At 44.0% G+C, this 69,217-nt stretch overlaps 4 protein-coding genes and 1 long non-coding RNA gene across 10 annotated transcripts; 3 read left to right on the top strand and 2 right to left on the bottom strand.

The window, feature by feature from the left end:
- Positions 1 to 13,157: 13,157 nt before the first annotated feature.
- PSMB9 (proteasome 20S subunit beta 9) lies at positions 13,158 to 18,567 on the bottom strand. The gene is made up of 6 exons (XM_002809126.6): positions 18,443 to 18,567; positions 16,518 to 16,585; positions 15,332 to 15,463; positions 14,611 to 14,740; positions 14,240 to 14,381; positions 13,158 to 13,338 (listed from the first exon to the last, which is right to left on the bottom strand). Exons 1-6 carry the CDS (start codon positions 18,497 to 18,499, stop codon positions 13,211 to 13,213), a joined length of 657 nt encoding a protein of 218 aa, XP_002809172.1. The 5' UTR covers positions 18,500 to 18,567; the 3' UTR covers positions 13,158 to 13,210.
- Positions 18,568 to 18,599: 32 nt separating this feature from the next.
- TAP1 (transporter 1, ATP binding cassette subfamily B member) lies at positions 18,600 to 27,707 on the top strand. 3 transcript variants are annotated; one of them, XM_002809120.6, is made up of 11 exons: positions 18,600 to 19,689; positions 20,219 to 20,333; positions 20,482 to 20,612; positions 21,755 to 21,960; positions 22,390 to 22,587; positions 23,780 to 23,908; positions 24,068 to 24,256; positions 24,815 to 24,988; positions 25,233 to 25,395; positions 25,714 to 25,850; positions 27,131 to 27,707. In XM_002809120.6, exons 1-11 carry the CDS (start codon positions 18,912 to 18,914, stop codon positions 27,335 to 27,337), a joined length of 2,427 nt encoding a protein of 808 aa, XP_002809166.3. In that variant the 5' UTR covers positions 18,600 to 18,911; the 3' UTR covers positions 27,338 to 27,707. The 3 variants fall into 3 exon arrangements, with proteins under 3 accessions (XP_002809166.3, XP_063581270.1, XP_009235648.3); XM_063725200.1 differs by lacking the exon at positions 27,131 to 27,707 and adding an exon at positions 25,949 to 26,064 and having other exon boundaries at positions 18,993 to 19,689; XM_009237373.3 differs by lacking the exon at positions 18,600 to 19,689 and adding an exon at positions 19,994 to 20,127.
- LOC103889874 (uncharacterized) lies at positions 26,424 to 28,779 on the bottom strand. Its single transcript, XR_654256.4, has 3 exons — positions 28,642 to 28,779; positions 28,046 to 28,271; positions 26,424 to 27,498 (listed from the first exon to the last, which is right to left on the bottom strand). It is a non-coding gene; the product is annotated as an uncharacterized LOC103889874 (long non-coding RNA).
- PSMB8 (proteasome 20S subunit beta 8) lies at positions 28,241 to 32,166 on the top strand. Of its 2 annotated transcripts, none has more exons than XM_002809125.6 (6): positions 28,241 to 28,637; positions 29,818 to 29,965; positions 30,124 to 30,235; positions 30,643 to 30,772; positions 31,167 to 31,371; positions 31,854 to 32,166. In XM_002809125.6, exons 1-6 carry the CDS (start codon positions 28,503 to 28,505, stop codon positions 31,940 to 31,942), a joined length of 819 nt encoding a protein of 272 aa, XP_002809171.3. In that variant the 5' UTR covers positions 28,241 to 28,502; the 3' UTR covers positions 31,943 to 32,166. The 2 variants fall into 2 exon arrangements, with proteins under 2 accessions (XP_002809171.3, XP_002809170.5); XM_002809124.6 differs by lacking the exon at positions 28,241 to 28,637 and adding an exon at positions 28,823 to 29,065.
- A 1,869-nt stretch (positions 32,167 to 34,035) lies between these two features.
- Positions 34,036 to 66,188, top strand: LOC100444404 (antigen peptide transporter 2). 3 transcript variants are annotated; one of them, XM_054557364.2, is made up of 17 exons: positions 34,051 to 34,193; positions 34,607 to 35,103; positions 35,193 to 35,307; positions 37,065 to 37,195; positions 37,479 to 37,684; positions 40,025 to 40,222; positions 40,388 to 40,516; positions 42,062 to 42,250; positions 42,427 to 42,600; positions 42,778 to 42,937; positions 43,335 to 43,471; positions 61,994 to 62,085; positions 63,745 to 63,902; positions 64,345 to 64,626; positions 65,113 to 65,223; positions 65,480 to 65,511; positions 65,698 to 66,188. In XM_054557364.2, the coding sequence occupies exons 2-17, from the start codon at positions 34,611 to 34,613 to the stop codon at positions 65,728 to 65,730; spliced, it is 2,640 nt and encodes an 879-aa protein (XP_054413339.1). In that variant the 5' UTR covers positions 34,051 to 34,193; positions 34,607 to 34,610; the 3' UTR covers positions 65,731 to 66,188. The 3 variants fall into 3 exon arrangements, with proteins under 3 accessions (XP_002809168.1, XP_054413339.1, XP_009235418.1); XM_002809122.5 differs by lacking the exons at positions 61,994 to 62,085; positions 63,745 to 63,902; positions 64,345 to 64,626; ... (1 more) ...; positions 65,480 to 65,511; positions 65,698 to 66,188 and adding an exon at positions 43,837 to 44,288 and having other exon boundaries at positions 34,036 to 34,193; XM_009237143.3 differs by lacking the exons at positions 34,051 to 34,193; positions 34,607 to 35,103; positions 35,193 to 35,307; ... (6 more) ...; positions 42,778 to 42,937; positions 43,335 to 43,471 and having other exon boundaries at positions 61,924 to 62,085; positions 63,633 to 63,902.
- Positions 66,189 to 69,217: the final 3,029 nt, after the last annotated feature.

Raw genomic sequence — 69,217 nt, 5'->3', positions numbered from 1 at the left:
TCTGTTCTCTCCTTCTGCTGCTGAGCTTATTTACTGTACTTTTTATTTTGGCTATTGCACTTTTCAGTTCTACAATTTCCACGTTTTCTTCCATATATATCCTATTTTTATGCTGAAACATCCTATTTTTTTCTTTTCTGCTCTTTTCTTCTTCCTTTTTTTAAACCACTGAACTGGACATCCTATTTTTTTCATTCTTTAAAGTGTTAATTGCTCATCAAAGCATTTTAATAATGGTGGCTTTAAAATCTTCATCAGGCTTTTCTTTCCGTTTTGGCATCTATTTTATTGTCTTTTTAAAATTCAGTTTGAGATATTCCTGGTTCCTGATATGACAAATAATTTCCAATTGAAACTTGGACATTTCAGGCATTATGTTATAAGGCTATTGGTCTTATTTAAACTCTTTATTTTAGCTGGCTTCTTTTAACACCACTCCAGCAGGTAGGCAGGTGAGCTTCATGACGCCAGGTAGGGGTAGGAGTCCAGGCTTCTCACTCTGCCTTCATTGACACCTCAGATAGGTCCCCATTATTACTGAGTGGGGACAGAAATTCTGGCTCCCTATTAGGTGCCCACTAATACCTCCCTGGTTGGTTGGGAGAGGAGTGCCACTTACTATCCCTCACATGACCTCTATTGACACCAAGATGGGACAGTGGAGTGGAGGAGTGAGTGGTAGGTATCAGGGAGTGGTTGCTGGATTAAGTCTGGGTGGTGATGAAAATCCTGACTCTCCATTAGGCATTGTCTGACACCACCCTAGAGGAGAGAGGAAGAGATGCTTCATTACTGTTGGGTGAGGAATGGAAGTCTAGGTTTCCATTGACATTTCAGGGGCTTGGGGAAAGGAGTACATTTTCACCAAGAGGGCATGACCATCCTGACTCCCTACTCACTTTCTCTGACACCATCCTGGTGTGTGTGCATGTGTGTGTTGACTTGTTGGGTTCCTTATGACAGCCTGGTGAGGGTGAAAGTCTAGGCTCCTCATTTGACCTTAGCTGATGGGGGTGGAGTCGCAGTTTTTTCTGTGGTGTTTGGCTGGCCCCATTACCCAAGATGGAGTGTAGTGGTGCGATCATAGCTCACTGTAAGCTCGAACTCCTGGGCTCAAGTGATCCTCCTGCCTCAGCCTTTCGAGTATCTAGGACTACGACACATTGAACTATGCCTGACTAATTTTATTATTATTATTCATAGATACAGGGTCTCATTATGTTGCCCAGGGCTGGTCTTGAACTCCTGGCCTCAAGCGATCCTCCTGCCTGGCCTCCTTCCCAAAATTACTTTAAATGATATAATAGCTGACAGCTTGAATAGGTCCTCTTTATTTTGTTGGAGGCAGAGTGTTAGAAGTGACCTAACAAAAAGGATTTGTTTCTTGTCACTAGATTCATTCACTGTGTCAATGAGTGTGTCAGTGGTTTGTGGGAAGCAAACTTAAATGAAAATGTATATTTTTAATTAAATGTTATGAGATGCTTTTTTTTAACTATTGGCTCTTGTGAATTTCAGAAAAATATTGCAAGTCATTTGACTTAGCTATTTAGCTTGCACTCTATGTAAAAATTTTAGAATTTTACCTCTTTGAAAAACTCCCAATATCAATAGTGATATTGTTGTTTTGCAGCCTCAAATGATTTTGTTACTTTGGACTAATTTTCACTGAGCTAATTAATAAATGACTTTTTATTGCCTAAAAAATTCTTAAGTGTATCATAGAAAGATTATTGGGTCACTAAGTGGCTTTCTATATATATATATACCTTTGTCCATATTTAAGTTTTGCAAAACTCAAATTAAGGTGGTAAACTCAGTGTGGATATACATTCATGTATTGTATTGATAAGATTACATTTTAAAACTAAAGTGGAAAGCTTTAAATAAAATTGTTATTCAACTATATATGTATTTCTGTAAAACACACACGTAATGATGAATTCGAATTAATAAGCAAAAAAGGAGAGGATTTGTAATTTAAAATTGATCTTGGAATATACACTCTACACTTAAAGAGAGGAAAAAACTTTTTCTTTCCCTTTAGCATAATCTGCCCAGCTAGCGGTGGTTTCTTATCAGAATGCTCTCACTTAATATCTTGATAACTTTTAGTGCTTTGTGCTGATAGCATCAAGTTTTTAAATTATTTTAAAAACAAACAACAAAAAACCATTTGCTTCTGAAACACCTAATGTTTCTTATAATTGTTACCTTCTTTATGTTTATTTTCAAATGTTTTATTGTCACTCTGGTTATTGAGATATCAAAGCTAAAACAATTGCTCACTCTCAGGTACCTATGCACTTAAGTGACCAGTTTCTCTGAAAATTCTTTTTTGTTGTTGCCTTCTTCAACCTCATACCCTGAATTCAGAATACTAACACCGTCAAGCTATTTTTCACGCCCCCAAATCTTTTTTTCTCACTAGACAGCCACTACCCATTTGGCCACTAGGTGGCGCAAAAGGCTTAATCTTTCACCTTCCTCCGCCTACTGTGAAGGAAGCTAAAAGTAATTAGATGTGTTTGGCATGATTTATATATTTTAAATTAACGCTGTACTATCAAAAGAGCTACCTGTGTCTCAAACCCACAGTGTGGTAAAAGCTGACAAATAAAAAACAGTAGCTCAATTTTCTAGATTAATTTTGTCCAGGTTAAAAATATTATTAATATATGTTTTAGTGACCACATAGGTTTCAGTAAGGGTAAAAGGATGCTCTTGTTCGTACTCCAAGTCTGGCATGGTGACTGTTAATACATTCATTTTGAAGAAGATTTTGCTTCTGGGTTTAAAATACTGTTGTCAATCTGTAGGAGTCCTAATGTACACTTTATAGGGTAGATTAGAAAGAAGACCATGGAAAGTTGTCAATGCCCTCACTGTCTAAAGTGTGTTCAATCTTTGGACTAATGACTCTTAGTCCTTGTGCAATAGTGAAATGGAAGATTCTACTCTTCTAGTCTGATATTGCTGGTCACTGTAATAAATTAAACAGAGCCATCTGGCCTTGCCATGAACAGATGCTTTCTGCTTTATCCTCATGCTTGTCTGAAGGCCTCTGCTATAAGCTACTCATCAAAAGTTGGGTCTTTTGAGAGAAACAACAGGAAGGACAACCTCAGAGGCTCCATGGAAATGACTCTAACATTTTTTTTTTTTTTTGAGACGGAGTCTCACTCTGTTGCCCAGGCTAGAGAGCAGTGGCGAGATCTCAGCTCAATGCAACCTCTGCCTCCTGGGTTCAAGTGATTTTCCTGCCTCAGCCTCCCGAGTAGCTGGGATTACAGGTACGTGCTGCCCCACCTGGCTAATTTTTGTATTTTTAGTGGAGATGGGATTTCACCATGTTGGCCAGGCTGGTCTTGGACTTCTGACCTCAAGTGATCTGCCCACCTTGGCCTCCTAAAGTGCTGGGATTATAGTCATGAGCCACGGCACCCGGCCTTTACTAGATATTCTTGACTTTTGATACTGCAGAGAATAGAATTGCAAGAACAAATTTATTAGTTTAGGCTGATGTTGCTACCCCTGGTCAGATTATGCCAGGGGACTTACAAATGAGCATTTATAGGACTGTTTTAGTACAGAAGCAGATGCATTCATCAACATAGTCTGCTAACCCCAGATCAATGGAACAAGAAATGAGACTGGGTAAAGTTGTAAACCAATGTTTAATTATGACGATTTATTTTAGAATATTGTAGATATTATTTTAAATGTTCTTTTTTTTCTGATAAGCCTGCCCTTTGGAATAAATGTTCTATTTTCTGATAAGCATATGAGAAAGCATTTAATTTCTTCTTGGTTTGTCTACCTACAGTCCTCAATTTCAGCCTATGCTTGTGGAAAATGAAACTAAACATTCTTTGAATGGTATCTTGTTCCCAAGGAATCTCAGAATTCAGGAAAAATAAACTATAGTAAATCTTAATATAGTTTACAAGGTAATTAGGAGAAATTGAGGATGATAATGACTCTATTGACTGGAATTCTGGTAAGTACTTTTACAATATTTTAAGCTTAGAAAAATCTCAACTATCCTTTGTAAAAGAACATTGAGTGAAAATTTGCTCCCATACATCTATAAACAACCAAGCATTTTTATAGACAGGATCACTGGTAAAATATATGACAATTCTATAGAAAATTGGATATATAGTTCTTTCCTGCAAACTATGCTAGGTGCTTTTATGGATCACTTTATGTTTTTATAGTCACGTATTAATTGTGCAATGGTTCAATAGTCCTTCTACCTATAAATCTGGAATCACAATTATGCCAGAAATGTTATATTTAATGGAAAATCTCATTTAATTGGGTATTAGATCATTAAAGAGCAAGGATTGCAGTTCATATGTGGAAACAGAGTCTATAAAGTCCTCCTGGGACAGGAACTCATAGCTTATTGAGTCCCCACCTGACAGGTGGAAAAGGATGTTACTTGTGACAAGTCCAGATCACTGGTGAACTTTGGGCATCTCAGAGAAAATGGGATTTAATCCACAGTTACAGGCACTGCAAGCAAAATCCTTAGCTGTTGAGTTCTCCTGAGGGAGAGTTCTCAGAATAAATGAGTTGATGAGTGACAATACAATTATTGCTAGGTCATGATAGAAGTAATTATGATTATGATCTTATGTGCTAAGCCCTTCCAGACAGAGGTGAATTTTCGAGCCTTCATAGCATGAGACTTTTGTTTTGCTAACTACACAACAAGGGGCTCTTTATATCTTAGCCCTAAAACAGGCCAAATAGAGACGATAAAATGAGTGGAACTGAATTAGAGCATTTCTGAAAAGTTTTATTTGGCTAATTCCGCCCCTTAAGGTCAGAAATTGTGTAGGAAATGTGTTTCAAAATTATAAATAAGGCAAAATTGTACGTGCTTGATTATTTTATATCATACTTGAACCTTTGCTCATAATCCTGCCTGATCAAAACCTGAGTGTTTCAGGGATTGTAATTTGCCTAAGAAGAACCCGGCCAGCCCTGTGCGATTAGAGGTTAATCAGCAGAGAGCTGATAAAGGATGCTGGCTTTCTCTTTTTCTCTGGTAAAGAAGATAACGCCAGGGATATGATTTTATTGCCCTCTAGCGCGTTAGCCATTTTGAATCCTAGCCTAGAAATTATTTCCTCACAGAGAGATACAGCTGTTTTTCAAATACTCTTTGGATCAAGGCTTTTGTAATCTTCCTGGTTCCCTCTTTGAGTATGATAAAACTTTGAAAAGTCTACCAAAGAAATTTCTCTCAGAACTAGACTTTTAGAGAGGAAATGCTGGAACTACAGATGAGAGGCACATGTATGTACAGGCTCAGACCCCACAGAGAGCAGGTCTGATGAGCCACACCACTGCTGCTGCCCCACGGCTTCTAGACGCTGCTGTTGGTTCTGTTGTTAGGACCTGGAGGTTGCTGCAGCCACCACTGAAGACACCTCCTAAACCACTTCTGTTTCAGGAACTTCACTTAAAAAAAAAAAAAAAAAAAAGGAAAAAACCCACCACTTCCGCAAAAGACAGTTGCTTCTTCTGTCACCTTTGCCAGAGAAATAAATACAGTAAAAGGTGCTCCGCTCCCCCACACCCTGGTTCCTCCTGTGGCCCCCTTTGTAACTGAAGTCTTAGGTGGATGAATTTAATTGGTGGAACTTAGGTGCTCTAGCTTCAAAGAAGGCTAGGGGAAGTCAGCTTTCTGGTTTCCACTTTAGCGAGGCAGGACTCAAAAGGTAGGGGAAATTTCACTCTACTCTAAAGGTGTTCAAATCCGATGGGCAGCCAGTAAACATCACAGGTGTGAGGTGCTGGGTGGAGTGGCTGCCGTGAATATGTGTTTTGGTTCATGGACTACATCAGTGGCTCTTAAAGTCCAGTTAATTCACAGATTCATGAGAGATAATAAAATGATTATTTTTGTTTTAAGCCATTAAGTTTGGAGTTGGTGTGCTGCACAGCAATAGATAATGGAAACATACAGTATGTATTTCTGCAAGTCTGGCTTCTTCACTTAATATTGTTTCTATGAGATTCATCCATGTTGTTACATTTTCAGTAGTTCATGAAGTTTCATTGCTTACATAGTACTCTGTTGTATGAATAGACTATGTTTTGTTTATCCATTTACTGTTGAAGACCATTTTGTTAAAACAATTTGAGAGTAATCTGTGGAAATTATGCCACTTGACTCCTAAATATTTTGTCATGTATAATTTAAGAATAAGGACATTTCTCCTGCAAAACCCTAATACTGTCATCACCCCCAAGATACTTAAAATTGATACCATATTATCAAACACAAAATCCATATTAAAAAATCCCCCATTGTCCCAGTAACACCTAATAGTAAATGTCTGTTATTTTAAGCTGGTGTCATTCATTACATGGCAATAGGTAACTAATACAGTGAGTCTGCTTCTTCCAGCAAGGACCCTCAGGGGGGTGTGGTGATTCGCAGTTCTCACTCAGATCTCTGTGTCTGCTCATATGTCCTTATTTCGTATCTCAGGGTCCAGTCTATCCCAACCAGTGGTCTTGCCTTATCACAACAGCCGCTGTTGGATGATGCAACAAACATTTCTACAACTTCATAACCTTTATCATAAGCCCCTGGGCTTGATCCTCAGCCATATCTGTGCTGGGTTGCAGGAGAAAAGATAGCCTTTCAAACTGCTGTAGAGGCATTTACAGTTTTTCATTCATGTCTTGAGTTTGGATTAAAGGCTTTTAATTTGTCTTTTTTCCTTTGTATGCTCTTGAGGGCAGTCTGATGCAGTCAGTCTGTGAAGGTTGGCACAAAAGCCTCCATCGATTCACCCAGCCTGGTACCTATCCTAACCTAAAACCTTGCCACATGTTACCTTGGCGAAAGGCCAGTGCCACACTTCAGTGATGATTCAGCTGTCCTACTTGGTTAGAACCAAGTTCACTTCCTTCCTCAACACTCCTGCCACATTGATCTGGAAGTTTCACCTTGAGCCAAGTGATAGTTAATTTTATGTGTTAACTTGGTTGGCTAGGCTATGGTTTCTAGACATTTGAATACCAGTCTAGATATTGCGGTGAAGGTATTTTTTAGATGAGATTTACATTTAAATCAATAGATTTTGGGTAAAGCAGCTTACCCTCCATAATGTAAGTGGCCGTTCCAATAAGTTGAAGGTCTTAAGGGCAAAGACTGAGGTCCCCCAAGGAGGAGGGAATTCTGCCCCTGGACCGCCTTCAGACTCGAGCCGCAACATCAGCTCTTCCTGGGTCTCCAGCCTACCTGCAGATTTCGACCTTGCCAGCTCCCACAGTAGTATGAGCCAATTACTTAAAATAAATCTCTCTCTGCCAACATCCTATTGGTTCTGCTTCTCTGGAGGATCCCGACTCATACAAGCCACTTTCTATAGAAGGCTGTTTCTTCGAGAAATCCACCCTCTTCTATGTCAACAGAGTTTAGAATCTCCATACTTTATCTCTTCGTTTTTGAGAGCATAAATTCTGTATTACACATACTTATACTATACTATATATGAAACTTTCATAAACATTGCTGACCAAAGTTGAATATTGCTGAACCAATTTCCGATGCTTCTGAATAAGTTCAATGGAGTTAAAACACTTTTCTTCTTACATGGTATGTCCAGCGCCCCAGAGCCAGCAGAGTTAAGAACTTGGTAAGGAAGACCAAAGATAATGCATATATCCCAGTTTGTTATATAATATAAAACATGTTTATTAGATTCTAAAAGACATAAAAAGAAAATAATACATATGTATCAGTGAGAGAGGTGCAAATTAGGAAGAGAACTAAGGATTATTTTTAATTCCTGCCTTCCTTTCTAAATCCCAATCCTCAATTGAACTCTTTAATTATATTTCCTGTTTATTTTGTTGAATGGAAAAAATGGAAAATTATCTAACATTTGTCATGGAAATATAGGAGAAATTACTCTTAGAGATATGATATTATTTAAGTCATTGACATATTGTTAACCTCAGATGCAAATGGTGGAATTAATAATATTCCTCAGTTCATGGTACACAGTCATTGTTGGTCTAGTGCTAGTTTGTATTTGTATTTGTATTTTTTATTTTTTAGAAACAGGGTCTTCCTTTGTCAGCCAGGCTGGAATGCAGTGGTGTGATCACAGCTCACAGTAAGCTCAAACTCCTGGGCTCAAGCAATCTTCCTGCCTTGGCCTCCCAAGTAGGTAGGACTACAGGCGCATGCCACCATGCCAGCTAATTAAAATGTTTTAAATTTATTTTTGGTAAATGGGGTCTTGTTATGTTGCCCATAGGCTTTAGTGCTATGTTAAGCTAGTAATTATAGTGAACATTCTTGTCTTGGGTAACTGAGGTTTTTCCATTATGTATACTAGTGGTTACAGATTTTTTGGATTACAACCTTTGCCAAAATAGGAAAGTTTTGATTCCTGCTTCCTTAACTGTTTTTCAAAAATCACAAATGGATATACTTTACCAAATGTCTTTTATTAATAGACTGAGCAAAGGAAATGACTTTTCTGTCTATGAATATGGTAAATTATAGCAACAATATGTTTTATTATATTGAACCACCCTAGTATTCCAAGGATTCCCTATTTGATCTTGATGTATCATTATTAGCATAATCATTATTATTATTGTTATTATTATACATATTTTTAGAGACAGGGTCTTGCTCTGTTGCACAGGCCGAAATGCAGTGGTGCAATCATAGCGTACTGCAGCCTCAAACTCCTGGGCTCAAATGATCCTCCTGCCTCAGCCTCCCCAGTAGCTGAGACTACAGGCGTTCACCACCACACCTGGCTAATTTTTAAATTTTTTGTAGAGACAGGATCTCAGTATGTTGTCCACACTGGTCTTGAACTCCTGGCCTCAGGTGATCCTCCCACCTCAGCCTCCCAGCATTATTATTTGTAATATTGTTGAATTCGGTTCATAAATAATTATTTTTTCTCCCATCTGTGTTCAAGGTGAAATGGGTCTATTATTTTCTTTCCTTGAGTTTTCCACAACTCAGTTTGGAGTCAAGATTACACTTGGCTGATAAAATTAGCTAATCAGGTTTAATTTTTTTCTATTTTCTAGAAAAAGTACATAATATAGAAGTTTCATGTTCCTTGAATGTTTGATAGAACTCATCTGTGAAACCATCTGGGCATTTTCAAAAATATATGTTTTTATTAGAGGCCATTGATAACTTTAAAAATTGCTTTAATACTCATTGGTATAGTCAAGTTTTGTATTTCTTCTTGTGCTAATTTTGATAGATTAAATATTTCTAGGAATTTACTTATCTCACCTAGGTTTTCAAATTTATTAGCATATACTTGTTCATAACACTCTATGCTTTATATCTGTGTCATATCTGTAGCTGTTCCCTGTTTTTCATTATGTATTTGTTTATTCATTTTTTCTCCCTTTATCCATCATCAGCCTTGTTGTAACTCTGAATGCCTTACAAATATTTTTAAATAAGCAGCTTTTGGAATCAAAAGTATGTTAATTTTCACTACCTCGTTTTTTGTTCTCTATTTCTGTTTCATTGCTTTCTATTCTTATCTTTATAACTCCTTTTCTTCGTATTTCTTTCAGTTTGCTCAACTTCTCTTTTTTCCAAATTTTTGAGTAGAATTTTTAGGTCATTTATTTTAATTTTTCTTGTTCTAATAAATGTATTTGAAATTATAACATTATTTTATATGTATATTTTATGTGTAACATTTTTACCACCTGGTTCTAAAAGAGTTAATTTTCTTTATAACTGCTATTTATTTATTTGACACAGTGTCCCACTCTATTGCTGAGGCTGGAGTGCAGTGATGCAATCATGCCTCGCTGCAGCCTCCATCTCCTGGACTCCAGCGATCCTCCCATCCATGACTGCCTTTTAAATCCATGTTACTTATAAATATATTTGTTCATTTACAATTTTAAGTATATTTTAGTTATCAAGTTCTAATTTTATTACAGTATAGTTGCAGAATATAGTTTCTTTCTTTCTTTTTTTTTTTTTTTTTAAGACAGAGTCTTACTCTGTTGCCCAGGTTGGAGGGCAGTGGCACACTCTCAGCTCACTGCAGCCTCTGTCTTCTGGGTTCAAGCAATCCTCCCATCTAGCCTCCTGAGTAGCTGGGATTACGGGTGCACCCCATCCAGCTAAATTTTTTGTAGAGACGGGGTTTTGCCATGTTGCCCAGGCTGGTCTCAAACTCCTGGGCTCTAGGGATCTGCCCACCTTGACCTCCCAAAGTGTTGGGATTACAGGCGTGAGCCACTGCTCCTGGCCTAGAATATAGATAGTTTCTAAGATACCGATACTCTGCAATTTATTGGCGTTACCTTTATGGAATGATGCATGTCCTATTTGAGTAAATGTTCTGTGTGGCTTGAACTATTATATATAATTTTTGGTTTTTTGGCAACTTTTAAAAAATGAATCTTATGAATCTTGTACCTCATTTTATTTCCTTCTTTGCTTTCACTATCCTATGGCCTGGAATCAATTATTTTTTATCCATTTATAGTTGGCTGATAAATATGTGTCTTGTTAAACTGGCTCTCTGAAGAAAAACAATGCTTCTGACTTGTAGCATTGCTGATTTCTATAGTATAAATACTTCCGTCGTGGTCAATATCAAGTTACCAATAGTTAACAACTGTCTTCAAAAATCCTGAATACAATCTACTCTTGCTAGCCAGTATAAGACAGCACACCACTTTTTTTTTTTTTTTTTTAAGATATTCATGTTGTCCATTAGTTTCACTCCTTGGCTTCACTTATTTTTCTTAACCATATTTTCTCTTTGACCCAATGTTGTTTTCTTCTTTTAAAAAGTGTTTTAAATTATCTCTGTAAGCTGCTACAAACCTTTTGTTGGAATGAAGGGCATTAGAAGAGTTATTTGGCCAATGCAGAAAAATGAAGTCTTCTAATTTTTTTTTTTTTTTTTTTTTTTTGAGATGGAGTTTCGCTCTTGTCGCCCAGGTGGAGTGCAATGGCGCGATCTTGGCTCACTGCCACCTTTGCCTCCTGGGTTCAAGCTATTCTCCCTGCCTCAGCCTCCCGAGTAGCTGGGATTACAGGCACCACGCCCAGCTAATTTTTGTATTTTTAGTAGAGATGGGGTTTCACCATGTTGGCCGGGCTGGTCACGAACTCCTGACCTCAGGTGAACCCCCCGCTTTGGCCTCCCAAAGTGCTAGAATTACAGGCATGAGCCACTGCGCCTGGCCGAAGTCTTCTAATTTTAAAAGATCTAATCTTCATTGAGTTCTCAGTCTTTGCTGTGCCCTTAAGGCGTGACACACCTATGTGCAGCTCAGGGGTAACCTGGTACTCCTGAGGGTTCAGACTCAGAATTAGGGAATTTCCGCCTTCACTCTCAGTTTGGAGATTCCCCTACACATTCCTGCCCACAGGGGCCCTTTTTCTTGGTTCCTCTGGCCAGAAAGCTGGTATTTCTCTTGTTGACTCAGGGCTTGTGCTACCACGCAGCGCAGCTCTGCACCCCTGAGGCCTGACGTCAGGGCAGAGCTGGGAGAAAAAAGGGGAAAACATTGAAAACCCACTGCCCAGGAGGGGCCCCTCTCCAAGTTTTGACCCTCTTCACAATCCACCTGCTTTTGTTTACTTTTTGGAGTCCTTGAGTACTTGCTTTTTGTATACTGCCCAGAATTTCTACTTGTGATCAGTGGGAAAAATGGGCTATTTAAAATCTCAAATAAGTTAAATATCATGGCTAGAAACAACTCCAGGCATTTGTAATTTTAGATTTTTTCTTTACACTCCAGGGGGATGTGATTGTTTTAGAGTTTTGAATTTGTATGTTTAGCCTGAGATCCTACTAGTATTTCTGTTGAATATGCCTGTTGACTGCCCACTTGTTAGCAAAATGGCATTGAATGTTGGAACTGTAAACTACCTTAGAAATCATTCAGCACCATCTTTTGACAGAAAAGGATATGAGAGTTCACTCCTGTCACTCAGGAAGTGCAAGGCAAAGATAGAAGCAGAATTAAATTTGTTTTAATACAGTTACTCAGCCATCTGGTAACAGTTTCCTAAGTGCCAACGAATGTATGGGGCTATTTATTGCACACTTTAAGATGATATATGGGGATTGAGGGAATGGGAAGTTTTAGGGAGTGGTAGAGGAAGGGCATATAATAAAACTGAATCCCAGATCCCAGCCTCAGAACTTATCTTGTGACCTTGTGACCTTGGTCAAGTGATTTAATCTTTCTAGACCTCTATGTGTCCTATAGAAGTAATAATAATACCTATATAGGGTTGGGTGTTTTTTTTGTTTGTTTTTTTCTTTTTCTTTTCTTTTTTTTTTCTTTAAGATAGGGTCTTTCTCTGTCACCCAGGCTAGAGTGCAGTGGTGCAATCACAGCTCACTGTAGCCTTAAACTCCCAGGCCTAAGCGATCCTCCCACTCAGCCTCCCAAGCAGCTGGGACTACAGGCATGCACCACCACACCCGACTAATTTTTAAAATTTTTTGTAGAGATGGGGTTCTCACTATGTTGCCCAGGCTGGTCACGAACTCTTGGGCTCAAGCAATCCTCCCGCCTTGGCCTCCCAAAGTGCTGGGATTACAGGTGTGAATACAGGGGTTTTTTTGGTTTGAATTTTAAGAGATAAAATTTATAAAACATTTATCCAATGCCACAAATGTAGCTTCTTTTGGTTATTGTCATTATTCTTTGAAATTCACAAGTGCCCCAAAATATTTAAGCATTTTTCATGTATTGCTCTTTAATATGAATGAATGCATTATGAAAGGAATTCTTTTACATGCGAGTTTGCTGATAGTCTTAGCTAATTCTCATGTGTGTAGGTGTCTTGCCTATCTGTCAGTCTTAGCCTTAAAGGAAAGAGTCCCATCACCTCACTTGCATTGTCATCCCTTGGGCATAAGAAGAGAATTTGTATTGTTTGTACTAGTTCAAAATCATTCAGTACGTGATGACCTGTCATGTATAGGGCTCTTTATATTTCTAGTTTAGTCCCTTTTGTTTTCTCTAGGAAAGATGTTTTAGACCTGGGACAAAAGAAGAAAGAGCATATGCTGACATCTAGGAGGGAAACACCCCCCTCCCCTAAGCTCCATCTCCCTGAGCACTCATTTCCCAATGACCATACCAGGTTTTGGTCCTAGAGAGTTTATTACAAAATAAGAAAGAGAAGTCTGGGGAAGGTTCACTCTTCATAGAATTTTGGCAGTTCATTGCCCAAGATGACTCGATGGTCCACACCAGCAGCTGTAATAGTGACCAGGTAGATGACACCCCCGCTTGAGCCATCCCGGCTCATGGCCAGAGCAATAGCTGCAGAGGGTTTCAAGTTGGAGAGAGGGAGACAGAGAATGGCTTAGCTTCAAAAATCTTTTTACTCCCCCTCCATCCATATGCCTACTACAGCTTTCACCTCAAAACTCGTCTTCCAGAAAGGCATATTTAGTGGTGTGCTGGTAAATCAGTTTTTTTTAAAAAAAGGCTTCCATATGTGGCATCTGCTGATATCTGTGGTGTAAATGCTCCCGCTATGATGAATTGCAAGTTACAAATAGCTTAACAAGCAGCTCACAAATCCTTGACTATTTAACAATCAGCTCTCGTGAGTGGTCCCAAGCCAGCCTCAGCACACCTCAGCACACCACTGGTTCTTTTTTTTTTTTTTTTCAGACAGGGTTTCACTCTGTCACCTAGGCTGCAGTGCAGTGGTGCAATCACCGCTCATTACAGCCTTGATTTCCCCGGCTCAGATGATCTTTCCACCTCAGCCTCCTGAGTAGCTGGGACTACAGGTGTGCATCACTATGCCCAGTTAATTTTTTATTTGTACTTTTTTAAATTGTTTTTTGTGGAGACAGGGTTTCACCATCTTGCCTAGGCTGGCCTCAAACTCCTGGGCTCAAGTAATCCTCCTGCCTCAGCCTCCCAAAGTGTTGGCATTACAGGTGTGAGCCACTGTGCTTAGCACACCACTGGTTCTCACAGTGACTGTGTATCCTCATTTGATTTACTCAGAACAGCCCTGGTTTATCCGTATTGCCCAAGAGCCCCATTGAGCTTTGCATTTGTCCTGCCCCTTTTCACTCTTAAAAGTGTACCAGGCCCGGCATTAACTTAAATGGTCACCCATGTATTTCTCTTCCTGTTCCTCATAATCTACTTCCTTCCCATGTTTAAAAGCCCTCCCCAGGTACCCTTCCACTTGGCTGGTTACCATCTGTGGTGAAGCGCCTGCACTCCTCGGGAGACATGCCTGGCTTATATGCTGCATCCACATAACCATAGATAAAGGTGCTGCCGGAGCCACCAATGGCAAAAGGCTGTCGAGTCAGCATTCCTCCCAGGGTTCCATATACCTGGGAGAGGGATCCTCAGGTTAAAGAATCATCAAGCCCTTCCTTCCCACTGAGACATTAAGTGGTCTCTACACCCTGCAATGAAGCCCTGGTATCTCATATCCCCAAAGTACTATGCTTTCAGAGGTAGTGTCCTTGGAACTCATTGCTAGAATGACATAGGACTTCCATCTCCCTCCGCAGGAGAGTGGGGAAGCCCAGAGGAGAGAGTGCTTTGGGAGAAACTCACCTGACCCCCTTCACGTTGGTCCCAGCCAGCTACCATGAGATGTGCAGACAAGTCCTCTCGATATTTATAGCTGATATTTCTCACCACATTTGCAGCAGCCAAAACAAGTGGAGGTTCCTCCAGTTCTATCCTGAAGGAAATATTAGGAATAAAGGTTGATAGAATTTTAAGTCTCACTCTCCTATACTGTTACCATCATCCCTGCTAAATGACCCCTGAAAACTATAACTGCAATAGCTCAAACTGCAGCCTCCCTCCCACATGTACAGGGGAACCAGAGTCCCACACCACCAACTGGTAAGAAGCTTTCAATTGCTCACTCTTTTGCTCAGCCCCACCCACACAACTTTCTTTTGGCTGCAAAGGCCCTGCCCTTATGGGGAAAAGCAGATAAGATTACTTCCGTCCCAAGGACCTTGATTTCTGATATGGTGGGTCACAATATCACCTTCTTTCTGATTATTTATATTAGGATAGTGATTTACAGCTTTTAAACTGTGTTCACATATAGAACGTGATTCTCAAAATAACCGTCTCATGAGGTACTATATTATCTCCACTTTACAGATGCAGAAACTGACAGATTCAAGTGCCAGCAGGAGCCAAAACAAGAATCTTCCATTTCCCAGTGTCCAGCTCCTGGAACAGCACACTGTACAGGGATTCATGCAGGTTGAGGGAGCTCTAGTGGGTGGGGAGTCAGAACTCCAGAGCTTCATACCCATGGAGCTCCAGCTGGTAGGCGGCCATGTCGGCCACGGCTTGGGCATCAGCAGCTGAACCAGAGAGTGCACAGTAGATGCGCTGGTGCAAGGGGGACAGCTTGTCAAACACTCGGTTCACCACCGCCTCGCTGTCAGGAGGGAGTCAACAGTCACCAAGTTAAAACTCAGGTATTTTTTTTTTTTTTTTGAGACAGTCTCACTCTGTCACCCAGGCTGGAATGCAGTGGAGCAATCTTGGGCTCACTGCAACCTTCACCTCCCGGGTTCAAGTGATTCTTCTGCCTCAGCCTCCTGAGTAGCTGGGATTACAGGCACCCACCACCAAGCCCGGCTAATTTTTGTATTTTCAATAGAGACAAGGTCTCAACATGTTGGCCAGGCTGGTCTCGAACTCCTGACCTCAAATATCTGCCCACCTTGGCATCCCAAAGTGCTGAGATTATAGATGTGAGCCACTGCACCCAACCAGAACTCAGGAATTTTTGAGGGTAATCATTCAATGTCTCTCAAATTTATTTGACAAGAGAATAGCATGAAGTTTAATGCTTGGATTAAAGCAGGAGGCAAATAATCATCTCAGATATTATTAATCACTGCAGATGTTAATCAAAATTAGGCTTATTTTTCAGGCTTAGATTTTATAACAAAGCAAAAAATGCTAAGGTAAGAAAAATATGCCTCGTCAATTTTCTTTGCTATTAACAATCTTGAGAGAGTTATGTTCTATGGAACATAATGTAAGTAATATTGACCTAACCCCATATACTCATTTTGCACGTGAGGAAATTGGTTAGGAGGGGGAGAAGAGACAAAATAGTTCAATATATGGTAAATGAGAAACCAGATATCTGCTTGACAGAATCATCTTTTTGATCCCTAAGCACAGATGGAAAGAAGACCCTCAAAAATCTATCTCCTGTCCCCCTCTCAGACCCTATTCCTTTACACTCATCCCTGTACACTACTGGGACAGGTCACATACGCATTCAGACCCCAGATCCTCCTCCACAAATTCAGAGACCCAAGCACCCACCAAATAGCTTATCATAGTGGCTTTTGGGGAAGGTCAACTCCATTCCTCCAAAGCTCCAGTTCACCAGTCATTTCATGAATGGGTAAGAAAAGTGTGTATTTGAGGCCATTAGCTTCTTTCCAAATGCATACATCTTCACTTTTACTCACCCTGCAGACACTCGGGAATCAGAACCCATCACAACGCCCCCATCAAACTCCACTGCCATGATGGTGGTCTGCAGAGACACAGAAGATGGAATGTCAGGGCAAGAAAAGCCTTGATGCCCTCATGTTAGAGAAGAAGAAACAGCCCCAGAGAGGTGAAGTGACTGGCTCAAAGATCACACAGTAACAGGCCAGAGCTGACTGTCAGTACAGGCTTTTTTTCCCTTCATCTTTCCACTTTCTCTATTGCTTCATCCGGCTGCAGGGGAATGCCACAGCCCAGCTGTGATACAACACAAAAAGAACTGTGTCCCTAAGTTCCAACTTGCCTAGTGGAATCCTCTCCACTGTAGAGAGAGAGGTGGAGATGAGGCTCCTACAGGTAGAAGTGAAGCAGCTCCACAAGTGAAAATTATCTCCACCGGAAGGGCACATAGTATGTGCAGATGTGGTGCAGACCCAACACAGAGTAATTGACTATGATCTTGGGAAACAAGGTCAGTCTTTTTTTTTTTTTTTTTTTTTTTGGTCCACAATCCTCCACTCTCACCGCCCATTTCATCAGAAGTGAGCTCTTTCAATTTACTGAACATTGGAAAAAATCAAGGAGGGCAGTGGTTAGCATGGCCAGGGGCAAGGCAGGAGAGAAGCAGCAAGGAACACATAGATGATTGAAAATAAAAGTTTCAGTTATGGAATTTCTGATCAAGAGGTAAATACATATCTCAGCCGCCAGGGGGGTAAATTTGTACCAAGAGAGAATTTGACTGAGAAGTTTAAGCTGACTTTTCCAGGTCAAGAAAGGAATCAAGAAGAAGTGAGGGAAGATAAAGCCACATTTTTTCTACTATTGAGTTGGAAGGAGCCTTAAAGATCCTCGGTTCAAATGAGGAAACCAAGTCACAGAAAATGCAAACGACTTATGCAAAGTCACACAGAGTTAATAGTAGACCTGGGACTAAAATTCAGGTCTAACTCTTATCCCTTGTTTTCACTTCTACTTCCTACTTGCCACTGCTCATTTGGCAGTGAGGGGAGATTTCCCAAATTATAAGTGGTTTCACTGTGCCTTTCTTACCAGGCCCTAAGTTACTGCGGCCCCAAAGGACGCTCCTCTGAGTATGCTTTCCAACGGACCGACTTATCATGAATAGAGGGTCAAAGAACAGGGTTAACTTCAAGTTAGAGGCTATTCCTCTCTAACAAAGCCGCCCCCAAGCCACGAGTGGTGGCAGTAGTCCAGAGCAGAAGCCAGCCAGCCAGTCTTGGGGCTGCCATCTGCCCCAGGCGCCCATCCTAACCAAAGTCCCCCCAGTGGGCAAATGGGAGTGGGCAGGGAAGACACAGGGAAGGGAGTAAGGCAGCATCTGGGCCAAGGAGAGGCCTTCCTGGGTCAAGCTAGGGAAGGGCATCACTGGTTAACACAGAACCCCCATTATCAGTGCTTGGGCTAAGAGTTGCCCAGTGGCAAGTTTATCAAAAGTCTGTGTGATGAGTTGGTCCTTCTCAATAAGTGCCTATATTTCCTTCTCCCAAGTGCTGTTCTACTTCACCCAGGGCACCATTTCCTCATCTCTTTGCACCATCCCGAACCCCCTTTCTTGATTTAACCAGCCCCCACTGTCCGGGACCAGAGTGAAAGCGAAAGCGCTTTAGAGTAGCTTCCCCTTGACGCTTCCAGCTAAGAGTCAAAGCACCCCCTTTTCCACCAGCCTCGCGTGCCTGGTCCCTTCACGGACACTCTAGACGACCCCCCTCAGAAAAGAAATACTCTATGCTCATTGCGGGTTGCAAGCGCTGGCTGCTAGAGGCGACCTCCCTGCGCTCCCGTTGGTCTCTGCATTCACTTCTCCGCGCGCGCTTCCAGGGTCCCCTGGCCGCTGCACCTCCTCCACCCCTCTGCCAACCCTCGAGCCCACACCCATTACCCCGGTGTGGACTTCTGCCCGGGGTAAGTCCCCGGTTGGTGCTCCTGCCCGCAGCATCCCTGCCAGGCACCGCTCCCCTCGCCGCCTGGGGCACTGATTTCCGACCTGGGACAGCGCGCAGCGCGCAGCCGACAGCCCCGCCCCTTCGCGGCGCCGCCAGGAGGCGCCTGGGTGCTGCGAAGCTGCTTTGCGCGCGGCGCTAACCTGTGTAAGGCAGATCTGCCCCGAGACAAGTGACGAGGCAGCCCCGCCTTGAGGCTGGGGTGGGAAAACTGGTGCAAGTGGAAAGGCAGGAGGCAGGGAGAGGCGAGAATGGTGTGCGTGATGGAGAAAATTGGGCACCAGGGCTGCTCCCGAGATTCTCAGATCTGATTTCCACGCTTGCTCCCAAAATAGTCTGGGCAGGCCACTTTTGGAAGTAGGCGTATCTAGTGAGCAGGCGGCCGCTTTCGATTTCGCTTTCCCCTAAATGGCTAAGCTTCTCGCCAGCGCAGGATTAGCCTGTTCCTGGGACTTTCCGAGAGCCCCGCCCCCGTTCCCTCCCCCAGCCGCCAGTAGGGGCGGACTCGGCGGTACCCAGAGCTTCAGGCCCCACGGGGGCGCGGAGAGTCCCAGGCCCGGCCGGGACCGGGACGGCGTCCGAGTGCCAATGGCTAGCTCTAGGTGCCCCGCTCCCCGCGGGTGCCGCTGCCTCCCCGGAGCTTCTCTCGCATGGCTGGGGACAGTACTGCTACTTCTAGCCGACTGGGTGCTGCTCCGGACCGCGCTGCCCCGCATATTCTCCCTGCTGGTGCCCACCGCGCTGCCGCTGCTCCGGGTCTGGGCGGTGGGCCTGAGCCGCTGGGCCGTGCTCTGGCTGGGGGCCTGCGGGGTCCTCAAGGCAACGGTTGGCTCCAAGAGCGAAAACGCAGGTGCCCAGGGCTGGCTGGCTGCTTTGGAGCCATTAGCTGCGGCACTGGGCTTGGCCCTGCCGGGACTTGCCTTGTTCCGAGAGCTGATCTCATGGGGAGCCCCCGGGTCCGCGGATAGCACCAGGCTACTGCACTGGGGAAGTCACCCTAGCGCCTTCGTCGTCAGTTATGCAGCGGCACTGTCCGCAGCAGCCCTGTGGCACAAACTCGGGAGCCTCTGGGTGCCCGGCGGTCAGGGCGGCTCTGGAGACCCTGTGCGTCGGCTTCTAGGCTGCTTGGGCTCGGAGACGCGCCGCCTCTCGCTGTTCCTGGTCCTGGTGGTCCTCTCCTCTCTTGGTAAGGGGAACGCAGGGCAAGAGGGGAGGACACAAGGGGACTGGGACAGGAATCAAAGGTAATTGTCAGTGAGGTAGAGTAGCGTGGGTTCTGGGAAATGTGGAGCAGGAGAAGGACTCCTAGCGTGGGTCTTGGAACACCACTTCAGTGTAGAAGAAACGGCACTGGACTGGCGGGGACCAGAGGTTCTGGGCTCCATTGCTGGCCGGGTCTTGATTCTCTGGGCCACGCCGGAAGCGGGGAAATCCTTTGCTCTGGGGCCGAAGGGCGGGGCATCCTCATCTCTAACAGGAGGCTTTTCTACTTCATGATCTCCAGCCTTCCTAATAAAATCCTGAAAGTTCTGGTAGAGCAACCACAGGGTAGTGTGTTCCAAGGCAGTCTATTTAGGTTCGGGATTGAGACGTTTCCTTTCTGCTGATGCCCTCCAGGATAATGGTGAGGGGAGGAGGCGTGGTGGGGCCAGTCTGACTGGAACTGACCTACTTAGACTTAATATTTGTGCGTGACCTCTCTTCTCTTTCTCCAGGGGAGATGACCATTCCATTCTTTACGGGCCGCCTCACTGACTGGATTCTACAAGATGGCTCAGCCGATACCTTCACTCGAAACTTAACTCTCATGTCCATTCTCACCATAGCCAGGTCTGGGGGCTGAAAATGGGGCACCCTGCAAATGAGGGAGTTGGAAGTTGGGGCTGCTGTCCAAAATGCACTTATATGGGGATACCTGGGACCTTCAGTCTGTTCCCTGAACACACCCTGACCCCCTTTTTTTCCGGGTTCTTTCTAGTGCAGTGCTGGAGTTCGTGGGTGACGGGATCTATAACAACACCATGGGCCGCGTGCACAGCCACTTGCAGGGAGAGGTGTTTGGGGCTGTCCTGCGCCAGGAGACACAGTTTTTCCAACAGAACCAAACAGGTTTCTCCTGAAACTCTTTCATTATACGCCATGTACTGTTTATATCCTCATACATCTGCTTTGATCTCCCCCCTCCCCACTCTCTCTCTCTCTCACACACACACACATTGTTCTTTCTCATTCTTGATATACCCTCTCTCTCTCCGTCTCTCTCTCTGTCTCTGTCTCTCTCTCTCTCTCACACACACACATACACACATTGTTCTTTCTCATTCTTGATATACCCTCTCTCTCTCCGTCTCTCTCTCTGTCTCTGTCTCTTTCTCTCTCACACACACACACATACACACATTGTTCCTTCTCATTCTTGATATACCCTCTCTCTCTCCGTCTCTCTCTCTGTCTCTGTCTCTCTCTCTCTCACGCACACACACACACACACAATTGTTTTTTCTCATTCTTGATATACCTCAGGAGCAAAATATTGTCCTCCTTACCTTAAGAAAAACCTAGAGTTTTCATCTAGCATTTTCTCATAAATCTATTCCTATGTATCCTTAGATAGAAACCATAGAATTTCAAACCTGGAAATTTTGAGCTCATAGAGACCAACTGCCTCATCTGACAGAGAAGGAAACTGAGGCCAAGACCCTAAATGCTGAAACTGCACAGTTGTATATGGCTAGAGACACACTTGGGATTAGAACCCTGGTCTCTTGAGTGCTCCACAGACTTCGGCATACTTTCTAGCAGCACTAGAAACTGTACAGTTACATATGGCTAGAGACACACCTGGGATTAGAACCCTAGTCCCAGTGAGTTCTCCACAGACTTTGGCATGCTTCCTAGCAGCACCCTCCTCCTCCATCTCTGTTATGTGACCAGTTTAAGCTCTTCCTGCCTGTGTGTATAGCATGGGACATACAGGTTCTCTAGGGAACAGAAAGCTTTCAGGGAAATGGAAATTCACATGTGCATCAATAACTTTATAATTAAAATGAAGGTCAGGTCTTTCCTCTTTAACACTCATCCTCCCTGCACTGAGATTTGCAGACCTCTGCAGAACCCTAACCTTGTTTCCTGCAGCCTCCTTAGAACCCCACGTTGACGCCCCAGACCCTGGCATCCTGGCACATTGTTAGTTTCTCTCATCACTTGGAACCTGTCTGATTCACCTCACTCTCTTCTCCCCAACCCTGCAGGTAACATCACGTCTCGGGTAACAGAGGACACGTCCACCCTGAGTGATTCTCTGAGTGAGAATCTGAGCTTATTTCTGTGGTACGTGGTGCGAGGCCTATGTCTCTTGGGGATCATGCTCTGGGGATCAGTGTCCCTCACCATGGTCACCCTGGCCACCCTGCCTCTGCTTTTCCTTCTGCCCAAGAAGGTCGGAAAATGGTACCAGGTATGTTCATGGAGTTGGCCTTCTCTACACAGACCCTCATCCCCCAGACTTGGCAGACTCAGTTCCTCTCACATTGCTTTCAGTCCAACTTTCCTGGAGCCCTTACTGATTCTCCATCTTCATGGAATGCCCTGTCCCTGTGGTTGCTCATGTTCCCAGGTTGCTCAACATTAATCTCCATACTCTCTGGGTCTTCTTTTCTAGCTTCTCCTCACAATCTGTCTTTAAGAATTTGATCCCCAACCCGTTCTGAGTCATTTTCCTCTTCCTTGTATTTCTTTAGCATCCAAGGGGCATAGCTGTGTCTCTTTCTCTTTTGTCCCTTTCCTCTGCCTCTTCTCACCTTTAATTTCCACATAGGTAACTCAGGTATTAGTGTCCCTGATGGTTTGCCAACCCGTGTGACATCTCTTGTCCATGTATCCGCAGTTGCTGGAAGTGCAGGTGCGGGAATCTCTGGCAAAGTCCAGCCAGGTGGCCATTGAGGCTCTGTCGGCCATGCCTACAGTTCGAAGCTTTGCCAACGAGGAGGGCGAAGCCCAGAAATTTAGGGAAAAGCTGCAAGAAATGAAGACACTCAACCAGAAGGAGGCTCTGGCCTATGCAGTCAACTCCTGGACCACTAGTGTGAGCACCTGAAGATGAATACCCATTCCCTTGTCCTTAAGATGCTGTGACTCCATTCCCATTCCAATGACCCTGCTCCCACTCCTCCTTTACTGGGAAATGGTTGGTTCAGTATTTTTATCCTAGCAACCTGAGGCTCAATGACTCTACTCAGTGTCCCTAGCCCCCTCCCTCTCTTTAAAGATGCTAGGTGGCTTCCTTTCAGTATGGTACATAAAATCCACCCAACCATGTGGATTGGAGAGATGCATGTCTTCCAGTCCTAGGGCCTTCCTTTGCCTCTCAGGGGAAGCACAGGGAGCCATAAATTCTTACACCTGGGCCTGCTTCATGCTGGTACCTTGTAGATGTGTTAGTGAGAGTGATGGGAATAGGGGAAGCCAGGGATGAGGGACATCTGTGATGCACTGGAAAGAGAGCTACGCCAATGATCTGAGGGTCCTGGCTTGATGATGCAATTTACTTGCCTTGTGATCATGACAACCAATTTACCTTCTCTGAGACTGTTTCCTCTTTATTTATTTGTTTGTTTGTTTGTTTGTTTTTACTTATTATTATTATTTTTGAGCTGGAGTCTCGCTTTGTTGCCCAGGCTGGAGTGCAGTGGCACGATCTGGGCTCACTGCAAGCTCCGCCTCCTGGGTTCACGCCATTCTCCTGCCTCAGCCTCCCGAGTAGCTGGGACTACAGGCACCTGCCACCACGCCAGGCTAATTTTTTTTTTTTGTATTTTTAGTAGAGATGGGGTTTCACCGTGTCAGCCAGGATGGTCTCAATCTCCTGACTTGTGATCCACCCACTTCGGCCTCCCAAAGTGCTGGGATTACAGGCGTGAGCCACCACGCCCGACTGACTGTTTCCTCATTTTTCAAAAATGGAGTGATATAACCTTCTTTATAAGGCTCTTCATGTATTAGCTGACATCACATGAATGAAAGCCTTTTGTGAAGAGTAAAATGCTCCCCAGACAAGGTGATAGTGGTGATGGTGGTGAAGATAACTGTGACTTCCATGATGTGCATTGAGTCAGACTCCATAGGGTCTCTGGTTCATTCTCCTGTCTGCCTATTGAGCCTGCCGACGTTACTTGGGAGAAAGGGACTTGATATTTCCTTTATGTTAATGACTGCGGTTCTTTGTGTCCCCTCCAGATTTCTCTACCTCAGTCCCTTTTTTTGTGGTCTCTTTATAGATTTCAGGTATGCTGCTGAAGGTGGGAATCCTCTACATTGGTGGGCAGCTGGTGACCAGTGGGGCTGTAACCAGTGGGAACCTTGTCACATTTGTTCTCTACCAGATGCAGTTCACCCAGGCTGTGGAGGTGAGGTCCCTCCACCTTCACTCCCCAGTGTGATTCCTTCCTCTGGCCCAGCACCATCTGTGTGATTTCCTTCCATTCTTTTACCCTTTTCACTTCACATAATGCTGGCAAGCAGACTAGGTCTCCCACCTCACTTTCACTATTCTTACCTCCCTCTAGGTACTGCTCTCCATCTACCCCAGAGTACAGAAGGCTGTGGGCTCCTCAGAGAAAATATTTGAGTACCTGGACCGCACCCCTCACTGCCCACCCAGTGGTCTGTTGACTCCCTTACACTTGGAGGGCCTTGTCCAGTTCCAAGATGTCTCCTTTGCCTACCCAAACCGTCCAGATGTCTTAGTGCTACAGGTACAACCTACCACTCCCTGTATTCCACTGGCCCCAACTGCAATTCTGCCATCCTAAATTTTCTTCCCGCCTTCAGCCTGCTTACTGCCAAGCATATATCCTCCCTAACCCTTTAAAGGCAATGGTAAGCATCATCTGTTCCATAAATCTTCCCCAAACTCAAGAACCCAGTTTGGGCTTCCAAAGAGAATGAGAGAAGAGGTTTCGAAGAGAGTGCTCTCACATTCCAAGGAATTGCTGCAGCAAAATCTGTGTCTTCAGTCTTCCATCTTTCCTTTTCCTTTGTAATTTGGAATGTGATTTTTCCTTTCCTGGTGGTGTCTGACATCAAGTGTGTGGCATAGTGGTGCTGGGTCTCTGCCCTTGTCTTTGCTGCATCTTCTATCTGTACTCCTTGGGGAGGCATCACCCAGAAATCTGTGCATGTGGGAGGGTAGGAGTTTCTATATTTCCCCGTTTTTCTTCTGGGGTAAGACATCATGCTATATAACAAGGCAATGACACTCTCAAGGTTAGAAGCCTTGGTAGCCTATTATCGTGTGCTTCTCTGGCCTCTAGGGGCTGACATTCACCCTACGACCTGGCGAGGTGACGGCGCTGGTAGGACCCAATGGGTCTGGGAAAAGCACAGTGGCTGCCCTGCTGCAGAATCTGTACCAGCCCACCGGGGGACAGCTGCTGTTGGATGGGAAGCCCCTTCCCCAATATGAGCACCGCTACCTGCACAGGCAGGTATGCAAGAAGGTGGCAGGAAGGAGGGCAGGGAGCATCAAATAAGAAGAGCATTCTTACTAAGCACTCTGAAAGGGGGGTTAGGGAGTGATAAGAGACCTTGGGTGGAGATGGTGGTGTGGGCAGGAGGGAGGTAGTATGATTTTGTGACATGTTCTCAATAAAGATTTTGAGTCTTCGATCTCTAAGATAACCATACTCCCTTGTGCCTTGTTCTATGACTCTTCATCATATTTCATCTCAGGTGGCTGCAGTGGGACAAGAGCCACAAGTATTTGGAAGAAGTCTTCAAGAAAATATTGCCTATGGCCTGACCGAGAAGCCAACTATGGAGGAAATCACAGCTGCTGCAGTAAAGTCTGGGGCCCATAGTTTCATCTCTGGACTCCCTCGGGGCTATGACACAGGTACTCTCTCCTCTTATCTCACCACCCAGCCATCTTTACCTTTGCTGAAACCCCAGTAGTCTTGCCTTTATCCTTCAGTACCTCCTGACTCATGGACATCAATTTGAAGTTGTAAGATCATGCTCCTACGGCTTCTTCATCCTGACATTCTCAGGATTCTGTTCATCTTCCCAGAATCTCCCCTATCCAGCTACAACCACCAGATCTTGGTGTGTGTGAGTGTGTGAATGCATGAGTGTGTCTGTGTGCATGTGCGTGTATGTACATGCGTGCACACATATGGCTATACAGTTCTCATCTTGGCCCTTTGCTCTGCAGAGGTAGGCGAGGCTGGGAGCCAGCTGTCAGGGGGTCAGCGACAGGCAGTGGCATTGGCCCGAGCATTGATCCGGAAACCATGTGTACTTATCCTGGATGATGCCACCAGTGCCCTGGATGCAAACAGCCAGTTACAGGTGAGGCAGTCATCTTCTTAATGCCTATATCCCACCCAATCTTGCTTCTTTTATACATCTTCTGTTAGTTTTACTAACATCATAATTATGCAAACCAGGCATTGCAATTCTCAGTCCCCAAATCCAGTTCCATTGGATGCCTCCCCAAGGAGTAGAGATAGAAGACGAGGCAAAGACAAGACACCTGGAACCAGTTAAAAGAGACTATCTACAAACTACAGACTGAATTTCGTTCTTTCTTTTTTTTTTTTAAGACGGTGTCTCACTCGGTTGCCTAGGCTGGAGCGCAGTGGCACAATCTTGGCTCACTGCAGCTTCAACCTGCTGGGCTCAAGCGATTCTCCCCTCAGCATCCCGAGTAGCTGGGACTACAGGTGTACACCACTATGCCTGGTTGACTTTTATATTTTTAGTAGAGATGGGTTTCACCATGTTGCCCAGGCTGGCCTTGAATTCCTGAGCTCAGGTAATCTGCCCACCTCAGCCTCCCAAAAGGGCTGGGGTTATAGGTGTGAGCCACCACGCCCAGTCCTATAGACTGAATTTCTAAAGCGAAACATAAGGAAAAGACCATCCTCATAATATTGTTTATTTAAAAAAATTTTTTTTGTACAGACAGTGTCCCGCTATGTTGCCCAGCCTGGGCTTGAACTCCTGGGCCCAAGTGATCCTCCCTCCTTGACCTCCCAAAGTGCTAGATTATAGGCATGAGCCACCGGGCTCAGCCCATCCTAATCATATTAATATTAATTAAGCTAGTCTGTTTACATGCACTGTCACTCATTTATTCATTAGGAATCCTTCTGAGCTAGGCATTTATCATCATTCTACAGATGACAAAATGGAGGCTAAAAGAGGTTGAATAAGCTGCTCGTATAGAGGTCATATAGCTTTTGAGTGGCGCAGCCTTGATCCAAACTCAGGTCTGCCTGACTTGAATGCTCATCTCTTTACTACTAAGTTATATTTCCTTAAAATCAAATATAAAAATTCCAAGTCCATGGGTAGAGAAGAGGACTATTCAATAGTCTTTATTCTTCTGTCACGTGTTTCACCCTAGGACTCTCATTTTTATCCTACTTTTGCACCTTCATGTAAAACAGTCCTTAATGAAACAAAGGGTTTGCGGAGAAGTACTCAGAATGGGAAACGTTGGTGTCCTTGGGGTTGTTAGCAGAGCCAGCAGTGATCCTGTGAGGTCAGTCCCAGCCCTGGAAACACAGGTGTCTCCCTGGGCTGAGGGTAGTCCCCAGCTCTGACGGTCCGATATCTTTCCTCAGGTGGAGCAGCTCCTGTACCAAAGCCCTGAGCGGTACTCCCGCTCAGTGCTTCTCATCACCCAGCACCTCAGCCTGGTGGAGCAGGCTGACCACATCCTCTTTCTGGAAGGAGGCGCTATCCGGGAGGGGGGAACCCACCAGCAGCTCATGGAGAAAAAGGGGTGCTACTGGGCCATGGTGCAGGCTCCTGCAGATGCTCCAGAATGAAAGCCTTCTCAGACCTGCACACTCCATCTCCCTCCCTTTTCTTCTCTCTGTGGTGGAGAACCACAGCTGCAGAGTAGGCAGCTGCCTCTAGGATGAGTTACTTGAAATTTGCCTTGAGTGTGTTACCTCCTTTCCAAGCTCCTCGTGATAATGCAGACTTCCTGGAGGACAAACACAGGATTTGTAATTCCTTAGTGTAATGGGGTTTAGAGCCGGGGTTGATGCTTTGGTGTGGCCAGCACTCTGAAACTGAGAAATGTTCAGAATGTACGGAAAGATGATCAGCTATTTTCAACATAACTGAAGGCATATGCTGGCCCATAAACACCCTGTAGGTTCTTGATATTTATAATAAAATTGGTGTTTTGTACTGTGGTTTCTTATGTTTCCGGCACACCAAACGGCTCACTGCCTTTTGCAGCGCACTTTTCAGCAGGGAGTGTCTCCTCTTTTATCATCCTCAATGTTTTACCCCCTAACTGCATCATCTTTTCCCTTAAGCTTTTAAATTCCTATGAGGCCCCTTCCACTTCCCCTATCCCCTTATGCCCACCCCCAAGAATGAGCAAGGCCCCAGCCACAGGGCCCACCAGGGCACTAGCGGCCGCAGCTCAGAGCCGTGGCCTCTCCGAGGTGGCAGATGGGGCGCGCGCCGCCAGAGCAAGTGCCAGGCGGTAACGGAGGGACTGGGCGCCCCTCACAACTCACCACCTCGCCCGCTGGTCCTTCCTGGCTCGCCTGGCTCTGAAGCGGCACGTGGAGGGGAAACCTCAGAACAGTAGGCGGGATTGTCTAGTAAATATCTCCCATTCAGGGAGGCCCAGGTCGTGTGACGTCGACAGTTGCTGGGTAGATGAGGCCAACACAGGTTGCAAGAAGAGGCGGGGTTTAGAGGCGTGAAACTCCGCAGTGCTCAGCCAAGCAGGGAGCAATGCTAGGAAGAGCGGGCAGAAAGGGCACGCTCTTGTGGGTGACTACAGGTTAGGAGACCGTTGAACCGGGAGGGGCCCTAGGATGGACCCCGTGGAAAGATTCAGAGACTGCGCCCTCTCCCTGGCGCCCCCTTCCCCTACACGCGGCGGGTATATTCTGTTGCAGTTGGCCCAGGACCTGTTTCCAAGACTCTGCCCCCTCGCACTTCCGTCCCTCCTGGCTTTGTAAAGTGATGCTCATAGGAGCCCCCACCCCGGGTGACACTACTCCCAGCTCCTGGCTGACTTCCAGTCTTCTGGTTGAGGCTGCGCCTTTAGATGACACAACCCTACCCACCCCTGTTTCCAGCGGATGCCCGGGTCTGGAGGTACCTCTTACTGTAACCCATGCCAAGTGGGCTTTTGAAGGCGCCTGTTCCTTTCTCGCTTTCTTCGGAAGACCCTTGCCCCTTCATTCCCCCGACCCCTATAAAGGGAGAGCAGAGAAGCCGGTCCCCAGTGTGATAGTCCTGGTCCAGGCACTAACTGTCCTTTTCTCGGAAAGGGCAGGGGGATGTGGAAAAGATTCTTGTTCCCTCCCCTTCGATCTGTGGCTTTCGCTTTCACTTCCTCCTCCAAGAGCGGACAGATCTCTGGGTGCTGGGCGGTCATGGCGCTACTGGATGTATGCGGAGCCCCCCGAGGGCAGCGGCCGGAATGGGCTCTCCCGGTTGCGGGAAGCGGGCGTCGCTCGGACCCAGGACACTACAGTTTCTCTATGCGATCTCCAGAGCTCGCCTTACCCCGGGGAATGCAGGTCGGGGCTGTAGGGAAGCCCCCAGGGATGCAGGGAGGCGGGCGCTGAGGAGTGGAGGGTAGCCTGAGAGGAGAAGGCGAGAGCGGGAGCGCGGGGGACAGGATGGGGGCAGCCTTCAGACCTGGAGAGCGCCAGACCCGAAGAAGAGGCCACATGGGGATGGGGCCTGAGAGGAGGAAGTGCAGGTTAGGACAAACAGTTACAGGTGAGGTGGGGGCTCCCAAAGGAAGACAAGAGAACTTTCCTGCCCTTGTCCACACACAAATGGTGGAGCCTTTTTCATGGGGTTATCACAAGATACAGGAGGTGTGTGGTGTCTTGGGAAACCTATAAACTTTGCCTGCTGGCCTCCTCTCAGCAACTCACTGTTGCGCGACTTAGAACAAGTCACTTAGTCTAGGTCCCAAGCCCCTCTTCTGTAAAGTGAGGATACTGTTAATAAACGTGTTTTGTGAGGATTGAATGGTTTATGCATGGAAGAAACCCTTTAAGTCACTCTCAAAATTTTTTAGTAATGGTAACATGTGCTTGCTTTCATTTCTATTATGCTGGAAAATGGAAAAGGTTGATATGGCATGCCTCTTCTTTTCTTTCTCCCAAGCCATTTCCTTCTAGAGATTGGTTATTAACTGTTTCATTTATTGATGATTAGATCATTTCTTCATATCTCCTCACCCTCATACTCCCTAAAACCTTTTCCTGGAGGAAAAAGAATTTTTCATTGCCTTTCTCTACCTCTTTTCTCTTATCAGCCCACAGAATTCTTCCAGTCCCTGGGTGGGGACGGAGAAAGGAACGTTCAGATTGAGATGGCCCATGGCACCACCACGCTCGCCTTCAAGTTCCAGCATGGAGTGATTGTAGCAGTGGACTCTCGGGCCTCAGCTGGGTCCTACATTGGTGAGTGTATACGCTCCAGCAGGCAGAATCTGGGGAGCTGGGCTCTCCTTTTCGAAGGAGGCCAACTCTGCAGCAAAGTGGAAGTGGATATTGATTCTGGACACACTGGGGGATCTGTGGGGTCATCCCTTCTCTCCCAAAACTCCATCATCTTCCAGCTACCTTACGGGTGAACAAGGTGATTGAGATTAACCCTTACCTGCTTGGCACCATGTCTGGCTGTGCAGCAGACTGTCAGTACTGGGAGCGCCTGCTGGCCAAGGAATGCAGGTAAGTGAGGCCTCTCATCTTCCTTTCTTAGCCTAGTGGTTAATCCCTGGATCTCTCAGATCATTGCTCCTTACTCTTGTCCTATGTGGTCCATCTTACTGCTAATAGCATATTTCACAAAACAGCTTTTTGGTGGTAAGAACCTTCTCCCAAATCTCAGCCTGTGCTCCACTCATAAGCCAGATAGTATGTCAGTTATTTAGCACTGACACATCCACCCTGGTGGGATAGTATCATTTACTAGGCTGCCTTTGTATGTTTCAGATACTTTAAATGCCAAATCTTTCTCGATCTTTAGATCCTACAAAATAATTCCTTTCCAATGCTTATCTCTTTAATCATTTCCTGCCCCATCAAGTTGGAAAGAGCTAACCTCCCTTCCCTCACTCCACCTTGTCCTCACCTAGGCTGTACTATCTGCAAAATGGAGAACGTATTTCAGTGTCGGCAGCCTCCAAGCTGCTGTCCAACATGATGTGCCAGTACCGGGGCATGGGCCTCTCTATGGGCAGTATGATCTGTGGCTGGGATAAGAAGGTGGGTGCTCTCCATTCTTCATGTTCCCCCACCATGTTCCCTATGGATGACAGATCTGTTTCCCATCATATACTCCTGCTCCCTCCCTGACAAGATGGCATATAGAGTGCTTGGTTATAGAACTGTTCCAGTATATCCATGGACTATTTATTGGCCCAGATATGAATCATTGCATGTGTTTTGTAAGCTTGTCCTTTTTGTTAAACAGTTGATTTCAACAGTTTTCCTTTTTTATTTCTAAAGTTCGATGACTTTACCAAAGTGGTTTCCTAATTCCAATGTTCTTGTGGTAGTAGTATTAATTCTTTTGTTCACTGTTTATGTCTCACATTTGAACCCCCATGTTACCAACATCTTCCTCTCCAATTTCAGACTGAAATCTTTCATCTTATAGGGTCCTGGACTCTACTACGTGAATGAACACGGGACTCGGCTCTCAGGAAATATGTTCTCCACTGGTAGTGGGAACGCTTATGCCTACGGGGTCATGGACAGTGGCTATCGGCCTAATCTTAGCCCTGAAGAGGCCTATGACCTTGGCCGCAGGGCTATTGCTTATGCCACTCACAGAGACAGCTATTCTGGAGGCGTTGTCAATAGTAAGAGACCAACGCTCCCACCACCATGCCTGGGAGGAGTCGGCAGGCAGTGGGGGGGTGATTTAAGATTGAGAAACCAGCCTGGCCAACATGGTGAAACCCCGTCTCTACTAAAAATACAAAAATTAGCCAGATGTGGTGACGGGCGCCTGTAGTCCCAGCTATTTGGGAGGCTGAGGCAGGAGAATCACTTGAACCTGGGAGGTGGAGCTTTCAGTGAGCCAAGATCACGCCATTGCACTCCAGTCTGGGCCACAGAGCGAGACTCCATCTCAAAAGAAAAAAAAAAAAAAGATTGAGAGACTCGAAGGAGGGAGAGTGGTAGGGAGGAAATTTTCAGAGTCAGAAGAAGTGCATTAAAGGCCCAGACATATGGTTTTAAGCCTGCGCATGTGTCTTGTTACTGCCTTCAACATAACACCAGTGACAGGAACTTGCTGAGGTGAAAGGTGACTCTGTGTTCTTTTCTCATTTGTCCACAGTGTACCACATGAAGGAAGATGGTTGGGTGAAAGTAGAAAGTACAGATGTCAGTGACCTGCTGCACCAGTACCAGGAAGCCAATCAGTAATGGTGGTGGTGGCAGCTGGGCAGGTCCCCTCTGGGAGGGCTTGGCCGACTCAGGGACCTGAGCCACGTTAAGTCCCATGAGAAGAAGAGGCCTAGCCTGAGCCAAAGAGAGAGTACGGGCTCAGCAGCCAGAGGAGGCTGGTGAAGTGCATCTTCTGCGTGTTCTCTATTTGAAGTTTCTGGGTGCCCCACTAAGTAGAATAAAGAAAAACGGTTATAAATGCCTCTGTCTTGTGGCTGAATGGGGTTGGGCCTGTTGTTGGGTGGGGCAGAAAGTAAAGAGACGCTTTTTCTGGAGAAGGGACTCAGACCCCTATCTAAGAAATGTGGCCTCACCACATATTTCGTCCTGGAGTTTCCTTCCACACTCATCTCTCCAAGACCTCTGGAAGGCTGATCATTGTTGTCCATGGACACTTGTTTGCAATTTCACATAAGTTAGGGTCCTTTCCATAGACAGACACCTGGGGACTCCTTTGTGCTCCATTGTTAATGGTTTGAGGAACAGGGAGTAGGGCACCTAGGATAACTGTTTTTGACTTTATAGGGTGGGATGAAAAAGCTTCCGTTCACCTTAATACGGTAATCATATAAACACCATACCATTTACCCCAAATAACACTTTGGAGATATTGGATATTGAATATGAAGACACACATTAAGGGTCCAATTTCATGATGTGTCATGCTGAATTGCAAGATGACAGGACTATAATTCTAGAGGAAGAAGAGATCAGGAGGACTCCCCTAAGTGAGGAGTGTGGGGAAAATGTAAAAGACCCAGGTTAGAAGCAAGAGACACACATCGTGAGATTTTTGGAATCGTGCTGGAACTATGGACCATGTCACTTTCCAGAGAATAAAGGAAACAAATGCTTGAAAGTAGGAGCATGAGCTTGAGCATGGAGCTTTTTTCATTAGAGAGAGATTCTTAAAATGCCAGAATGAATAGAGTTGTAAAAACTTTAGCGAGCCCCTACTTAAAATCCCTCCTCCCCACCACCACTATTTTAAACTTTAAGTGACTCCTTGGTAGTCACACAGATAACATTTCAAAATGGTGATTTGGAATCCAAGCGACCCTTCCTTTGGGGATTTTGTTTGTTTGTTTTTAGTTTGGGAGGTGGTTTCAATATGAAGAATCCTTTCTGGAATAAACGGATCTTTCTGTTGCATAGGTAGGCTCTGGGTCAGGAAGGATATTTAGAAACCTGATTACTGTTCTAAACAGTGTTAAAATAGAACAAGAACCAAAGCCCAGTACCGTGCATTTCCCTCATAGGCTGAAGGTGCGCCCAACATAATTTGGAGTACAGGCTTAGAGGCACCTGAACACGCGCCAGCTCAAGGTGCTCCGGCTGAGAAGGCCGGATGAAGATGAATGGTCAGGACCTACAAAATTCAAAATCTGTACGTGAAAATCCCATTTGGCCTGGTGAGATTGGTTGGAACCTTCTATTTAGGAGAGCCCTGCATATTTTTCGCTCGCCTAAAACTGAAGCTTGCATGGAAGAGGGCACTTTTTTTTTTTTTTAGACGAAGTCGCCCAGGCTGGAGTGCAATGACCCAATCTCGGCTCACTGAAACCTCTGCCTCCTGAGTTCAAGTGATTCTCCTGCCTCAGCCTCCCGAGTAGCTGGGATTACAGGCGTCCGCCACCACGCCCTGGCTAATTTTTGTATTTTTAGTAGAGACAGGGTTTCACCATGTTGGCCAGGCTGGTCTCGAACTCCTGACCTCAGGCGATCCGCCCACCTAGGCCTCCCAAAGTGCTGTGATTACAGGCATGAGCCACCGCGCCCGGCCAGAAAGAGGGCACTTCTAGGCTCAGAGCTTGAAGTAGTAACTTCGAGAAAATTCAGTGATTCTCCAATTACAAAGCAAGGACAACAGATAAAGTTGTCCTTGAGACACCTGTATTTTACTTAATGTTAAAGAAACATTTTTGCAGTTTTATTTCCCAGAGTAACCGCCGCTAAAGGCGAGTGAGACTCACTGCAGGCATGTGCTATGCGAACCAGAGTTCGGGCTCCAGTTCCGCTGTCTGAGGGTCTCGCACGCCCCCTCCCGGCGGCCCAGCCCAGAATGAAGGCCTTGGCTGGGGAAGCGAAAGCGAAAGCTGCCTGAGCCCTGACGCCCGCCCTGGCCGAGCGTAGCTGGCGGACCAGAGCCGGTAGCGAAGTTGGGAGAGACGGAGTGGACCTCAGCGCTGAAGCAGTAGCCCCCGGAGCTGCAGTCTCCCCGCCGCGGCTGGTGAGTTGGTGCGGAGGGGAACCTGGAGCGCCAACAGGGAGGCAGCCCAAGTGACTACCCACTCCACGCTCCTGCTTCCCAGTCCCTCTGCACCCGGCGATAGGAGGGAGCGGAGCCCGGACCACTTAGCTCGCTGCGGCAGGCGGGGGTGGGGGTGGGGGTCCGGGGATTTTTTTTTTTTTTTAAGCACGAGGCTCCTGATGCTCATGCTTCCAGCTCCCCAGACAGGCCGAAAGCTGTGTGTCGTAGGAGCGGTGTACGGATGAGCACCGGTTACTCAGGAGAGCTCTCAGGGTTGAACAGGATAAAATGAGAAGCCGATGGACGGGTTGGGCGGAGCCGGGCGGGTAGCAGGGCAGGGACAAGGATTGGGACTCCACCCCCATAATTTCTCATCTCGTATCCGTTCACAGAGCCATGCGGCTCCCTGACCTGAGACCCTGGACCTCCCTGCTGCTGGTGGACGCGGCTTTACTGTGGCTGCTTCAGGGCCCTCTGGGGACTTTGCTTCCTCAAGGGCTGCCAGGACTATGGCTGGAGGGGACCCTGCGGCTGGGAGGGCTGTGGGGGCTGCTAAAGCTAAGAGGGCTGCTGGGATTTGTGGGGACACTGCTGCTCCCGCTCTGTCTGGCCACCCCCCTGACTGTCTCCCTGAGAGCCCTGGTCGCAGGGGCCTCACGTGCTTCCCCAGCCAGAGTCGCTTCAGCCCCTTGGAGCTGGCTGCTGGTGGGGTACGGGGCTGCGGGGCTCAGCTGGTCACTGTGGGCTGTTCTGAGCCCTCCTGGAGCCCAGGAGAAGGAGCAGGACCAGGTGAACAACAAAGTCTTGATGTGGAGGCTGCTGAAGCTCTCCAGGCCGGACCTGCCTCTCCTCGTTGCCGCCTTCTTCTTCCTTGTCCTTGCTGTTTTGGGTGAGTCAGGAGAGGACGTTGTGAGTTGGAGGTGGTAAAAGGGCCTGGGCACCAGCACATTCATGTGTTATTTTTCATGCCTCTTTCAGGTGAGACATTAATCCCTCACTACTCTGGTCGTGTGATTGACATCCTGGGAGGTGATTTTGACCCCCATGCCTTTGCCAGTGCCATCTTCTTCATGTGCCTCTTCTCTTTTGGCAGGTAGGTGACGGGCAGCTGGGTCCATTTGCTAGCCCCAAATCTTTATAGGGGTCTTCACTTCCCTAACTCCATTTCTAGGCCCTTTCAGGCGCAAAACACAAAAATACTTAAACTAAAATATGGTGAATGTAGTCACCATTCTGTTTCATCTATCCACTCATTTCTTCCTTCGTTCATATTCATCCAATATCTTCAAAGTTTATCTGATCTTATTATAGGTACAAGTTATGAGTGAAGGTAGTACAAAAGGAATTTAAGCCTCAGATGGAATGTCTCTCAACATTCCTAGGTCCATGAAATTCCATTTCTTTCTGCCTCCTACCTCCTACCCCTAAGTCTGTTTCCAAAGTATCTCTCCAGGGTCACTCTCCTCAGGACGGGCATGCTTCTCCCTCTCACTCTTCTTTCCCAACTCATCTTGCCAATCCCTGAAGATCTTACTCTGAGGCTTATCACCTTTCTTTCCAGAATCATTACTCTTTTCCCTTCACTTGCTTTCCCTTCTCTTTCTAGACATACTCAAACAAAAAAACTGTTTGATGAGGCTGGAACTGGGATGAGGTGAGCGAGGCACCTGGGGTGCAAAGTTTAAGGAGGTGCGCACTCACCTTACCCAAATCCCAGCCGGCCTGATTGTCTCTATTTTCATGGTCATACTTAATTTAGAATACCCTCGAAAACCACTTCTTCACTGTGCCTTCATTCCATCCTGGCTGCTTTCTGCTGAAACTACAGTCATGCACTGCATAACGATGTTTAGGTCAATGATGGGCCACATATAAGATGCTGGACCCACAAGATTATAATACCATATTTCTACCGTACCTTTTCTATGTTTAGATGCATAAATACTTATTTCAGTGTTACAGTCACCCACAGTGTTAGGTGCAGTCATATGTTGTACAGATTTGTAGCCTAGGAGCAATAGGCTAAACTATATGGCCTAGGTGTGCAGTAGGCTATGACATCCAGGTTTGTGTAGGTACACTCTATGATGTTCACACAATGATGAAACCATCTAATGACACATTTCTCAGAACGCATCCCTGTCATTAAAGTCCAAACCCTCGTTATATCGTGTCTGATTATTCCAAACGTGTCTTCAACATGGTAACTAAATTTGTATTAGAAACATATATTTTGTAAAATACCTGCTTTTATGCTTTTATATTTTTTCCTCTAAGTTTTACTGTAGACATGTAGTTGGTCTAAGAGGAATTCTCCAACTTGAAGAATGAAAGATGGGAATCACATGACTGGGGCTCCAGAGAATGGTGGGGGCAGGGAGTTTCTTACTGCAGTTCCCATGACGAAGTATCTGTGATGACAGAGAAGGGCTCTGGGTATGGGGCAGGAAGGAGACCAAGGCAGAGGAGACGCACAGAGGGACAAGCCTGAGGGAGGCCAGGACAGAAGCAAGCACTGGGATACTTGTTTTCACAATATCTTTTCCCTTCTATTGTAGTCTTCTCTTGTGTTTAGTACAGAGTGCACTCCATAAATACTTGTGAATTTGTATGTGTTATGATTTTGTTCTCACATCTAGCTCACCATGTCTCCTCTTTCTTCTTCCTCTGTGTATTCCTTACCTCTTCTCTCTCTGTGTGTCTGTCTCTCATTTCTTTCTCTTTTGCCTCTCCTGGCATGCTTTCCCCCGACTTTGCGCTTCTCTTGCACTCCTGGCTTGCTCCTCTGTATCACCCGCTGGCTTGCGCTTTCTCTGCATCTCCCTCCCCTCTTATTCTCCTACCCCGCAGCTCACTGTCTGCAGGCTGCCGAGGAGGCTGCTTCACCTACACCATGTCTAGAATCAACTTGCGGATCCGGGAGCAGCTTTTCTCCTCCCTGCTGCGCCAGGACCTCAGTTTCTTCCAGGAGACTAAGACAGGTGGGGCCTGGAGTCCGGGTCTGAGATTCCCATGGACATCCCTTGCCCCTCAGTGACCTTCCACCCACAGCCTCTCCTCCTGCCTTCACCCGTATGCCAGGGCCTGGGGATGCTTTTCTCTTGTTTGGGACAGGGTGGAGAAACAGCCTCCACTGTCCCTCTGCAAGTGAAGGAGGATGTTCAGAGGAGGGGGCTGTGTCAGAGGGAACGGTCAGGAGTGAGTTTCTGGGGGCCCTGCAGTACACATGGTTTCCTCTTTACTCACCTGCTCTGTCCTTCTTAGGGGAGCTGAACTCACGGCTGAGCTCGGATACCACCCTGATGAGTAACTGGCTTCCTTTAAATGCCAATGTGCTCTTGAGAAGCCTGGTGAAAGTGGTGGGGCTGTTTGGCTTCATGCTCAGCATATCGCCTCGACTCACCCTCCTTTCTCTGCTGCACATGCCCTTCACAATAGCAGCAGAGAAGGTGTACAACACCCGCCATCAGGTGAGTGTGCATGTAAGGGAACCCCAAAGGGAGAATAAAACTGACAGGTGAGGAGGCTTCCACATTTGTGGCTAGAGGATCTCCTAGAGAGAGGTGTTCTTTTCTCGGCCCTTAGGGGAGAAGGTATATTGTAGTGTATACTACATTTTGTTTGTCCAGCCATCCAACAATGGATATTTGAGTTCAGAAGGTTCATGATTCTCCAGAATTGTAAACAAAAATGTAAAAGTGTATGTGAAGGTGTGGGGGAGGGAATAGGAAGGGGAAATGATAGGCGATGATAATTTTTCATTAGCTTCTCAAAGGAGTCTGTACATCCCCCACCCCCACTGAGAAGATTAAAAATGATTTCTTAGAGGCTTTTAGGCAGGGAGATTTTCCCTTTAAAATCAGCACAGGGATGCTGGATGCAGCATAGGGAAAGGAGGCACCGTCAGGAAGTCCTAAGTCTGAATGTCAGCTCCACCTTCTGTTTTTCTCTTATATTATGGTAAAACATACATAATATAAAATTTACCATTTTAACCATTTGAAGTGTACAGTGCAGTGACATTTAGGAAACCTACATTGTTATTGGGCAACCATCGTCACCATCCATCTCCAGAACTTTTTTCATCTTCCTAAAATGAAACTCTGTACCCACTAAACAGTAACTGCCTACTACCCCCAACCCCTGGCCCCTGGCAACCTCCATTGTACCTTCTGTCTCCATGAATTTTGATGACTCCAGGTACTGTACATAAGTGGAACCATACAGTATTTGTCTTTTTGTGACTGGCTTATTTTACTTAGCATAATGTCTTCAGGCCTCATCCATATTGTAGCATGTGTTAGAATTTCCTCCCTTTTAAGGCTGCATAATATTCTATTGTGTGCATATATCGTATTTTGATTATCCATTCATCTGTCAATGGACATTTGCGTTGTTTCCACCTTTTGGCTATTGTGAATTATGCTGCTGTGGACATGAGTGTACAAATACCTGTTTGAGACCCTGCTTTTGGTTCTTTTGGGTATATACTTAGAAGTGGAGTTGCTGGATCATATGGCAATTCTATTTAAAAATTTTTGAGGAACCATGTATTAGTCCATTTTTACGCTGTTGATAAAGACATACCCAAGATTGGGCAATTTGCAAAATAAAGAGGTTTATTGGACTTACAGTTCCACGTGGCTGGGAAGACCTCACAATGATGGTGGAAGGTGAAAGACACGTTTCACATGGCAGCAGACGAGAAAAGACAGCTTGTGCAGGGGAATTCCCCTTTTTAAAACCATTATATCTCGTGAGACTTATTCAGTATCACAAGAACAACATGGGAAAGACTTGCCCTCATGATTCAATTACCTCCTACCCAGTCCCTCCCACAACACATGGGAATTTAAGATGAGATTTGGGCAGGGACACAGCCAGACCGTATCAAACCACCATATAGTTTTCCATAGCGGCAGCACCGTTTTAAATTCCCACCAGCAGTGCATAAGGTTTCCAATTTCTCCACATCCTCATCAACACTTACTACTTTCTGTTGTCTTTTTTTTTTTTTAAATAGCCATTCTAATGGTGATTAGGTGATTAGGATTATCTCATTGTGGTTTTGATTTGCATTTCCCTAACGATTAGTAAATATTGAGCATCTTTTTGTGTGCTTTTTGGCCACTTACGTATGTTTCTTGAAAGAATGTAAGTTCTTTGCCCATTTTCTGATTTTTTTTTGAGTTGTGGGAGTTCACTATATGTTTTGCATATTAATTTCCTATCAGATATATGATTCACAAATTTTTTTTGCATTTCATGGTTGCTTTTTCACTCTGTTGATAGCGTTCTTTGATGCACAAATATTTTAAATTCTGATGAAGTCTGATTTATCTATTTTTTGTTGCCTGTGCTTTTGGTGTCATATCCAAGAAGTCATTGCCAAATCTAGTGGCATGAAGCTTTTCTCCTACATTTTCCTAGGAGTTTTATAGTGTTAGCTCTTATGTTTAGGCCTCTGATCCATTTGGAATTACATCTTCACCTTTCTTAACTACCTGTGGCTCCTTGGGAAAACTACCCTTCCTTCCTGATTCAGACACTGGGGATGGGAGAATTACCTCAAATGAAGGTTAAAAAAATTGCATGTATCTCCTATAGTACCTAACACTGAGAGCTCAATAATATTTTGTTCCTTCGCTCCTTTACTCATATTCCTTCTGGAAAGAAGAGTAAGGAAGAGGGAAAGAAACAGTTTGGTATTTTTAGGTAGACTAGGGAGCATCTTATGGGCTGGAGTAAGATGTGGGGGCCCGCTGTCCTCTGCTACATCAGCCCCGGTGTTTGCTGGCCCTCTTTTCCAGGCAGTGCTTCGGGAGATCCAGGATGCAGTGGCCAGGGCAGGGCAGGTGGTGCGGGAAGCCGTTGGAGGGCTGCAGACCGTTCGCAGTTTTGGGGCTGAGGAGCATGAAGTCTGTCGCTATAAAGAGGCCCTTGAACAATGTCGGCAGCTGTATTGGCGGAGAGACCTGGAACGCGCCTTGTACCTGCTCGTAAGGAGGGTAAGATAGCAGAGTGGTTGTGAAAGGAGCCCAGGAAAGGGGGAGGGCAAAGGAAGGGGAAACTACAGCTGGTTCTGGGGGCCTTTGTAGCTCAGTCTCATAGAGGCAGTGAGGGGGAAAGAATGGGAAGATTCCCAGCCTCATCTCTTTCTTCTCCTCTCCCAGGTGCTGCACTTGGGGGTGCAGATGCTGATGCTGAGCTGTGGGCTGCAGCAGATGCAGGATGGGGAGCTCACCCAGGGCAGCCTGCTTTCCTTTATGATCTACCAGGAGAGCGTGGGGAGCTATGTGCATGTGAGTGAGAAGCCAAGCCTGCTCTCCTTTTTCCCCTCTCTTTTTCTCTGTGGCCTTCTGGGCCTTGGGCTTTATGTGTTCCTTTTAACAATACGATACAAAACCAAAACCCCCAAGTAATTTTGCTATGGAGAATTTTAAACATATGCCAAAAATGAGACAAAATAATATTAGAAACTCACATGTATACGTTCTGTGCTTTAACAATGATCAACTCATGCCCAATCTTGTTTGATCTGTATCCCCAGCCACTTCCCCCCACCCATATTATTCTGAAGCAAATCCAAGATATTATATAGTTTAATCTGTAAATATTTCAGTATGTTTCTTAAAAATATAAACATCTTTAAAAGTATATAACAACAAAGCCATTATCACACCAAAAAATTAACAATAGTTCTTAAAATTTATCAAATAGTCAATTGTCAAATTTCCACTTGTGCTATCCATGTAATATATGTGTATGAGTGTGTTTATTATACTTTGCTTAAATCAGGATCCAAAAATGGTCCACATATTGTGATTGGTTGATACATCTTTTAATCTATCTATTTATCTGTCTGTCTGTCTGTCTGTCTATCTATCTATCTATCCATCTACCCATCAATCCATGTATCTTTCTAAAAGTTTCCCTTGCACAGTTTATTTGTTGAAGAAATAGGTTGTTTGTCCTGTGGAGTTTCTTAGGGTCTGGATTTTGTTGACTGAATCCCTGCGGTATTATATACTCTTCTCCCTCTGTATTTCTTGTCTATTGATAGATATACCTAGAAGCTTGTGAGATTGAGGTTTGTTTTTTTTTTTTTGTCTTTTTCCAGCAACAGTACTTCTCAGGTGGTGATGCATTCTTCCTCCAAGAGGCACACAATGTCTGGTTCTCTATTTGTGGCAACATCAGCCACCGATGAGCAGTACCTAGATCCATGACAGAATTAGGGCTGCAAAAGGGAGATACTCTATCATTCTTCATGTATTAGCTGAAGTAGATCTATGAAGGGAGACTTCCCCTCATCTACCATTTCATTACCCAGTGGTACAGTTTGATGAGGAAAGGCAGATTGAGCATTTAGGTCTCTTCCTACATTTACCAGTTCTCAAAAACAGCTACTTCATCCAAGGCTTTATTTAAACATTTTCCTAGACACTTGATAAACATATTTTTTTGTGTAGAGAACTGTGCTAGGCACTCTGATGGCTACAAAGGTGAGTTGGGCACAGTGCCTACATTTAAGGAGCTCCCCGTCTAATCAAGCAAGACAGAACTGGGCACAAGTAATAGGAAACAGTAACTGAAAAGATCTGGGGCTAGAGGCAATGCTGTATGGTAGGAGAATGGACTGTATATCCTTTACATTGCAAATTGGAACACTGGGGTATTGGTGCCACTTTTAAATTCCATCCAAATTGTACATTTAAAGGTGGAGAATCTCTTTTGAATATGGAGGAGGAGCAGTGCAGTTGTGAGTGGAGTGTGTGAGGAGTTGGGAGGGTGGTTTCTGGTAGAAGTGTGTTTAATTAGCCAGCTCTCCCATTCTTGTTTTCCAGACCCTGGTATACGTATATGGGGATATGCTCAGCAACGTGGGAGCTGCGGAGAAGGTTTTCTCCTACATGGACCGACAGCCAAATCTGCCTTCACCTGGCACACTTGCCCCCACCACTCTGGAGGGGGTTGTGAAATTCCAAGATGTCTCCTTTGCATATCCCAATCGTCCCGACAGGCCTGTGCTCAAGGTGCCTGAAAGAGGGAGGAAACCTGGACCCTTGCTCTCTACTGCTAATGCATAATTGGACATCACAGCCTATAGTTCATTTGCCTCTGAGAAACTGGTCTTGCCTCTGCTAGGAAGAGAAATGGAGGGATTTTGAGGAAGAAGGGGCAGGCCCTTAACTCTTTTCTGGCTTTCTAGGGGCTGACGTTCACCCTACGTCCTGGTGAGGTGACGGCGCTGGTGGGACCCAATGGGTCTGGGAAGAGCACAGTGGCTGCCCTGCTGCAGAATCTGTACCAGCCCACAGGGGGACAGGTGCTGCTGGATGAAAAGCCCATCTCACAATATGAACACTGCTACCTGCACAGCCAGGTGGGTGAGGAGGGAGAAGACAGGGGACAGGAGAGGGGAGCATGTACAGAGAGAGGATGGGAGATCCACGGGAAGACGCACCAGGTGTTCATTCTGAGGGAGGTAGGTGGGGAGGACAAGAGGGTCCCTGCCTTGAGGATTTACACATAGTCCTCTGCCCCTGTCCCCACTGCACAGGTGGTTTCAGTTGGGCAGGAGCCTGTGCTGTTCTCCGGTTCTGTGAGGAACAACATTGCTTATGGGCTGCAGAGCTGCGAAGATGATAAGGTGATGGCGGCTGCCCAGGCTGCCCATGCAGATGACTTCATCCAGGAAATGGAGCATGGAATATACACAGGTATCTTCTACAAATTGTAAGCCTGCTCCTTCAGTAAAAAAGAGAAAATCAGACTTACTCTTAGTGGTGAAGGTCATGTCCCTGTAACTTGATGTTTGCTGTTCCTCTGCCCTTTCCTCCATTTCTCTGCCCTTTCCTCCATTCCTACGTCTCCTTCCCCACACACTGAATTCTTCAGCCTCCCTCTTGCTCAAGAGTCTTTGTTTGCAGAGAGCAATGCAGCAGTGGTGCTCCCTCCATGGGCAGCCCCGTCAGGTCCCCACCCCATGGCCCTCCTCCCACTGGGCCCTCCCATCTCCCGAGGTCCTACTGGAAGTACCTGCTGTGCACTTGTCCCTTCTTGTGTGTTGTCTCTGTCACTTCTATCTGAAGAAGGGAATTTCTCTGATTTCCTCAGACGTAGGGGAGAAGGGGAGCCAGCTGGCTGCAGGACAGAAGCAACGTCTGGCCATTGCCCGGGCCCTTGTACGAGACCCACGGGTCCTCATCCTGGATGAGGCTACTAGTGCCCTAGATGTACAATGCGAGCAGGCCGTGAGTACTGTGAGAGAGGCAGGGGACAGTGGGGCCTGGGAGGGGGCATGCTGGGAGGATCAGCCTGTGCAGAATTGGGCAGAGGGAGGACGAAGGACCTACTAGTGGAAAGAGTGTGCCTTTTTGGGGTTGGGGAATGGAATCCGGTGGTGTGAGGGCAGCCCCAATTCCCTCCTGGGCTCCCATTCCTCCAGCTGTGGCAGTACAGCTGGGAGAGAAGGGCAGTCCAGGCCTTTATCTACTGCCCTTTCCTACTTCCTTTTATTTCACACCTTCTTTACCCTAAATCAGAAGAGATGGTGCCCAGATGGATGTGGTGTCCATCTCATTCCTGTCTTTCTGAGGCACTGTGATCACCCCTTCAGCTGCAGGACTGGAATTCCCATGGGGATCGCACAGTGCTGGTGATTGCTCACAGGCTGCAGACAGTTCAGCGTGCCCACCAGATCCTGGTGCTCCAGGAGGGCGAGCTGCAGAAGGTTGCCCAGCTCCAGGAGGGACAGGACCTCTATTCCCGCCTGGTGCAGCAGCGGCTGATGGACTGAGGCCCCAGGGATACTGGGCCCTCTTCTCAGGGGCATCTCCAGGACCCAGAGCTGTTCCTGCTTTGAGTTTCCCTAGAGCTCTGCGGCCATATAGTTGTTCCTAAGTTGCAGGCACGATGGAGATTTGGACACTGTGTGCGTTTGGTGGGGTGAAGGGGTGGGGTGGGGTGGGGTGGGGGCTGTCTGTGTCCAGGAAACTTAATTCCCTGGTGAGTAGAGCTTTGCCTGGTGATGAGGAGTATTTTGTGGCATAATAAATATATCCTAAAATATTTTCCTTCTTACATGAACTGTATACATTCATATAGAAAATTTAGACAATATAAAAAAGTACAAAGCAGAAAAGTAAAAGTATCCATTGTTTCACTTCCCAGAGATAACCATAGTTGCTATTTTGCTGCCTGTCCCATCAGTCGTTTATCTGTTTTTTGAGATAGAAATTAACCAAAAATGGGGGGGAGGAGCCAAGATGGCCGAATAGGAACAGCTCCGGTCTACAGCTCCCAGCGCGAGCGACGCAGAAGACGGGTGATTTCTGCATTTCCATCTGAGGTACCGTGTTCATCTCACTAGGGAGTGCCAGACAGTGGGCGCAGGTCAGTGGGTGAGCGCACCGTGCGCCAGCCGAAGCAGGGGCGAGGCATTGCCTCACTCGGGAAGCGCAAGGGGTCAGGGAGTTCCCCTTCCAGGGGTGACAGACGGCACCTGGAAAATCGGGCCACTCCCACCCGAATACTGTGCTTTTCCGACGGGTTTAGGAACCGGTGCCCCAGGAGAGTATAGCCCGCACCTGGCTCAGAGGGTCCTACGCCCACGGAGTCTCGCTGATTGCTAGCACAGCAGTCTGAGATCAAGCAGCAAGTCGGCAGCGAGGCTGGGGGAGGGGCGCCCGCCATTGCCCAGGCTCGCTTAGGTAAACAAAGCAGCCTGGAAGCTTGAACTGGGTGGAGCCCACCACAGCTCAAGGAGGCCTGCCTGCCTCTGTAGGCTCCACCTCTGGGGGCAGGACACAGAAAAACAAAAAGACAGCAGTAACCTCTGCAGACTTAAATGTCCCTGTCTGACAGCTTTGAGGAGAGCAGTGGTTCTCCCAGCACGCAGCTGGAGATCTGAGAACGGGCTGACTGCCTCCTCAAGTGGGTCCCTGACCCCTGACCCCCGAGCAGCCTAACTGGGAGGCACCCCCCAGCAGGGGCAGACTGACACCTCACACGGCCGGCCAGGTACTCCAACAGACCTGCAGCTGAGGGTTCTGTCTGTTAGAAGGAAAACTAACAGAAAGGACATCCACACCAAAAACCCATCTGTACATCACCATCATCAAAGACCAAAAGTAGATAAAACCACAAAGATGGGGAAAAAACAGAGCAGAAAAACTGGAAACTCTAAAAACCAGAGTACCTCTCCTCCTCCAAAGGAACGCAGTTCCTCACCAGCAACGGAACAAAGCTGGACGGAGAATGACTTTGATGAGCTGAGAGAAGAAGGCTTCAGGCGATCAAATTACTCCGAGCTACGGGAGGATATTCAAACCAAAGGCAAAGAAGTTGAAAACTTTGAAAAAAATTTAGAAGAATGTATAACTAGAATAACCAATACAGAGAAGTGCTTAAAGGAGCTGATGGAGCTGAAAACCAAGGCTCGAGAACTACGTGAAGAATGCAGAAGCCTCAGGAGCCGATGCGATCAAATGGAAGAAAGGGTATCAGCCCTGGAAGATGAAATGAATGAAATGAAGCGAGAAGGGAAGCTTAGAGAAAAAAGAATAAAAAGAAACGAGCAAAGCCTCCAAGAAATGTGGGACTATGTGAAAAGACCAAATCTACGTCTGATTGGTGTACCTGAAAGTGACGGGGAGAATGGAAACAAGTTGGAAAACACTCTGCAGGATATTATCCAGGAGAACTTCCCCAATCTAGCAAGGCAGGCCAACATTCAGATTCAGGAAATACAGAGAACGCCACAAAGATACTCCTCGAGAAGAGCAACTCCAAGACACATAATTGTCAGATTCACCAAAGTTGAAATGAAGGAAAAAATGTTAAGGGCAGCCAGAGAGAAAGGTCGGGTTACCATCAAAGGGAAGCCCATCAGACTAACAGCGGATCTCTCGGCAGAAACCCTACAAGCCAGAAGAGAGTGGGGGCCAATATTCAACATTCTTAAAGAAAAGAATTTTCAACCCAGAATTTCATATCCTGCCAAACTAAGCTTCATAAGTGGAGAAATAAAATACTTTACAGACAAGCAAATGCTGAGAGATTTTGTCACCACCAGGCCTGCCCTAAAAGAGCTCCTGAAGGAAGCGCTAAACATGGAAAGGCACAACCGGTACCAGCCACTGCAAAATCGTACCGAAATGTAAAGACCATCGAGACTAGGAAGAGACTGCATCAACTAACGAGCAAAATATCCAGCTAACATCATAATGACAGGATCAAATTCACACATAACAATATTAACTTTAAATGTAAATGGACTAAATGCTCCAATTAAAAGACACAGACTGGCAAACTGGATAAAGACTCAAGACCCATCAGTGTGCTGTATTCAGGAAACCCATCTCACGTGCAGAGACACACATAGGCTCAAAATAAAAGCATGGAGGAAGATCTACCAAGCAAATGGAAAACAAAAAAAGGCAGGGGTTGCAATCCTAGTCTCTGATAAAACAGACTTTAAACCAACAAAGATCAAAAGAGACAAAGAAGGCCATTACATAATGGTAAAGGGATTAATTTAACAAGAAGAGCTAACTATCCTAAATATATATGCACCCAATACAGGAGCACCCAGATTCATAAAGCAAGTCCTGAGTGACCTACAAAGAGACTTAGACTCCCACACATTAATAATGGGAGACTTTAATACCCCACTATCAACATTAGACAGATCAACGAGACAGAAAGTCAACAAGGATACCCAGGAATTGAACTCAGCTCTGCACCAAGCGGACCTAATAGACATCTACAGAACTCTCCACCCCAAATCAACAGAATATACATTTTTTTCAGCACCACACCACACCTATTCCAAAATTGACCATATACTTGGAAGTAAAGCTCTCCTCAATAAATGTAAAAGAACAGAAATTGTAACAAACTGTCTCTCAGATCACAGTGCAATCAAGCTAGAACTCAGGATTAAGAATCTCACTCAAAACCGCTCAACTACGTGGAAACTGAACAACCTGCTCCTGAATGACTACTGGGTACATCACGAAATGAAGGCAGAAATAAAGATGTTCTTTGAAACCAACGAGAACCAAGACACAACATACCAGAATCTCTGGGATGCATTCAAAGCAGTGTGTAGAGGGAAATTTATAGCACTAAATGCCCACAAGAGAAAGCAGGAAAGATCCAAAATTGACACCCTAACATCACAATTAAAAGAACTAGAAAAGCAAGAGCAAACACATTCAAAAGCTAGCAGAAGGCAAGAAATAACTAAGATCAGAGCAGAACTGAAGGAAATAGAGACACAAAAAACCCTTCAAAAAATAAATGAATCCAGGAGCTGGTTTTTTGAAAGGATCAACAAAATTGATAGACCGCTAGCAAGATTAATAAAGAAAAAAAGAGAGAAGAATCAAATAGATGCAATAAAAAATGATAAAGGGGATATCACCACTGATCCCACAGAAATACAAACTACCATCAGAGAATATTACAAACACCTCTATGCAAATAAACTAGAAAATCTAGAAGAAATGGATAAATTCCTCAACACATACACCCTCCCAAGACTAAACCAGGAAGAAGTTGAATCTCTGAACAGACCAATAACAGGAGCTGAAATTGTGGCAATAATCAATAGCTTACCAACCAAAAAAAGTCCAGGACCAGATGGGTTCACAGCCGAATTCTACCAGAGGTAAAAGGAGGAGCTGGTACCATTCCTTCTGAAACTATTCCAATCAATAGAAAAAGAGGGAATCCTCCCTAACTCATTTTATGAGGCCAGCATCATCCTGATACCAAAGCCTGGCAGAGACACAACAAAAAAAGAGAATTTTAGACCAATATCCTTGATGAACATTGATGCAAAAATCCTCAATAAAATACTGGCAAACCGAATCCAGCAGCACATCAAAAAGCTTATCCACCATGATCAAGTGGGCTTCATCCCTGGGATGCAAGGCTGGTTCAATATACGCAAATCAATAAATGTAATCCAGCATATAAACAGAACCAAAGACAAAAACCACATGATTATCTCAATAGATGCAGAAAAGGCCTTTGACAAAATTCAACAACCCTTCATGCTAAAAACTGTCAATAAATTAGGAATTGATGGGACGTATCTCAAAATAATAAGGGCTATTTATGACAAACCCACAGCCAATATCATACTGAATGGGCAAAAACTGGAAGCATTCCCTTTGAAAACTGGCACAAGACAGGGATGCCCTCTCTCACCACTTCTATTCAACATAGTGTTGGAAGTTCTGGCCAGGGCAATTAGGCAGGAGAAGGAAATCAAGGGTATTCAATTAGGAAAAGAGGAAGTCAAATTGTCCCTGTTTGCAGATGACATGATAGTATATCTAGAAAACCCCATTGTCTCAGCCCAAAATCTCCTTAGGCTGATAAGCAACTTCAGCAAAGTCTCAGGATACAAAATTAATGTGCAAAAATCACAAGCATTCTTATACATCAATAACAGACAAACAGAGAGCCAAATCATGAGTAAACTCCCATTCACAATTGCTTCAAAGAGAATAAAATACCTAGGAATCCAACTTACAAGGGATGTGAAAGACCTCTTCAAGGAGAACTACAAACCACTGCTCAAGGAAATAAAAGAGGATACAAACAAATGGAAGAACATTCCATGCTCATGGGTAGGAAGAATCAATATCATGAAAATGGCCATCCTTCCCAAGGTGATTTACAGATTCAATGCCATCCCCATCAAGCTACCAATGACTTTCTTCACAGAATTGGAAAAAACTACTTTAAAGTTCATATGGAACCAAAAAAGAGCCCGCATCACCAAGTCAATCCTAAGCCAAAAGAACAAAGCTGGAGGCATCACACTACCTGACTTCAAACTATACTACAAGGCTACAGTAACCAAAACAGCATGGTACTGGTACCAAAACAGAGATATAGATCAATGGAACAGAACAGAGCCATCAGAAATAATGCCACATATCTACAAGTATCTGATCTTTGACAAACCTGACAAAAACAAGAAATGGGGAAAGGATTCCCTATTTAATAAATGGTGCTGGGAAAACTGGCTAGCCATATGTAGAAAGCTGAAACTGGATCCCTTCCTTACACCTTATACAAAAATCAATTCAAGATGGATTAAAGACTTAAATGTTAGACCTAAAACCATAAAAACCCTAGAAGAAAACCTAGGCATTACCATTCAGGACATAGGCATGGGCAAGGACTTCATGTCTAAAACACCAAAAGCAATGGCAACAAAAGCCAAAATTGACAAATGGGATCTAATTAAACTCAAGAGCTTCTGCACAGCAAAAGAAACTACCATCAGAGTGAACAGGCAACCTACAAAATGGGAGAAAATTTTCGCAACCTACTCATCTGACAAAGGGCTAATATCCAGAATCTACAATTAACTCCAACAAATTTACAAGAAAAAAACAAACAACCCCATCAAAAAGTGGGCAAAGGACATGAACAGACACTTCTCAAAAGAAGACATTTATGCAGCCAAAAAACACATGAAAAAATGCTCACCATCACTGGCCATCAGAGAAATGCAAATCAAAACCACAATGAGATACCATCTCACACCAGTTAGAATGGCAATCATTAAAAAGTCAGGAAACAACAGGTGCTGGAGAGGATGTGGAGAAATAGGAACACTTTTACACTGTTGGTGGGACTGTAAACTAGTTCAACCCTTGTGGAAGTCAGTGTGGCGATTCCTCAGGGATCTAGAACTAGAAATTCCATTCGACCCAGCCATCCCATTACTGGGTATATACCCAAAGGACTATAAATCATGCTGCTATAAAGACACATGCACACGTATGTTTATTGCGGCATTATTCACAATAGCAAAGACTTGGAACCAACCCAAATGTCCAACAATGATAGACTGGATTAAGAAAATGTGGCACATACACACCATGGAATACTATGCAGCCATAAAAAATGATGAGTTCACATCCTTTGTAGGGACATGGATGAAATTGGAAATCATCATTCTCAGTAAACTATCGCAAGAACAAAAAACCAAACACCGCATATTCTCACTCATAGGTGGGAACTGAACAATGAGAACTCATGGACACAGGAAGGGGAACATCACACTCTGGGGACTGTTGTGGGGTGGGGGGAGGGGGGAGGGATAGCATTGGGAGATATACCTAATGCTAGATGACGAGTTGGTGGGTGCAGTTCACCAGCATGGCACATGTATACATATGTAACTTACCTGCACATTGTGCACATGTACCATAAAACCTAAAGTATAATAATAATAAGAATAAGAATAAGAAAAAAAAAATAAAAAAAATAAAAATACTGAATTGCTAAAAAAAAAAAAAAAAGAAATTAACCAAAAATGACATAAATATTCATGAGATTGCCTTCCTATATCCTTCCCTGTTCCTACCAGTGTCTGCTATTTTGAAGAAGCTAGGGTGTGGAGGGACAGAGAACAGTTCCCTGATTAACAGTATTAATAACTCTAATAATGGTAACAGCTACCATTTATAGAGTTTTAATGTGAGTAGGAACTATGCTAAGTGTTTTTCATGTATTATCGTTTTTAATCATTATCCCCAACCCTATGAGGTTGGTTATTATCCCCATTTTACAGACGAGGAAACTGAAGCTCAAAGAGGCTAAATGACTTTCCCAAGGTGGTCGTAGTGGTGGAGTTGGAGTTTGAATACAGGCCTGACCCTAGAGTCCACACCCTGACCCAATCAATTATATTGCATCTTGGGTCCATAAATCCTAATCCATAATCCGAACAAGAAAAGCTCTGCTGCTTTTAGCTCTAAATAATTCTGAATCTATTCTCTTCTCTCCAGTCCGGTTGTTATAGTCCACTCATAGACTTAAGATGATCCCATCACCAGAGAGGTTTCTCTACCATTAGCTTCCCTCTTCCGGCCGTTCTTCACAAAGTCATTTTTCTAAATTCTGTGTCACATATGATGATGGCATTTCTGAAAATTCCTTCAGGTGCTCTCAAGCCCTACTGCAGAGATCCTTTTCAGAGCACACACTGTTCCAGCCCATCTGTCTCACCCTTTCCTGTTGTATCCAGCTCCACAACAAACTTCTGCCTTCCCCAACACCTTTGTGCCTTTGCATATGGTGTTTTCTTGCCCATTTTCTGCTCGACTCACCCCTGATTTTCAAGTTCAAGACTTAACTCAGGGTTCAGATCTTCCAGGAGGCCTTCCTTATGTCGTCAGTCTGGGAAAGTGCCCTTTCCACGTGCTTCTATCACGTGCTTCTATCACGATTACCTCTTTCACAGCCCTTTTAAAGTTCTATCTTCCCTTTCCCCCCTTTTTTGACCTTCCAGTAGACCATGAGCACCTGGGCGGAAAGCCATATATCTTATTAAGCTTTATATCTGCTACCTGGCTGAGGGCCTAATTCATAGTGGAGAATAAATAAAAAGTCCATTGAATAAATGAATAAATATCTCCTCCATCATGCTCAATCTTAATTCTCCCTGCTCACTCCCACCACTGAAACTGCAACATTGTACACATCACTGGTTGTTGGGAGGGACTTACCTTGGAAGGTTGCTATTCTAGGAAAGAGAAACCTTCATATTCCCGGAAACAGCAGGTACTTTCCAGTGCTGGCAATGGATTCCCCAGAACTGCCGTTTTGGATTTTTTCTTGCCTGGCAGCTGTTGGGAGCAGGGTGCAGTGAGGATGGGGTGAGAGTGGGCAGTTTCTTGTGCAGGTTTGCATTTCTTTCATCCTGAGGCTGACTTGCAGCTCCACACCCATCCATCTCTCAAATTTCACAGAGGGTAAAATAGGCATTTGGAGAGAAAGAACTCTGGCCTGATTCCTTTCTCTCCCACAAATGTCCTTTATTCATAAAACAGGAATAATAATTCCTGTATCTCCCAACTATATGGAAGCTGAAGCCCTCAACGGAAGAAGATGATCTGAGAAATTCTTTGATTTCCTCAGTACAGTTACACCGATGCATCATAATACTTTAAGCCTTCAAGGCATCTTAAAAATAATGCAACAGTCAAATCTAATTTTACAGAGAAACTGACATGAAATCACGCAGCTAATCATGATAAAGCTGGGTGGAAAACTTATCTTGATGGGCAGCACAGGAAGATGCAGTGGACCTTAAGATGTCCTGAAAGTTTCTTATCTTGGGAAACTCCCAGGTAGGCTTTATGTCAGGGACACAGAAAAATGTTCCCTGAAAGTCAAAATATTTGGGCTAGACAGACAAATTCCTGTAAGTGTGGTTTGTCTGGGAACCACAGATGTCACTAATCCTGGTTTGCTCCAGAGTTCTTTTTGTTCACTCCTACCCCCCATCACCATTTGATCGATCTCCTTACCCTATAATTTCCCCTTCTTGTCACTTACCTGCAGTATCTTTCCCACCCAGGCATGCCTTATTCTTTCTAAAGGAAAGTATGAATGGAGAGGGCAAAGCTTGGGAAACTGATAGATTTCCTTGGACGCCAAAACAACTCCATAGCCTGTCTGCCCGGCCCTATGTGGAAACAGCATTGAGTTTCAAGTCCTTTATGCCTTCACCCAGGGATAGCCACTTGGAATCCACATGGCAATTGTGAAACGAGCAGGAAATGCGTAATTGTCAGAATTTTGTGGGGAAAGGACTAGGGAATAAGGAAAACAAAGATCTTTCTTGTGTTTTACAGCTGTCAGCTAGAGGAGCACCTGCTTGAGTCTGATGCCATCTAATGGTCCCAGAAGATACTGGGTTTTGAACCTAGAGTTCCATGGACTCTTAGGAATTATACTACTACTACTAAGCATTCACTGGTGCTTACTATGTGCTATTGCTGTGCTAAGTATCTGAAACATATCTTCTTACCTTATTTTTCAAGATAATTCTATGTGGCAGGTATTACTATCTCCAGTCTAAGAGTGAGAAAATGGAGTTTTAGAAACATTTACTAACTTGCCTGGGTCACATAGCTAAGGAAGAGGTGGACTTTGTCCAGCTTTGCAAAACAACTCCTCAAAAGAGTTGCCTATACTCCCTGATTCCGCTTACCTTCCTACTATCCTCTTTTTAAAATATATTATTTATTTATTTATTTAAATAAGCAATATATTAATGTGGTTTGAAATTCAAAAGACACAAAGAAATATACAGAGGAAAGCCTCACTCTCAATCCTTCTCAAGGTTTGCTAATCCCTCTTGCATAGGCAATCCGTGCTTCCAGCTTTGTGTTTATCCTTCCAGAGACGTTTACTGTGTATTAAGCAAATATGTATATCTTTATTCTTGCTCAGTATTTTCGCAAACAGCAGCTCTCTAAGTTCACTCTTCTGAACTTTATTTTTTAAATTAAAAATATATGGCTATGTAGTATTCTATTTTATGGAAGTTCCGTATTTCATTTGTCCTGTTTCCTTCTACTGATGGCTAGTTAGGTTATTGGAAGTCTTTTGCTGTTGCTAGTTAGTGTTGTATAGGCATTGTAATGCACATGTGCAAAAATACAAGTATGATACAATCTTAAAGGGGAGTTGCCGAGTCCAATATATACATTACAAGTATTGACAGATATTGCAAAATTGCCTTCATAGAGGCTATATTAATCTATAGTTCCAGCAGCAACGTATGAGTTTATCTGTTTCTCCATATATATATATATTTTACTAACAGAGAGTGTTAATTTTTAAAATTTTGACAATCTTCTGGGTGAAAGTAGCATTGTATTGTAGTTATCATTTGCTTTTTAATATTATCATGTAAGTAACACAGATACTAAACCCAGAAGGATAAGGGAGCAAACATGAGAAAAATAAACACACATACAAACAACAATAACAAATCTGTCTAAAATATTGGAAAATCAGAATGAGAAATGAAATATGAATGTAACGATAAAAATCAGTAATAAAAATGACTATTAAATTTAAAAATAAGGCAGAGCAACCACAAATGACATGAGAATGAGGCAGACAAAGTTAAAGCACCTAAAGTCTTTGTCTTGTTTGAAAGGAGGGTAGAGATATTGATTACCTTCAGATGCTGCCAATTTGATAAACATGTTAAAAATGTAAGACTGACTTTTAACTAATATAATTAGAATTTAAAATTCCTAAATCGGTAGGGGGAAATTAAATAATACTTTAAATAAAAATGTAATTGATTTAATATAAGTGATGCAAGGAAAACAAAAGAAGCAAAGTAAGACATAGTAAATACAAAGCACAATATATTGTAACAGAAATGAATGTAAGTAGCACAGTGATCACAAGTATAAATAGCTTAAATATGGGAGTTAAAGGAAAGTTCTCAGATTAGATTAACAATATCGCAAAATCCAGTTATATGCCCTTCATAAGATCACAAAAAGCCTAAAAACATGAAAATGTGAAATCAAAACCAGATATAAGATACACAAAGCAAACACTAATGGAAGACAGAAAGACAGCTTATGTAATTACAGAAATATCTAAACGTATAGTCTAAAACCAAAGGCATTAGTAAAAACAAAGACAGCCATTACACAGTGATAATGAAGTCACCAGAACATTATACTAAAACTGAATCAGTTTGCACCTAGCAATAAAACTACAAAGCATGTAAGAAATATAGGAGAATTATAAGAAGAAATTAATTGACAAATTGAAACACATTTCTCAATGATTATAGAATAAGTGGAAAAATGAATAAGGATATCAAATAAGCCTGTTGATGTTCTTGTCTGTAACATCTAGGAGTCAAAATATATTCTTTAAAACTAATAAATCAAGTGCTCGTATTTACATATTTAAGAGTACAAAGGTAGACAAACACACACACACAAAGAGGAAGGGAGAGGATATGAGCTAGTTTTATAATTGTTCATTATTTAAAACTAATAGGAATTATCTAAAGAAAGAGGGAACTAAGTGTATTATATACAAATAAACTTATCAAAGCAACCTTGAAATATACACCTTCCTTAATATCTGAAAAGGTAAAATTTTAAAAATGCACAATAAAGACATAGTGAAAGATTTTAAAAAATAAATACTCATGTAAACATTATATTTAACAGAAGTTAATATCTCCGAATTAGACTGAATCTATTTGCTGTATGAATAATTATAAATGGGCTTCTTAACTGAACTATATAAAATAAAATATTTTTAAATTAGATTAAGATAAAAACTCTATTATTTGCAATATGCAAAAGACACCTAACATAAAGCCACTCAGAAAGATGTATTCATTATTTTCAACAAATAAGATGGTGGGCAAAGGCATAACAAGAGAATGCAAACAAAAAGGAAGCAGAGGTCACATTCGTCTTACCAAACAAGATGAAATTCAGACACTCCTCACCAAAAAAAAAAAAAAAATTGAGCGTGACAAGAAGGGCACTTTATAATGTGAAGTATAAAATTCATATGAATATATGAGACATATATTTAAGTTCTAAATACCAAATAGGTAGCTCTTATAAAGCAGAAATTAAGGTAGATACAAGGAAGATATTCAGAAATGTACTACCAATAGAACACTTTAATTCCCTTTTCCTGGACTAAACCAGTTAAGTGGACAAAAAAATAGGCTGGGCCTGGTGGTTCATGCCTGTAATCTCAGCACTTTTGTAGGCCAAGGTGGGCGGATCACCTGAGGTCAGGAGTTCGAGACCAGCCTGGCCAACATGGTGAAACACTGTCTCTACCAAAAATACAAAAATTAGCCGGGTGTGGTGGTGGGCGCCTGTAATCCCAGCTACTTGGGAGGCTGAGGCAGGAGACTCGCTTGACTCTGGGAGGCAAAGGTTGTAGTGAGCCAAGATCGCACCACTGCACTCCAGCCTGGGCGGCAGAGTGAGACTCTGTCTCAAAAAAAAAAAAAAAAAGTATGAACACAGAAGATAGAAGATACTACTATCAATAAAAAAATAGATATGCTACATCTATATTGAACTTTTAAAATTTAAAATAGAGGCCAGGTGCAGTGGCTCACACCTATAATCCCAACACTTTGGGAGGCCTAAGCAGTCGGATTGCTTGAACTCAGGAGCTCGAGACCAGCGTGGGCAACAGTGAAAACCCGTCTCTACAAAAAATACAAAAATTAGCCAGGTGTGGTGGCTCGTGCCTGTGGTTCCAACTACTTGGCTGAGGTGGGAGGATCGCTTGGGCCCAGGAGTTCAAGGCTGCAGTGAGCTATGATTGTGCCACTGCACTCCAGCCTGGGCAACAGAGTGAGGCCCTGTCTCTAAAAAAACAAACAAACAAACAAATAAAAATTAAATGGCTCAATGGCATAGAAGAAAATTTTTTAATGAAGCAAGTATAATATTGATGTTAAACTATGACAATGCACAAAAATACAAATTGTAGATGAATTTACTTATTATATTGACACAAAAATCCTAAATAAAACATTGCAAACAGATTCTAGCACAGATTAAAAAACACCCATCAAGATCAAGGTTTTTTTTTTTTTTTTCTAGAAAACCTTTTGGAAGTTCATGATATTTTGAATTTCAATGGATATTTCCTAGGAATAATGAGTTCAAATGAACGAATATGTGGAACAAAGCATCACCAACATTTATTTTTTCAGGATGAGGTGATGGACAAAACCATCACAGAGAAATTGAGGCAAATAGTACATATAAAACAATACTTTGGGTGAGTCCACCCATCCCAAAGTCATATCAAAGTGGCTGCAGATTGGAGCCCAAAGCCTTTGGTTCCTCAGTTTCCAAATGGATTCTCACTAGGTGGGATCATGAGTTTGCTTTGGACACCCCAAATTCTAACTATTTCTTTCGTTTCTCACATCCTTTCCTTCTTCCCTGGCCCCTTCCCCTCATGTTACACCTCTTGCTAGTTTGAGACGTCAATCACCACTGAGAAAGAATTAAACCAGTATTTTGAGCTGGCAAAATTCTTAGCTTAGTACAATTCCTTCAATTAAACTGTAGCTCAATAACGTGTTCTCTAAAAATATGATTTAATTTTCTTCCCGGCAACTCAGCATATTTTTCATAACTCCTCCAGGGCAGTGTGGATTATGTTGATGTGTTAGGAGGAAGTAGAAGGAAGAAAATGAATTGAGATGTACGTTTTGCTTCCATGTTAAAGTCACCAAAATAGCAGTTGAAGGGATACTTGTGTCAGGCAATAGGCAGAATAATAATTTTATGCCACCCTCAAAAAACAACCACACATACACCCAAATTCTCTCACTCCTCAGAGAACAGGGAAGGAAAGAAAAGAGAGAAGCAAAATATGAGCTTGAGTGAAAAATCACAGAGGAGCCTGTAGTTATTTAGGGAGGGCTGCTGGCTGAAGTCAGGCAGGAAGAAAAAGATCAAAACACCCTGCCCTATTTTTCAGGCTCGTTTAAGTAGAAGACAAAAACATAAATACGGGAGAAAGGAAGCAAACCACATCTTTTTCCTCTTGTCTCGCCAGAACTGAACAGTGTCTCTGATAAGCCCAGGCCCTTCTATTGTAGACACTGACACTAAGCACAGAAAATGACTCAAAAATGCTTCTAATGGGGTGAATCTGATGCTTCAGTTTATTTAAGATGTACCAGAGGCCGTTGACGAAGGAGATCCATAGCTTGCTAACTGAAGCTTATTGCTTTCTCTTCTTAGTTCCCACGCCAGGCTCTACGCCATTCCTTGCTTGTGATGTGAGATCACTGATTTCCTTTTGTTAGGTAGGATATGATTTCCCTACAGAGCTCTGTCCTGACACCAAATAGCTATGATGAAATTCCTTGGTTATTTTGCCTTTTTGTGTACCTTATCATTACTGGAATACTAAAGCTGTAGGAACAAAGTTTCCCTGGGTTCCCAAGAAATACAGGGTGATGGAAAAAGTACAGCCTCGGAATGACCTTTGCTTCATTCCATCCTTACTTCATCTGTAAAAGGGAGATCATGACAGTATCTACTGCAAAGGGTTTTGTGATGATTCTCTCTCTCTCTCTCTCTCTCTCACACATACACAAGCACACATTTATATAGTGCTTAGAAAATGAACTCATAATAAACAATTGACAAATGTTATTTATTATTATTATGTAGGCAAATCAGATTTTAGAGTTTGTGAGCCTTAGACACATTTACACAGACGAAAGAGCAGCCCTCCTAACTTTCTGGTCCAGCGCCATATCCTCCACTTCTTCCCCATCCCCCCATCCCTTGCCATCTATCAACCCCCTCTTTCCTCTAAATCTAAATACAGGCCCCCATTTGATCCATATTGTCTAGGCCCTTCCTCTCCTCTCCACATGGCCCTTCCTTCAGCTCTGAGGGAAGCTGCAGAAGCCCAGCCATGGTGCTGTCTACAAAGAAGGGGACACACGCCTCTTCCACCCGCTCATGCTGTTACTGTGTCTGATCATCTCCATGCCATGTCCTCATTTACTTAGCCTAAGTTGGGTGTTTGTCTCCATTTCCAAATGCAATAAAACATCTGGGAAAGACCAAGGTAGGTGTGGGCAGGAAGAAGGGAGGAAGTTAGACCCAGTGGCTTGAGCACCCTCTGATGACTCCTTATCCTCAGCTCCACACGAGCCCTCGCCAGTGTGAGCTCCACAGCCATCCACCTGACCAGGGTCAAATGCCTTGTACACGGGATCTACCAGTAAGCCCGTGGCCAGCCTTCCACTTCATGAATGGTCACATTTACATGAGAGATGTGGAGGGAGAGGGGTCAGCCTCCTAGCTCCTGTCCTGTAGCGGTTAAGTCAAGTCAGGCCAGGCTGTGGTAACCAAGCCAGTACCTTCTTTAAAGAACAGTTGTTTCTCATTCATACAGAGTGTGTTGTAGGTGTGAGTGATTTCCTGGGGCAGCTGCTCTTCATGGTGACTCAGCTAATTAGACTGCTTTTCTACTGGGACTGTGCCATCTCAACACAAGGCTGTCTTGGTTGACTTGGTTGGGGAGGAGGAGAAGAGTCATGCACGGGGAGTTAAATTCTTTGACCAGGAACCTTTTGTTCACTTTCCATTGGTGAGAACGAGTCACACAGCTCCAGGAGAGTAGGAAGTCTAGTTTCTCATTTTCCATGGGCCTAGGAATTAGAGGATGAACACTAGCGATGTCTTCCACGTCTTGCTCTCTTTTTCTTTACCTGTTATAATCTCCCATGGAGAAGAAATTATTTTTCTGATTGGTCTGATCCAGGCCTCTAACCAAGGGCATTTACTAAGGGTCATAGAACAGTAAAAGGTTGCACAATTGCATTTTACCTCTCTTTTTTGAATCCTGCTTAATTAAAACTTTAAAAACTCACTTAGAGACCACTTCTTGCTCTTCTTAGTTATCAAATATATTTTCTTCCAGCTCCTTGACAGATCTTGCCTTGTTCTCAGCTGAGTCCGTTGCAACCATCTAAATGGAACTCCCTCATTCCCCTTTATCCCCTGCTAATCATCCTGTCTTTGTTCTTTTATCTGAAGAAGTGTACCTTTCTTCCCCCAAGCCTTATGCTCTCTGTCTTAGTCCATTTGTGTTACTGTAACAAGATATGCGAGATAGGGTAATTTATGAAGAGCAGAAATTTATTTCTCACAGTTCTGGAAGCTAGAAGTTCAAGGTCATGGCCCTGGAAGATGTGATGCCTTGGCCATTGACTTGAAAAAAGTCACTGCAGTGAACTTGTGGTTACCACAATATCCTGGGTTCATTCTTAACATGCACAGTATAGGCAAATCAGGGCCACATTTCATGATGAAAGATGATGTAAAATGACGAGTAAACATTGCCCTTTAAATAATAATAACATAGATGGTGAATTACAATTTGCACTTTTGATTTCATTTGCTTAAAGATAGTGTTTTACTGTCTAGGTTTTACTGAAAGAAAACTAAACACTTGAGTCAAATCATTCCAGTGTAACAGGCCTCACAAGGAGGAAGGCAGAAGGGCAAAAGTGCCAAGCTATTGCCTCCAGCCCTTCTATTTTTATTGATTGATTGATTGATTAAGACACGGCCTCGTTCTGTTACCCATGCTGGAGTACAGTGGTGCATTCATGGCTCACTGCAACTTTCAACTTCCGGGCTCAAGTAGTCTTCCCACCTCAGCCTCCAAAGTAGCTAAGACCACAGGTGCATGCCACCATGTTTATTTCTTTAATTTTTTAAAATTTTATTTGGACACGGGGGTCTCACTATGTTTTCCAGGCTGGTCTCTAACTCCTAGCCTCAAGCAATCTTCCTCCTCAGCCTCCCAAAGTGCTGGGATTATGGGCATGAGCCATCATCCCTGCTCTCTCTAGCCCTTTTTAAAGTCTCTAATCCCATTCAGGAGGCCTCTGCATTCATGACTTAATCACCTCCTGAAGGGCCCACCTTTTGATACTATCACATTGGTGATTAAGTTGCAACACAAGAATTTTGAGTGACATTCAGACCACAACATTTTGGAGAAAATGTCCCCTTTCTTCTCTTTTTTATCTTCAGTTTCTCTTTTCTACAGATGCCTTCCACTTCACTTGGAACCTTGTTGAGGTCTCTCCTGTCTTAAAAGTTTCTTTTCCCAAATCACCAGAACTCATTCCTTCTGTCTAACTGTAACTTTGTACTCATTACCAACCTCTACCCATTTCTACCCCTGACTCCCCAGCCTCTGGTAACTACTAATGTACTCTTTACTTTGATGAGGTCAACTTTTTTAGATTCCACATATGAGTGAAATCACGTAATATTGTCCTTCTGTTCTTGGCTTATTTCACTTAACATAGGGCCCTCCAGGCTCACCCATGTTGTTGCAAATGACAGAATTTCATGCTTTTTTATGGCTGAATAGTATTCCATCATGTATATATATCACATACTAATTACCCTGATTTGATCACTACACAATGTATACGTGTGTTGAAACATCATGCTGTACCCCATAAATATGTACAATTATCACGTGTCAATTTAAAAAACCCAAGAAAAGTATTTTTTCTTAGTGTTATTTTTTTCTAAAGTGTATCCCATTTTTTCCTTTGTTTTCACTTTCAAAATTCTTGAAAGACTGTTTTAATCTGCTGCCTTTGTTTTCTTGTTTCCAATTCACTCTTTTGAAATATGTCTTCTACCTTTAACACTCTGCTGTCCTCTTGAAGGTTATTGGTGCCCTACTAACCATAAAACACAATAATGCTCTCTTAGATTGTATCCTGGTGAGCCTTTTTGCAAAATTTTATTCTTTGAGAATTCTCTTTCCATGTTTTTTTTTCTTTTTTTTTTTTGTGGTCCTTTTGGCTTATAGGAAATCGTACTCTCCAAATGTTCTCTATGTCTTCTATTTCTTCTCTGATAATCCCTTTACTAAATCCTCTTGAGGCATATGCTTCAGAATGCTTAATTTACATACTCTTAATTCCTTTTTAATTTACACACTGCCTGTCGGCAATGTCAACACCCCATAGGAAGGGAGACCTGTTGGTCAGAACAGGCCAGGGAATAGAAGAATACATAATACACAGTCTGCCTAGTTCTTCTAGGGCCCCATAATATGTCAAACATATATTTTTACTTCTTCTCCTAGCCCATTTTTAGTACACCTAAATTACTGTCAGTGATTCTGCAGGCAAACAATGGTTGAGTGGTATGACACAACTTTGTGAAAGTACCCTACCCAGTACCTGATGATGCAAAACTCTTGTATCTTGATTGGTTGTCAATCTGAGGAGTTTCCAATCCTGGGGAAGCCAGAAAAACAGCGATTTGTACTCTTAATGGGTACTTTTTGACTGAATTTTATGAACCCATTCTGAAGAGGTTGACAATTTTACTATCTCATTTTTTTCCTTTCTCCAGAATGGGTTCTGGGTGGGTCCCCTGGGTGGTGGCTCTGCTAGTGAATCTGACCAGACTGGATTCCTCCATGACTCAAGGCACAGACTCTCCAGGTAAGAACAGAGCAATTATTTTTTTCCAGTGTTTATGCAAGAATTGGCATGGGGGAGTGATGCCTTTCCTTGTAAGTCCAGGCCACAGACCAGACTGGAAGTGGCTTTTGGTTTCAAAGAGCAGTGTTCTTCCCTTTGGCAGAAAGGTACGCCTTGCCTCTTTACATGGGATGGACTTCATACACCAGAGCCACCTATTCAAGGGGTAGGGAGGCAGGAAGAGGGAAACATTGTGTCTTGTTTAGGATCCTTATTGTGTGTATCAACCTCAGTCAGTGCCTGGGCGTGTTCAAGGCCTTGGCTTGGGTTCGAGCCTGCTGAGAAAAACCTGCAGGTGGCTGGGTCACAGAGGCATTCTGTGATTTTTCGGTCAGGACACGGAAAGAAACCTCAGTTGGGGTATATGTGGACAAATGAAACTGGAAACAAAGGTTGATCCTTCTGTCATTTATTAAGCCACTATTATATGGTCAGAATTGTACTAAACAGTTTTGAGAAGTAAGAGAAGTTGAATAGAATACATTGTCCTTGTCCTCTGGCTACCAGGTACAAGTTACTTGTCACTGTTATTTTTCTAGCACAGGTGACAGAATATGCAGCCATGAAGCAATGTGAGACCATGAAAACACATATTAATGAGCGGAAACAGGATATAATGTGCTAAGAACAGAATCCCCTTTGCATGTTAGTTTCATTAAATACAAAAGAGGAACAAACCTGGCCGGGGGAGATCATTATTCTTAGAGAATAGAAACTGCGCTGAGTTTATAATGTCCATTAAACAATACAATTGAAAAAAAATCAGCACAGATTTTAAATGATGATGAAAAATTCAGATATCCCCCCTTGGTTTAGACTGCTAGAGGAAATAGAGAAGAATATACATGCTGAGAAATTGCAGGCTGGAACTTCATCTGAAATTAGCTACTGAGTGAGGGATAAGTGGGGTTCACCAAGGAAGGTCATTCTTATGGCTCAGTTCAGAGTTGGAGGAGGCTTCTGAACTTAGAAAGGAAAGTAAATTACAACCCAACATTAATAGCAATTATCCTTCAAGTCTTGACTTAGATGCAATTTCTTCAGGATGTCCTTCCTGACTTACCTACATTATTAACCCCATTTGAATTTCCTTTTTATTGTAGTTGTTGTTCTTAAGTGCATATAATTGGTTTAATTTTACCCAGTGAGTTCACAGCACATTGTAATTATTGGCAGTAGTACAAGACTCTCTCGTCTCTTCCCTTGCCTCCATTCTCATTCTCTCCCCTCCCTAGAGAATCCATTCTAAACATGTCTGATATGTCTCTAAGTATGAGAGTGGCCTTTAGAAATATGTAGCATTACTTCTCTTTATGTGTTTTTAAAATTTAATACATGTGATTCTCTGTTGAATCACATTCTGTTTCTTTTCTCACTTGACCCTGTGCTTTTTGAGCATAATGAGGTCAAAGGCCTCCTCTTAGATCCATGTGGTCTGACGTAATTTACCAGGCATGGGTTTTCCCAGAGGAGGGGGCTGGTTCATGGTTTTTGTTTTGGTTTTCCAGAAGATTTTGTGATTCAGGCAAAGGCTGACTGTTACTTCACCAACGGGACAGAAAAGGTGCAGTTTGTGGTCAGATTCATCTTTAACTTGGAGGAGTATGTACATTTCGACAGTGATGTGGGGATGTTTGTGGCATTGACGAAGCTGGGGCAGCCAGATGCTGAGCAGTGGAACAGCCGGCTGGATCTCTTGGAGAGGAGCAGGGAGGCCGTGGACGGGGTCTGTAGACACAACTACAGGCTGGGCGCACCCTTCACTGTGGGGAGAAAAGGTGAGCTGGAAAGTGAGGTCTGGCGGGGCTCAGGAATGTCCCCCATGTGAACCTGGCCATGGCTCTTCTTTCTTACAAGCAATTTTCTGCTTTAGGATAAATGGTTGTCTGTGTAGATGTTCTGGCCCCAGCTGTGATGCATTATCCTCACAAGTCAGCCACTGTGATCTTGGTCTCAGACCCCCAAGGTTCTCAGGGACTTCGAGGGCTAGTATACTCTCAAAGAGAAGCAGTAATCGTGGGAGTACCTCAGAAAGTCTAAATCCTCCTGACAGGCATTGACATACCCTGTTACTGATCTTGGGGGCTGAGACTTGCCTATACTTTGTGTTCACTTGGGTGATCTGGGAAAGAGATTAGACATAGTGATAGTCCCTAAAGAATCTCCTGTCCCAGCTTGGTGGTTTTCCTTCACGGTGTCTCATTTTTCCTCCCTTCCTAGTGCAACCAGAGGTGACAGTGTACCCAGAGAGGACCCCACTCCTGCACCAGCATAATCTGCTGCACTGCTCTGTGACAGGCTTCTATCCAGGGGATATCAAGATCAGGTGGTTCCTGAATGGGCAGGAGGAGAGAGCTGGGGTCATGTCCACTGGCCCTATCAGGAATGGAGACTGGACCTTTCAGACTGTGGTGATGCTAGAAATGACTCCTGAACTTGGACATGTCTACACCTGCCTTGTCGATCACTCCAGCCTGCTGAGCCCTGTTTCTGTGGAGTGGAGTGAGAATTAGTTTCTAGTACTCTCTGGGCCTGACTCAGGACTATACTGACTCAATACAGAGCCTGTGTCACTTCTGCATTTATCTTGGTCACAACATGAATTATTCTTTCCCTTGATCTGGGACAGTCACAGAAATCAGAGTCCTTGGGTTAGGGTGGGAGAAAACATGGCAGATATCTATCCTCATATCTTCCAAGAAATGAAGAGGTCTAATCACCTCATTATGTGCTTCCAACACTATGAACTGGGGTCCTCTAATTCTTTGGTCTTGGTATTTAGGAGGCATTCTTATGGGCTGTAAGAATCTGTAACCGATGGGTGGTAACTCCATGGGTGCCAACTTTGGTTTTGAAGAACCATTTCTAAATTTATTTATTTTTCTCTAGCTAGCATTAGATTTGGTGTCTAGTACAGATTCTGGGATTCCAAGAAAGTGCTTTAAATATTGGGATATTTTTACTAATTTTAAGACCTGTTTCCCATAGGAGCTCAGTCTGAATATTCTTGGAGAAAGATGCTGAGTGGAATTGCAGCCTTCCTACTGGGGCTAATCTTTCTTCTGGTGGGAATTGTCATCCAGCTAAGGGCTCAGAAAGGTAATGAGCCTGTGAGGAGTGCCCTGCCGCCTGTCCCAGACCTTTCCCACTCCCATCTTCCCTAACGTCAATGATCTGAGGCAAGGAAAGCTGATTGTACCTCTCAGGGATCACTGGGATAATTTTTTTCTGAAGCTAGAAATGGGATAAGCAGAGAGAGTGCTGACATTGCTCTTCCAGCCATTTGTTCTTCCCTCAGGATAATCATATTGGGTCCTAATTGGGGCAATCCATTCTTTTCTCGATTTCTTTCCAGGATATGTGAGGACGCAGATGTCTGGTAATGAGGTAATGTCTTTTTCCTTGTCTTTGAGTGATAGATCATTCTCCCGGTTCTTTGGCCAGAGGGAGATGACATGGGGGTAGGGAGGAGTAAGGTTGGTGCTGTCTGGATGGGACTGTCCCCTGAGTCTCTGGAATGGCTGTGGGGGGTGGTGAGGCTGTCTCCTGAGACCTTCATCACTGTTCCTCTAGGTCTCAAGAGCTGTTCTGCTCCCTCAGCCATGATAAGGTCCTCACTGAAGCTTCTCTCTCTGGAACCTGAAGTAGTGATGAGTAGTCTGGGCCCTGGGCAAGGTAAAGGACATTCATGAGGTCAATGTTCTGGGAATAACTCTTCCCTGATCCTTGGAGGAGCCCAAACTGATTTTGGAGCTCTGTGTTCTGGGATCATGCATCTCCCACCCATCTGCCCTTCTTCCTTCTATGTGTACATCATTAATCCCCATTGCCAAGGACACTGTCCAGAAACTCTCCTAAGACCTTACTCCTTCTAGCCCCAAATCATTTACTTTTCTATGGTCCAGCCCTACTCCTATAAGTCATGATCTCCAAAGCTTTCTCTCTTCCAACTGCAGTCTCCACAGTCTTCAGAAGACAAATGCTCAGGTGTCACTGTTTCCTTTTCACTGCTTTTAAAAACCTTTTTATTGTCAAATAAAATGGAGATGCAAAAAAATGTACAACTTAGTGAATTATTTAAGGAAAACCCCTGTAATCAAGTCAAGGAACAGGACTTTGCCAGCTCCAGCAGAAGTCTCTGTGAACGTCAGGCCAATCAAAGCCTCTCCCTCCCCTCAAAAGTGACCATATCCTGACTTTATTGTAACCTCTTTCACGTCTTTGTAGTCTATTCCCCCAGGTATATGTTCCTGGACGCCACAGCTTAGTTGTCTTTTACGTCTCTTATACTTCACTGGTTTCTCCCCCATCAGCCATTTTTCCCCCTTATGATTAATCTGTTGAAAAGCTCGAGCCATTTGACCTGTAGAGTTTCCCACACTCTGGATTTTGCTGGCTGCATACGCATGGTGCAGTGTAACACATCCTCTGCCCTCTGTGCCTCCCACAAATTGGCATCTGGATGCAGAGGCTGGATCAGACTCTGGTTCAATCTTTTCCTTTGGAAAATCTATACGTGGTGTTGTGGCCTTTCACCATGAGATACATAATTTCCAGCTGTGTCTTTTTGTGATGTTAGCAATCATTGATACTAATTGCTTAGGTCTGTTAATTTATTGGGGATTGCTAAATGGTGGTATTCTGTCATTTTTTCTTCATTCATATGCTTTATTAATGCTACAAGGAGAAAGTTCCCTTCATTTACTAGTGAACAGACACTTCTGTCCACTTACTGGTGGGCTACTCAGTGGTACAGTGGAAAGGCAGGATCAGTGTTTGACTCTCCTTTTATTTACCAATTTTCAAGTTAACAAATTGGTTTCCTACTATTAATAAAACCTGTAGATGGCCAATCAGGTTTTACTTTTCATTCTTTAAATAATTACAAACAGAAGGATTTCAATGTTTGATAGGTTTTACTCTATTGCAATTTTTATGCTTGTTAAAGCTTATATGCTATATTTTTGGTGAGTGAAAACTTCTTCAAGTGGCTAAAAATGAAACAGTTCTTTTGACACAAAGTTCTTTTGATAATTTCTTTGTTATCTGGGATGACAACATGTTTCTGGTTCATCTTGTTCATTTCTTGCCCATACATGGAGGTAGCCATTTTTCCAGAAATCCCTGGTTTAGTTTAGTGGGAAGTGACATTTAAGACTATAATCCAGTGTTAGGGTGTTTTGTCCCACTGAACCCGCTGCTGGAGTCACCTCAAAAGTGGCGTACCACAAGGAAGTGCCTGAAACCATTCTGAGATGGTGTGGGTTAGGATTCAAAGAAAGAAGCACTAAATGCCAGGGTGATCAGTCCAAAACATTTGTTTGGGGAATTTACCTACAGAGGGCTTCAGGAGTTCTCGCAGACAGCAAGAGAAAAGAGATGTTCTGCTTAGGTATGTCTGCAGTGAGGGGGTCAGGGTATGGAGTTTATATGAAGGTTTAAGGAACCTGGCTCAGGGCTGGGACAAAGTTTCAGTGTTTAGAGCAACAACCTAGATACCTTTAACAGTGCCTGGGAGTGTTCAAGGCCTTGGCTTGGGTTCAAGCCTGCTGGGAAAAACCTGCAGCTGGCTGGGCCACAGAGGCATTCTGTGATTTTTCGGTCAGGACATGGAAAGAAAGCAGGGAAAGGGGCAGTGGGGGAGCCTAAATAGATAGGAGTGGTCCTTGTGTCCAGCCTGTTCAATGGAAATAAAACATTTAACATGTATACATTTAAAAAAATCAGTTGTCCAGGCATGGTGGCTCACGCCTGTAATCCCAGCACTTTGGGAGGCCGAGGTGGGCGAATCACGAGGTCAAGAGATTGAGACCATCCTGGGCAACACAGTGAAACCCTGTCTCTACTAAAAATACCAAAATTAGCTGGGTGTGGTGGTGTGTGCCTGTAGTCCCAGCTACTCGGGAGGCTGAAGCAGGAGAAGCGCTTCAACCTGGGAGGCGGAGGTTACAGTGAGCCAAGATTGTGCCACTGCACTGCAGCCTGGTGACAGAGCAATACTCTGTCTTAAAAAAAAAAATCAGTCTTTTCTATATTACTTCTGCATCTCCTTTCTTTTACACCAAGAACTCTGGTTTTCAAGGACACAGGGACAGACACAATTAGAATGTCCATACTTATTTGCTTTTCCTGAGTTAACATAGACAGCAGTCTAAGGATAATAACACTCATACTACAACCACCAAAATGGCTACTGAAAACGGTTGAGATTGTTTTTACCTACGTTCTCCCTATTACCTGTGTTCTCCCTTTTTACCTGTGTTCTTCCCCGCTTTCTAGTTGAACTATGTCTGTATTAGTTGATCCTGTACCATTGCATAGACTACTTGCTCCCTTATTAGTCTTAGTTCTGTGAGTAGAGATATGTTTAACACTCCCTATCATTCCTTATGTTGATATCCCTGTCATGCGGTGGTTTTCAAGGTGTGGTCCATGGATCCCTGGGGGTCCCTGGGACCCTTCAAGGGGCCTATGAAGTCAAGCTATTTTTGTAATAATACTAAGATGTTATTTGCCTTTTTCACTGTATTATTTACACGGTGGTACAGAAATCTATTGTGGTCACGTGAAACTGAGCACAAATCAAGGCAGTGACACCAAGCTATACAGGTAGCTCATGTTCTTCACTGCCATAAGCTTACAGTAAAAAAAAAAAAAAAAAAAAAAAAAGCAAAAGCCAGTGACCTTGATGAAGCAATAAAATCATTAGTTTACTAAATTTTAAACCTCAGGAACATATCTGTTTAATAGTGTAACAACATAGGCAGCATTTCTGGTGCATACTGATGGAAAGGCAGCTGTCCTGTGGAAAAGCCATTGTATAATTGCATGAGTTGTGAGTGAAGTTAAACTTTTTTTTTTTTTTTTAGTGGGTCATAATTTTCCTTGAAAGAATGACTGAAAGGCACACTGTGATTATTCAGACTTGGGTGTTTGGTAGAAATTTTCTCAAAAATGAACACTATGAGCCTATCCTATCAAAGAAAATAATATTGACAGTGGAAATTGGAATTTCAAGAGAAAATTAAAATTTTGGAAAACTGCATGTGCCACAGCTTCTCACTACTTAAAGATTTTTCTGATGAGATTGGCG

Source organism: Pongo abelii, chromosome 5 (assembly GCF_028885655.2).
Source record: "Pongo abelii isolate AG06213 chromosome 5, NHGRI_mPonAbe1-v2.0_pri, whole genome shotgun sequence".
Classification (NCBI taxonomy): domain Eukaryota; kingdom Metazoa; phylum Chordata; class Mammalia; order Primates; family Hominidae; genus Pongo; species Pongo abelii.
This window is presented reverse-complemented; position numbering and strand designations above follow the sequence as displayed.

Coding starts and splice junctions, on each gene's coding strand:
- PSMB9 (XM_002809126.6), bottom strand. CDS start 18,499: ATGCTGCGGGCAGGAGCACCAACCGGGGACTTACCCCGGGCAGAAGTC. Junction 15,464..16,517: donor GATTCCCGAGTGTCTGCAGG/GTGAGTAAAAGT, acceptor CCCTCCTGACAG/CGAGGCGGTGGTGAACCGAG. Junction 13,339..14,239: donor CAGGCGCTTCACCACAGATG/GTAACCAGCCAA, acceptor AACCCTCTGCAG/CTATTGCTCTGGCCATGAGC.
- TAP1 (XM_002809120.6), top strand. CDS start 18,912: ATGGCTAAGCTTCTCGCCAGCGCAGGATTAGCCTGTTCCTGGGACTTT. Junction 20,613..21,754: donor TTTCCAACAGAACCAAACAG/GTTTCTCCTGAA, acceptor CCAACCCTGCAG/GTAACATCACGTCTCGGGTA. Junction 24,257..24,814: donor CAGATGTCTTAGTGCTACAG/GTACAACCTACC, acceptor TCTGGCCTCTAG/GGGCTGACATTCACCCTACG.
- PSMB8 (XM_002809124.6), top strand. CDS start 28,823: ATGTGGAAAAGATTCTTGTTCCCTCCCCTTCGATCTGTGGCTTTCGCT. Junction 29,066..29,817: donor CCTTACCCCGGGGAATGCAG/GTCGGGGCTGTA, acceptor TTCTCTTATCAG/CCCACAGAATTCTTCCAGTC. Junction 30,236..30,642: donor CTGCTGGCCAAGGAATGCAG/GTAAGTGAGGCC, acceptor GTCCTCACCTAG/GCTGTACTATCTGCAAAATG.
- LOC100444404 (XM_054557364.2), top strand. CDS start 34,611: ATGCGGCTCCCTGACCTGAGACCCTGGACCTCCCTGCTGCTGGTGGAC. Junction 62,086..63,744: donor TCAAGGCACAGACTCTCCAG/GTAAGAACAGAG, acceptor ACATTTCGACAG/TGATGTGGGGATGTTTGTGG. Junction 65,224..65,479: donor CCAGCTAAGGGCTCAGAAAG/GTAATGAGCCTG, acceptor ATTTCTTTCCAG/GATATGTGAGGACGCAGATG.